Raw genomic sequence first — 71136 nt, 5'->3', positions numbered from 1 at the left:
CAGTCTAGAAGGGAGCACAGATCAGAATCATTTCCATGGTGTGCTGTGGTTCCCTTCTGCCTTTAGGAACTGAGCACTTGTAAGGGGTTCAGCTAATGCCGTGGGATCCACATGTGAATGGACAAGGCCAAAGGTGCACAGGGGCCTGGGGAGCTCTGAGCTGGCTCCTGGTCACTCCCCAGATTTTTTTCAGGCCCTACCAAGATCCATGGAGGGGAGGCTGGAGCAGTCCTGGTTCCTGTGGTCTCTCTTCCTCCCACAGGGGAACTCTCCCTAAAGCCCTGGGGAAGGCTCCAGCAGGCAGTGCCACAGGTATCCCTGCCTCCCTCTGTCCCTCCTGCCCTCCTACTGCTGGGACAAATCCTCCAGCCCAAGGGCACATAGCCAGGCTCTCTCAGGTCACACTGCAGCCTTGCTCTCCCCCTCTGCCCTTCCCCACCATGGGCACCCTGTGCACTCACTCCCAGGTTTTGGGATGTGCCTCCCAGGCAGGGACCCCAGCAGGACTGCTCAGCACCCGAGTGCCCTGAGCATAACAATTCCTCTGGGCTGTGCCGGCCTTTTCCGAGCTGTGCCCACACTGCCAAGCAGCAGAGAGGGCAGCTCAAGGCTCAGCAGGGCTCAGGCCCAGAGGCTCAGCAATTACCTCCTGTGACTGTGCCTGGCATCGCCTCCTTTCCTGCAGCAGAGGCTGCCAATGAGCCACTGCTTCCATTTGGAAACTCAGCCTTTAGCACAGCCTCTCCTTCCATGTCTGAGGAAAGGAAAAAATACAGCTGGATCATCTGGGCTGTTTCCCAGCAGGAAGGTGATATCTTCAGGAGGCAGTGCTTGTCAAGTTCATGGTTACAAATTAGGAAGTCTCTATAAAATATTTGGCTAAACCAGGGCTCTTCATTCTCCAAAGCGGTGCCCTTTTTGATAGACACAGAGTCTGGGAAATTGCAGGGGATCTCAGGGTGTGCATGGGCCAGGGTGCAGTTGGAGCTCCCTGTCAGCTGGTGCCAAATGTCTTCCTGCAGAGGCTGGGGAGAAGCTGCAGCCAGGCCAGGTTGGAAAACATCCTTGCATGCCGTGAGAACAGCAGCAGGGCAGCGAGGCTGCCATGGATCCCTTCCTTCTGTGCCGGGCGCGGCCTGTCCAGATGTACAGGGAAACTTGCCTCCAACATCCTCCAAGAACTTCAAGCCATTTTCCAGTAGGCCTTCCAAAGAATCCATGTCACCATCCCAGTCTAGAAGGGAGCACAGATCAGAATCCTTTCCATGCTGTGCTGTGGTCTCCTTCTGCCTTTAGGAACTGAGCACTTGTAAGGGGCTCAGGTAAGGCCAAAGGGGCCTGGGGAGCTCTGAGCTGGCTCCTGGTCACTCTCCAGACTCTTTGCAGGCCCTGGAAACCCCTCTGGATGATAGGGTGGAGCTGCTCCATGTGCATTGGGACTCCCTCCCTCCCACAGAGGAATCCCTCCCTAAAGCCCAGGGGAAAACCATCCCCAGCACTTCCCGGGGTGCAGGGAGCGCTGTCCTGGGAAAGGGCAGCCAGGCTGCCGGCTCACCTGCTCCCCATGCCTGTAGCGGAGCAGCCTGGGCAATCCTGACAGGCAGGGCCATGGCCAGGAGGAGCAGGAGGAGGAGGCGCAGGGCAAGGGCCATGGTGCCTTGCCCTGTGCCAGTCCTGCTGCTCTTGCTGCCACCACTGTCCTGACACCGCTGTCCCAATGTCAGCACCGCTGCTGCCACCGCCGCTGCTGCCGAAGCAGTTCTGCTCCAGGACTGCCTGCTTGGGCGTTGTGGTGCTCTGCAACCACGGGGCTCTGGGACCTCTGTGACCTCAGAGCCTGCTGTGACCTCAGCTTGCTGTGACCCCAGAGCCTGCTGTGACCTCAGGGCCTCAGCTGTACCCCCAGAGTGTACCCCCTTCTGTACAAATGGCCTGCCCTGACTGTAAATGTTTTGTTTCATCCAAGGGCCATTGCTCAGTAAAACCTTTATTTTGCCTGCTGACATTGCTGGTCAGACTGTGTCCCTGGAGATGCTCTTGATGCTTGCAGTATGAATTTATTTTATTGTTTCCTTGTTAGGTGGTTCGTTCTGTAGTACCCCCATGTTCTCCCTGAGTTTGTTCACCCCTGGGTTTTACTGTCCCTCAAAGCTGACCCTCATGCCCTTCCCTGCCCCTTGTTCCAGCTCTTTCCCTGCCTATCCTAGCAACCCAGTCCCTTCATCCCCAAACCTTCCCTGTCACTGTCACATCCGGCCAATCCCTGATTGCAACACCCCTTTGGAATGCCCCAATTCCTCAAGGCCCCACTGGCCCCTGTGACCCATCCTCTCAACTCTCCTACCCCAATGGGTTCCAGACACTGGATGTGATCCCCTCACTCCTCCCCTGAGGATTCCCTCTTGTTGAGCTGTGTGTATGCACCCCCTGACTTGTATCTTGCACTGGAGTGCCGGGGGCTCTTTGTTTCTGCTCTCTTCACCTGAAATAAACTCTTTTTTGTGGAACCTCAAGACAGAGAGCTGCCTCCTCTCTCCTCTGCCCGGTCCCTGTGGTGGCTTGTGTGTGGCATCTTAGAACAAGTGGCTCGAAAGGTTCTACCTCTGGTAAATGCCCATAGCGAGGCAGTTCCCCACTCCTGGTGTGGTGCCGGAGTTCTAAGAGCTAGACTGAGTTCTGGTAGTGACTTCACTAATCTACAGAATGCCCCTTCTTCAGTGCCTGCGCTGGTGCTCTGCCATCTCACACACCAGAGTGGGATTCACATACTGCAGCCCAGAGTTAGGTTTTTGCACCATTGAAATGTGTGTGGTCAGCAGGATTGCTGGGGATAAATCTCTGCAGAGCTAAACAAAATGTGTGCACCATCCCAGGCTGGATTTAAATAGGCACAGCAATTTTGGAAAGATGAGGACACAATAGCAGAGAACAAAGTAAAATTTGGCTGAAAATAAAAGGAGGAAATGCTAAAGGAGTGATTTGTGCACATTTGGGGATTTATTTGTCTTGAATGCAAAGCAAAATCAGAAGGTCCTAAGTGCCCGAAAGATTGGCAATGTGAATGTCCTCCATAGCAGAGTGTTGGACCTCTGGATCCTTAATACAATTTTATTGTGCTGGAACAGTGGCAGTTTGAGCTGGTGCCTCTGGGGGATCCTGAACAAAGAACCTTTGGGCTTTTATACCCTCCCAGCTGAAGTGTGATAGTCTGGGGCCTTCCTGCTGTGTCCAAGTGGCCGGTCACGGGCTGGCACCACAGGTCCCCAGGTCCTCTGCTGAGCCATCCCTCTCCTACAGTCAAGTTTAGTCTGTCACATTTGGCTTTTCTTTCTGATCCACCACTGCCACGGTGTCTGTCCTAGAAAATGCTTGCCCAGCTCAGCTGGACACCGAGGTCAGCACTGGCCACCTTCCCAATCCTCGGGAGGTAAGGTCAGCAGCTTTGGGTTTGGAATTCCTGAGCCCCAAGGAGACCTTGGCTACAATGACAAAGGCAAGGAGTTGTCTCTTGCAGGGGTTTGTATTCCAACTTTATTTGGCAGCTCAGAAGAGCTTCTACCCGTCCATCAGTCGACATTCTGGGTAGAACTTTCTAGAAAGAAAGGAAGGGCTGCCGAGTGATGGATGGGTCCAGGGCCGGTCCTCAGAAGGGCTAAATTTCAGGGGAGGAGGGAAAGGAGGATTGACCTAGGGATGGGAGGAGGCAAGGGAGGGCAGGACCACTTACAAGGCGGTACAGGACTAAGCCACTGAACAAATGGAACAAACTCAATAGCACAATACAACACACCACCAGGACCACAAGAGCACATTGTCCTGAGGATGTAAAAATGCCTGTCCTTGCTGGAACGTTACTGTTGTGTGACACCACTGCAGGCAGAGCGGGCAGCTGTAGGGATGTTGACTCTCTTCCCTGGTGCCAGCCCTGCTGCATGCATCAGAGCTCCTGGGCCTTGGTGCTCGCTGGGACGTGGCCCGGCACCACAGGGAGTTACAAAGCATCTTCAAGGAATCACCACACGTTGAACCACATGATTTAGTCTGGGATTTTAAGTTGTTTCTCAACTTGAAGAGACCCTAAACATGTCTGTAAAAGGCCTAAGCAAGTTCCTTAGGAATTGTCTCCCTGGCAAGTTCAGTTCTGTCCCCGAATGCCCCTCAGCGTTCTCAAGGCAGTGGCAGGAGCCAGGTGCTGACCCGGAGCCCCGTTGGGCAGGGAGAGCGCGGCACAGAGCGAGCCCTTGGTGCCCGGGATGGCCACAGGCCCGGGAGAGCCGGGCGGGCAGCGCCAGGGCCCCGCTCAGGGCCCCCCGGGCTCCTCTGGCATCGGTTCCGTCCCCTCGGGTGCTGAGCGGTGCCGGTGCCGCCGCTCTGCCTGCGGGGCTGTCTGTGCCCGGCCCCGATGGAGGCAGGGCTGTGGCTGTGGCCCCTGGGCTCGGGGTGCCGCCTGCCCGGCGCTCAGCACCGCCCGTGCCGTGCCCGTGCAGCGCGACCCGGCGGGGCAGCTCCGCCTCGGCCCCTCGCCACAGCCGTCCCGGCACGGCGGCTGCCCCTGGGCCGCGGCAGCCCCGAGCCGGACGGGCCCGGCAGGAACCCGGGAGGGCTCCGTCCCCTGCGAGCCTCACAAGAGACTCCAGCCCCACTGCCTGCAGCAGGAGGGACGCAAAGCACCGGCACGCTTAGGAGAGTCCACAGCCCTCTCCACACCTGAAATGAGGCCCCAAAACCCCGTCCTGTGCTCAGCAGAGACCCCCAGCGCCCTGCACACCTTGGCAGAGATCCCAACCCCCCTGCATGCCTCACATAGGATTCCAAATATCATGCATGCCTTCAAGTGGACCCCATTGCCCTCCATGCCTCAGAGGGATTCTAAAATATCCCTGTGTGTCTCACAAGGGACCCGAGCCTCTCGTGCACCTTATGGGGTCTCCAAAGCCCCCATGTGCCTTATGGGGAAGCCCAGGCCAGCAACGCCAAGTGTTTTGACCTGGAAATCAAGTGTGGTTGCAGCTGGGTTGTTGGAGAACAATTGTTGGAACAAGGCCATGATTCTATAGAATATCTGTTCCTAAAAACCTCTGTTTGAGACCCCAGAATCAGGCTATGTCTGTCCTGGGAACAGAGCTTGGAAACCCAGCTCTGTGTCTAGGCCTGGGGAGCTGCATTGTTGTACAAGGTCTGGGAATGAGACAATAAGGACAGGCATAGCCTTGAAGATATGCTCAACAAAGATGAACTGTCCTTGGAAGACATGACTTAGAGATGAGAACTTGGCTTGAAAATCTTAGCTACAGCTGTAACATCAAGTAGGATAAAGAAAACAAAGACCTGTGTAAATTAACCAATGAGGGCTTACTGCTGATTTTGCTTGTAAAATACCTATATAAGATAAGTGACGTTTTGATTAAAGGCTAGCTTGCTATCAATCATATTTATTGTGTGCTTGTTTCCCCACTGCCCACATCATACTGGCACCTGAACTCAGGGACTTGGTCTCTGCCCCAGGGACCTGGTCTCTGCCTGGTGGCTCTGTCACGAGGATGGTGAGACCAGTACAGCGCCGAAAAGCAGCGTTTGGCAGGCTAAAAGAAGACCAATGCTGGCATAAGGAGTTGCTCTCATGCCTGAGTCTGCAAAACTCGCTGTCCAGGAGGAGCTACAGTGCTTAGAAGGTACAAAAGGCTGCACTAAAAAAGGATAGATTATAATGGAAAGCAAAGTAGCTCTTCAATTGTTAACTATTTTCTTAAAGAAACGTGAATGAGCTGATATAGATCTTGATAAAGATCCACTGGCATTATACACCTATGGCCAAGATCAAGGCTTGTTTAAAGCCTCAGGGGATCTCTTTGATGAGAAAGAGAGGCTTGAATTAGGGAACATTCTTTGGTTTAAGGTGATTGATGATGATTAGGCTGCCCGGAAGTTAATGAAGGCTTGGTGTTCAGTCATAAATTGTTTGCAGAGCTATCAGGCAGAAAAGAAAGTTGCTGCTCTCACTACTGCAACCTTGGAAAGAGTTAATAAAGCAGGAATGCATTCCTTAGGGGTAGACTACAATCCCACTCCTCCAGTAGGGAATATTATTGAGATAAGGAGCAAACTAAATTAGAAACAACCTACTGCTTTTCCTGCTATTAATCCTGCCTCTAGTTCTACTCAGTTGCCCACAGATCCCCTCCCCGGGAGTGAACAATTAGCAACAGGGAATGAGAGACTCCCAGACAGCGAGGCAGAGCAGCTGCAGAATGAAATTGCTCAGAACCACCATAAAGGAGCTCTAATGATACCTACTGGTGCTCTTTCTAAACAACAAACTTTTAAAGAATTACCAATAATACACAGAATGGATTGGTTAAGTATCCAAAAGAAAGCAATAAGTAATAAGGATTATGACATGTGTTCTGCTATTACTGACACAGATTTTCAGGCTTTCTCTGTTGTGTGTACACCAAATCCAGCAGGAGGGATGACAGCTAATTATCATCCTGTAGATTGGAATTTGCTTTCACAATTAAGAGCAACAGTTAATGACTGTGGGTTACACGGGGAGCCTGCAAAGCAAATGCTTGGTTACATAGGGGCTCAGTTTTGCTTCTTCCAGAAGACATTAAGGGTATTATGAGAATGATTATGATGCAGTCTCAGCTGATGATGTGGCAAGCTCACTGGCTTCAACTGACTGATCGTTTTGCTGGAATTCTACAACAGCAAAATGTTCCTTTAGAAGGGGTGGCAGTTGAACAGTTGATGGGTACAGGACAGTTTGCCACAACTGAGATGCAGGCACAAGTAGGGGCTGAGAAATTAATAGCTGCTGTGCAGTTAGCTAAAGAAGCATTCCTCAAGGTTAGAACAACACCAGTGTCTCCATCCTATATGTCCATAAAGCAAGGCAGAGAGGAATCTTTTGCCTCCTTTGTTGATAGGGTAACTGAAGCTATTAACCAAGGCTGTGTACAAGACTTTATGAAAGGAAATCTATTACGACAGTGTATTTTAGAACATTGTAATGCTTCTACCAGAAGTGTTCTTAATACAATGAGCATTGAAGCATCAGTAGAGGAAATGCTAGAGAGAATGTCGAGAGTTCTTGCAGGTCCACAGGCAATGTTAGTTGAGGCACTTAGGGATGTAGGGAAAGATTTGGTGCAAGCCCAAATGCAAGCCTTTTCTTCTTGGATTCCATTGCAACCTATAAATAATTCTAAGCAACAACAACCTTGTCCAAAGTGCTCCAGGTGTAGGAAAATAGGACATTTTCTTTGTAACTGCAGAGAAGGGACAGTGTGGTGTAACAAATGTTCCATGAACTCCCACTCCACTGAAGCCTGCAGACAATCGGGAAACACGATGAGGAGCATGAAGAGCTGCGGCACAAAGACCCCAACAGTGGCTCCTGTGTGGCAGGTCCCAAACAGCTACAGCCAGCCAGCTGCCTCCGGCCAGCAGCAAGTGAAAGCCTCAGCCTGGACCTGGCAACCACAATAGACATTATGTTAATTGATAGAAAGCCTGTAAAGATCCCTACCAGGATCCAAGGACCAGTGATGCATAAAGAAAAACCTTGTGGTGCACTTGTTTTGGGTCGTTCTTCAGCAGGTTTGAAAGTACTTTTTGTACTACCTGGAGTAATCGATCCTGATTTTACAGGTGAAATCCTTATTGTTGCTGTGATATTTTATCTACCTCTGATTATTCCTGATGGCGGCAAAATTGCTCAGCTTGTACCTACGCTGCAGCTGACAGAAGCTGCCTCTTCCATTATGCAATGGCAGAGGGGACCAGAGGGTTGTGGACCTACAGGAGGTATTGCTTTATTATGTTTGCTGATGGAGGAACGGCCACAAGCTCCTGTTCTTTTGGAAAATGGCCAACAGAGGCTACAGCTATCTGCACTGCTGGATACAGGAGCTGACACCACCATTGCCAGCAAGGACTGTTGGCCTGCCAGCTGGCCTCTGCTCCCAATGCTCTCTGGTGTAGAGGGAGTAGGAGATTCAGCTTCAGTTTGTAAGAGCAAGGACAAAATTCCTTTATCGCTGGATGGTCCCACTTGTGTACAATTTGTTACTGTTATGTCATTACCACACAATGTTCAAGCATTAGTTGGCCATGACATTCTCATGCAATTAGGGGCTCGCCTTGTGACAAAAGATCGTTTTTAGTAGCAGTCACTACTTGGGCTTTCCCGATCTGCCTAACCTGGAAATCTGATGATCCAGTGTGGATCCAGCAGTGGCCGCTAAAGAGAGAAATCCTAGAACAAGCTCATTCCCTTGTTACTGAACAGTTAGAGCAAGGTCACATTAAACCTTCTACTAGCCCCTGGGATACTCCAATATTTGTTATTGAGAAAAAATCAGGAAAATTTCTTCTGCTGCATGATTTACGTGCAGTCAATGCCCAGATGGAAGCAATGGGGACCTTACAGCCAGGTCTCCCAAATCCAGCTATGCTGCCTGAGGGTTGGAATCTCCTTATAATTGATTGAAAAGTCTGTTTCTTTACAATTGGCCTTCATCTAAAGGATACCAAAAGATTTTCATTTACCTTACCCTCTTTAAATCATGAAGCACCAGCAAGCAGATATGAGTGGACGACCTTTCCTCAGGGAATGCGCAACAGTCCTGTGCTGTGTCAACCTTTTGTGGGTGCTGCTCTGTTACCTGTTGGAGCTGCTTTTCCTGACATGGTGATATATCACTACATGGATGATATTCTGTTAGCACAAGAAAGCTCGTTCACTGCTCAGCAGGAGTCTTTCATTCTTGCGCAGTTGCTGAGTAACAACTTGTGTGTTGCTCCGGAGAGAGTACAGCGCTCTGCTCCCTGGAAATATTTAGGCTGGGTGATTTCTGACATGCATATTTGGCCACAGAAAGTTGATTTGCAGCTGGAGTTAAAAACCTTACATGACATGCAAGGATTTATGGAGATATACAACTGCTTCTTCCGTTGGGGTTCTAATGAGATTATTCAAGTTGAGCACAGACTTTTTGTTCAGCAGATGCACAGGCAGGGGCTTCTTGGGCCACTGCTTTGGCACCTATATTTTTAAGTAGGGGATTGCAGGAAAAAAGAAGAGAAGCTCATCAACTACTGAAGAGAAACAGCCACTGAGAGGAACTAATGGGCGAAGAAATGTCAGGGGAAAAAAGGCAGAAAACAGTAGATCAAGACAAGTTGTCTTGATTTAGGGTAAATTTGGAAGAGAACTTTTGAAGGGTTGTTTTTAGAAAGAAGATTTATTTAGTGGTAGTTTTTGTGATAAGTTTTAGGACAGATTTTAGCTCCCGGCTGTAAAGTAGAGCATGTTTTTCACATTTAGTCTTGTATTGATTGGGTTCAGGATTATTATCTTTTTAACTGCTGACTTAGGTTCACTGTTTGGTTTAGCTATAACCTGAGTAGCTGGGCTGTTGACTGCAGCTTGAGTTACTGGGGTAGCTGCTGATTTATCTCCTTGCCCCCTGCTTCTGTCTGCTGTTCTACAGTATTTAGAAGTCTGCGATAAGCAAAGGCTAGGGCCTAGCTTATTGCAATGATCTTTTTCTCATTAAAGTCATCATGGTAGCTCTCTCTAGATATTTCCCCACCTCATCTGCATTCTGAATTTGTTCATATGAAAATTTCTAGGCTGGGGGGATTAGAAAATTCTTTCAGGGTTTGACTTATTCTCTCTTATTTTCTACACTACTCAGAATTCTTCCCGCTTGGGTCTACTTCTGGGTTGGGGGACTCATCAGCCCCTCTGGACATTTTAGCCCTCAGTCTAGAGAAGCTGTGGACTATATAGAGGAACTTTTCCAGATTAGATATGAGGAAAGTGGTCTCTTTAACATTCAGGGGAAACTGAACATTTTCAAAAAGGGACGTAACATATCCAAAGGAGAAGAAGAAAAGGAAAGGCTGGAAAGCTTCATCCCTTTTTTTTCCTCTAATAAACTGGGTGTAATTTCTAATAAACTCCCAAGACATGCTACTGGAATTGGGACATCAGGTAGGATGGAGAAACTATAAATCAAATATATCTTGAACTTCAGTACTTTTGTAAACTCCCTATAAATTATTATTACTGTGCCTAGCACAATAGCTATTGAAACCTATGCACCTCTACTGTAAAAGCTATGTATTAGAACAATAGTGGAGCTATTTTTAGAAAAGAAAATAATTCTAGTGACTAGAAAGGTATTACAACTTCAAAAAGGCCTTGGGACTAGAAACACGTGAAGGCCCCCACCCCGAGAGACATTACCACTTCAAGTTACATGGTTACTGACGGCTTTGTGCCACTACAGAGTAAGCACGAAGTGCAATCATTGCAGGTTTTTCTTCTTTCTTGGGCCTCACATTGGGTGCCAAAAATGGTTGGTTTAGGGTAAAATTAGTGGTTTTTTTAGAAAGTGGATTTAATTGGCCCATCCCCCAACCAGTATGGGAAAAAATACTTCTTTGGAGAGAAGTGGCAGTAAGAGAAGGCATTAACAAGAATGCAACTTCTTTATTGCTGAAGTTCAGTATTAAATTCTGTAATCTTAGACTAACTAATCCTATGTTTTTAACAAATAATCATCTACTCAATCCTAACTTGAAGAATCCTAAGAACTTAATCTTCTTTTAAAATAAAACAGCCTGAGTTCACAGATGTTTCCTTGCTGAAGCAGACGACTGGTGCCAGGACTCCACTTGCTGCTTGCCAAATTCAGATACTCATTGCTGAATGTGGGACAGCTTTTTGTGGAGGTGCTGGCATCTGCTCTTCATCTCAGAGTAGCTGGAGCTACCCTAGGATGGAGAAATCAAAAGAAAATTAGGGCATGTCAACATTTCTGCAGAGTTTAAAATTTCATGACCTTTTCTTTCAAATAGCCTTGAGGCAGACTCAGAGGCTACCAAGCCAGGCCAGTCTGGTTTTATTCATGTAAAAAAATAAAATTACTCTCAGTTTGAGTTTGGAGGTATTTTTCTCTGTGAGCCACCATCTTTCTGGGAAATTGGCAAACTGAGGCTGTTGTATTACACACCTAAGAACAAACTCTAGACAAGTCTGAAACCACAACAACAACAACAACCCAAAGCACAGCAGCTCCTAAAGAGGGCAAAACTCATTAACGCTTGAAGCCACTCTTCAATCCCTTCTCGCTCAAATCAACAGGTGTGAGGTTTATCAAGCTCATGATACAAACCCAAGATGAAGTGGCAATGAGAATAATCGATGCCATATGCCAACACTGTTACCCCAAAGCTTCTGCTCCTCTGGGCCTGGAGATCTGGTTCTCTTTGCAATGACAAAAACTCATTCCACATGGGAATAAACACTTCAAACCATCCTGAGATAAATATTTACAAGGAATTAATTTTTAACAAGTTTAAATTCAGTACAAGGACAGACAACAACATATGCCAGTTATGCATCCCAGGCCAGATGCGCCTGACTGGTGTGCAGGATAAGTTTGAAAATAAAACTCCAGATGCCTTTCAGCATTATGAGAGGTTCCCGAGAAGCAGCAGCTTCGACTACTGGCCTCTGCCCAGTGACATTTGCTAGCAAGAGCCCGAGCACAGGCCTCACTGCACTGCTGCCCTGCAGGGCCAGGCTTGCCCTCAGCCTTCCCCAGAGCATCCCTGGCTGTACCCAGCGGGGCCCAGGGCCCTGCCTGCTCCAAAGGCCACAGCTGCCCCAGAGCCCCAGAGCTGCAGGAGCCTGCCTGCCCTTGCCAACATCACTGCTCTGAGACAAGCTGGGAGCAATTCCCAGTGTTTTATACCACACACACCCACACCCATTTCTCCCTCCCCTCCTGCACTGCAAATACGATGAGGGGATGCAGCAGCACTGCTGCAGCTGAGCCTCTGCAGCTGCACTGCAGGAAGGGAGGGCCCATCCGGGCCTGACCCACCTCGGTGTTCATCTCAGCACTTCTCCCCACCTGGCCCATCTCCTCCTTTAGCTTTCTACCTCCTTAGCTGACATTTACTATTAAAGAATGTCTGTACTATTGACTCTGGAATATGGTCTTTCTTGCACCTCAATTCATGCAGAGGCTTAATCATCAAATCTTTACTCCATTGTTATCCACACTGGAGTTAGGAAAAGCTGCACATTGATACCTTCACGGAGATCCAAGGGACACTACTGCTTCAGCCTCCTGAATTCTCTTCACATCTTTTTTGACATGGTAGTCTTCAGCACATGAGTGCTGTCATGGTAGAACTCAGAAATTTGTGTCTTTCTTGAACCTTATGGGTGCAGGGGAAATGGAGCCGACATTTGCAGACAGGTAGGAAGTAGAATGGGATGTCACAGCCAGCACCCAGGAAGAAGAGTGGCCACCAGGTGCTGGCTGGAGGTAACTGAGCTACTGCTCAATCCTCTGCATCTTGCTCATCACAGGACTGGTCAAGCCAGAAGCCCAAAGCTGTTTCTACAACAATAACAAAACAGTTCATTAATCTCTGACTCAGGTCAGGTTTTGCTCCCATTCTAAAAAAAGCAGGATTTGTGAACTGGCAAAGGCTGAAAACACATGTTCTTTAAATTAAAACAGCTGTCAAACATGGAGGACCTCCAGGTAAATATCTGTTCTATTGCATTCCTAGTTTCTCATCTTAGGACTTAGCCAGTCTTTCTCCAAGTCTACTGATAAAAGGCTTTGGGAAGCAGCCACTCCCTTCAGCAGTTCCAGCAAAACCTCCCCAAAGGGGAGATCCAGTAAGTTTTATCTGGGTCCCAATTTCTGCTTGCACACACCAGGAAAATACTCAGCTTTTGCTGTCAAACATCCACATGATTTACTGATGAGGCACTGGCTGTTTTAGAGTTTTATGTGTTAAAAATGAGATTAGTGCTTCACTCTTAGAATTCAGGAGTACAGGGTGTGACGGTTGGTTGTGAATTCTCATCAGGATGAACAAAGACAGCAGCCACATGTCAAGGAACTCTTGTGCTTTTAGGAGCAGCTGTCTTAAATCCAGCAGGCTACCTGCTGTGCAGACTCAAAAGCTGCTGGCTAACAAGCCCTTGCATTTGTACAAGAGAGTGTCACAAGTGGTTACCAGCAAGCCCTCGCTGTTGCTCAGTGCCCTTCAATCATCTCTCAGCTCCTCCCAAGGACCTTCTCACAGCTGCTGACTCACAAGCCACAACACAGAGCCAGAAGCTCTCCACACCCCCAGCAAACTTCCAACCTGAGGATGGAGTAGAACAGGACAGCCATGTGTGCCCAGGCAGAGTGAGGGAGGAGAGAAACAGAGGCAGAGGAGGGACTGAGGAAATATCACCATTCTGTAGCTCCTGTGTTGGTGCAGCCACATGGATAGTGCAGAGCTGGAGTCAGCAATGAGAGTGACAGAGAGACAGAGGGACAAGAGAGCGAGAGGGCCCCATCTGCCCCACCCTGCTGCAGCCTCTTATGTACAGGAGATTTTCCCTGCAGAGCCAGCCCTTTGAGGCCTTCTCCAGGGAATGAGTTGAGGGTGGGGACTGAGCTCAAGTGTTCAGGCAGAGCAGAAGTTTGGCTCACGACAGTGCTGCTCCACCCCTGGTGGATCCTCTCTTCTCATCACAGCCTTCTTGTCACAGCACTTGGAATGTCTGAGGCAAACCATGCTTAGGACTGGTCCGGCACATTCACATCACAGCTTTTATACCACCAGCAAGTCTGCTGAAACCTAATACAGAGTACAGAATGTTAAAAATGCACAAAATACCTGAGCAGGTCTTGCTGGAGCATCTCTCTCAGAAGGCCCTGGAGATGTTGCTTGGCTGCTGCTGGTGGGGTTCTGAGATGGAGCTGCTTTTCTGTAAGGATGGTCCAATATTTCAAGTTACAAGGCCAAAATATCAACTGTCATAGTCCTTTCCTTGCAGACCTTCAGTGCCAGGACTCAAGGAACCAGCATGAAGCTGAGTTGAGGGAGCTTTAGGCAGGATATCAGGAAAACATTCAAGCCCCAGAGGGTGCTTGAGCACTGCAACATGCTCCCCAGCCCAGTGGTCCCTGCAGCAAGGCTTCAGGAAGTGTTTGGACAGCACTCTTGGGCACCTGGTGTCCTGTGCAGGGCCAGGATCCTGGCACGTCCCTGCTGCCTCAGCATATTCTAAGAACCTAGGCTTCATTTCCCAGGGCTTTCTTTTGAAAAGGCTCTTTTCCTTCCCCAAAGGACTGAACTTACCTAGAAAGTATTAACTTCAAATTTGCTCTCTCAGTTTTGCTGTAGCCAGGCAAATCAGTCTGAAGGGTTTGAAACAGATGTTCCTTCAGCCTGAAGGAATTATCCTTTGCATTCAGGTCAGCAACTTACAGGCAGACATTTTGGAAAACAAATGTTCATTACACCTATATATGCAAACTACAGAAACCTACATGGGCTACTTGAGTTGGGATGGCAAAACGTGGCTCTCATTATATTGTGAATGTCTTCAGGGTGAAAAATCCCTGCCACTGCCCTGGGCAAACACTGCAACAAACCTCACAGGTTCAGGGAATCAGTTCCTTAAAGTCACTGTAGGATCAACTGAAAGTGTATCCATGTTGAATTGGAGTCCTTTGACTAGGTTCCAAGATGCTTTTTCCTAGCTAAAGAGGAAATAGTCCTATTCGGTATATTAATGCTTGCATTATTCAGCAAAAGCCTATGTGGATGGGGAATATTTAAGAAGGAAGGAAGGATTTACTGCATCTTTCAATGGGTGTGCATTTTATGAAAGCCTATGAGAAAGACATCCCAGTGGAACTTAACTCAAAGGAGTATTGGAAAAGTCTCTAATTTAAACAGGTGAGGAAGTAGTAAAATTATGAACGGCAGAATAGCATGATGGAATAAGTTGTGGCACAAGCTCCACAATCTCACCTCCTGAAGGATTTTTCCAAGGGAATCCTTGTCCTTTTGCCTGACTCCATCTCTCTGCAGCTGAGCAAGTAACTCTGGCTCCTTGTAATCCCTCAGAGCAAGTAAATTAATCACCCTGTCCCTGTAGGGTCGGCCGTAAACAGCAGCGCAACCGCTCCAGTCAATGTCTGCAAGTCTCACAGACATCATCCTCTTCTTCTCAGGCACAGGACCTGAATTGCTTTGCTGGGCTCCTCTGACCTCTGCTTTTTCTCCTAAAGAGAGGGAAAACCAGAAACAAATAGTTCAAACTGGAGGTTTGGAGAAGGCAAGGAAGCTGATACAAAAGGATGTACCAAGGCTTTTTGAGCCTCTATTTGATGGTCATTTACAGATCTCCAAGAATCCAAATGTAAAGCATTAAAAAGAAACAGTCATTAAAAGCTGGTAAAGGAGTGATGCTGGATGGGAAGTTTTTATGAAAAAATATTTTTATGCATTTTGCTTTTATATGATTTCCCCAGTTTGTAAGCTCAAGCATTCAGCTATGTTCTAGAATGACACTAAGTGCACCCTCAGCAAATGCATCCTCTAGAATGGATTAGGTGCACCCTCAACAAGTTTGCCAAAACCAGAGGCATGGGATGCCATCTGGAAGGACCAAGAAGTGGGGCCTTTGGAACCTCATCAGATTCAGCAAGGCCAAGTGCAAAGGGCTGCATCTTTGGGTTTGGGACATTCCCTGACACCAAGACAGGCTTGGGGATGAAGGTGGGGACGACTTGGAGATGCCAGTGGATGGGAGGCTAGATATGACTAAAAAACCATACCAATATCCAGTAAAAAATGAAATGGAAGCATATCTAAAAGTGGTCCATCAGTTTCATACCCTTTGCACTTGGACTGTGTGACTCCTTTTCTGTATGGGTCCTGCACTCTCTGTTCATCTCGTTGGCTTTGCTCATGGCAAGCATTTTATCGAAATCCAAAGGATGGGATTCTTTCCCCCTGTCTAAGTCTGTTTTCTCACCTTTGGAGCTGGGAGTCTTCCCCTGCACCCTGACAGGCGCTGGGATTCCAGACAGAGTCCGAATTTTATTTTTCTCTTCTGGCTGATGGGTGGAGGTGGAAATGGAGCTGACACTTGGAGCTAGGTTCAAAGTTGAGCAGGATGTGGAAGGCAGGTCCAAGGAAGAAGAAGAATGGCCAGCAGCTGCTGGCTGGATACTGCTGGGCTCTTGGTCAGTCCTCTGCTTCTTGGTCATCACAGGATGGATAAATGCAGAAGACAGAGGCCGTTTCTGCAAAGATGATTCCAATTAGTTTTGCTCGGGAAAAGCAGCGTTTCTGACCTGGCAATGGTTGAACATACACCTTTCTTACCTAAAACGGCCTGTCATACAAGGAGGTGCTGCAGCTCAATATGTTCTCGATTTCATTCCTATTTTCTCACCTGAGTATTCAGCAAGTCTTCCTCCAATTCTGTAGCTAAATGGCTTTGGGAGTGTTGCAGCATTTTTGAGAGAAAGAGGACATGAATTATGAGGTTTGAGCAACCCAGTCAGACTAGGCCTGACAAGCGGCCTTGATGGGGCCTCGAAGCCTTTGATGCAGTGAGAATTCAGTAGTGGCACAGTTAGAAATTATGTTAAGGTACCTACAAAGTAATCAGCTATCAGAGCATGAATTAGAGTAGAGCTGCAGTGTGAAAAGTTTAGACACCTTAAGGAAAAGGTAAACAATGTTAGTGTGCCAATCAGAGTGTCTTTGTAACTGTAAACTGTGTAGAAGCTTATATAAAATACTATCTTATCTTGAATAAGGGGAGAATGTTTGATTAACCACATTGGTTCAGATCTGCATTTGTCCTGTCCAGTTTCCCGTTTTCCTGAGATTCCCTGGCTTTTTGGGAGAAAGACATTCCCTTCAGCACCTCTATTAAAGGCTTCCCCAAAATGAGGAGCTCAGGTTGGTTTTATCTTGCTCCCTATTTCTGCTTAGACACACGGGGCACACACTCAACTCTTGCTGTCACACAGCCACACGATTCACTAAAGCGGCCCCAAGAAGCGGTCGGTGCGGTGCTGATCACAGCGTGTCCAGTGCAGAGATGGTAACAACAGAGAGAAGCCCCAGTCTGGCTGCAGGTCTCATTCCTGCTGCTCTCCAGAGGAAACCCTGGATCACAGCCTCTTCCCTACCAAGCACACACTGCTCCCACCATCAGCAGCTCAGAGCAGGACTGCCAGACACAGCTCAGTGCCAGCCTGCTGACAGAAGTGCTGTAGGCATGGAGGTAGGACATAAGAGGATGCTGGGCCCTGCAGCACTTCCTGCTCTGGCTGGGAAAAGAGCTAGGGAAACCAGGGCTGTTTAAAGAGAATTCTTTAAGGTATAGAAAATATACCTTTCATGCAGTGTTTTCCAAGATTCTTTCAAAACTTTTTCCTTGCCCTCTTCTATTGGCCATTGTCCAAGATTAAAAAAAAAACAAAACGTTTTCCTGTTTACCATCTGAGTAGGAGTTGCCTTGGGGCAGTTTTCCTTATCTGCTGTTAATAGCCCCATCAATGCCTTGCCCCACGACTCAGAGATAACACTGTCCAGGAGCAGGTGATAAAGGACACACCTCGTGACTCATAATGACCCATTGTGAGATGCTCTGCCCAGGGGGGAGGAGATAGGCATTGGAACTGCTGCAAAATACCTGCACCCCAATAAAGCCACTGGTGTGAGAAGTGCCTTCTGGCCAGGCTGAGGCAGTGATGCTGTGCGTTTTGCTGCCCTTGCAGGTGCCAGCGGGGCAGAGCGGTACCAGCTGCCTGGTGAGCTGGGGCCAGCAGGGACTCACTTTTACAAATGGATGTGGGGGTTTAGATAAGACCCTGCCCCTTGCCCAGGTCTCTGGCAGCAGGCAGGAAGTTTATTGAGGTGGCCAGCACCCCAAAACCCACTCTGGTTCACAGGTTTTTGAAGAATAGCTGACACAGTCTGTTAGAGAATGAATTCTTTCTTTAATAGACACAAAACAGACATAAGTCTTAAAACAAACTAATACTACTCAGGAAAAAAGACAAAAAGATACTACTAGTAGGTATATACAGCATTGGGTTAAAGGTACCATTCATTTCACAGCTAGGGAAGAAATAATATAACTTAGGATCCAAAGTATCTTACTGTTGGAGTCCAGGACATCCCTCTGGCTGCCCTGGATGTCTCGAGTCCCTGGCAGGGGGCTCAGAGACCCAGGCAAGAAGTCAAAAGCACCTGTGGCTTCGATTTTACTTTCTGGGAGAGGCTGCCAACACTGTATGAGGAATTACAAGCCAAAAGGGTTTGAGTAGTGTAATAGGTGAATTGACACAGGGTGAAAAACTAGAATTTTAGTGGTTTGAGTATGTAATTCTGACCAAACTGATGCCTTGTAAAGGCTGCCCTAGAACAGAGGCTAGACTGAGTTAATGAATAAAGTAGGGATTTATGAAAAGGCCTCAATGGATACACCCTGAGCAGTACAAGACTCCAGCCATGTCTACAGCCCAGGTGAACCCAAAATGGTCACAAAATGCACAACTGCTCACGGGGTCTCTCACTTTGATCACTTCTGCTCCATTTGCATATTGGAGTTAATTGTTCAATTCTAGCTTTAGCCCATGAAGTCCCATCCTGCTTGTTTTTCTCTCTTCAACCCACGTTGTTTGTGCCCTTGGGCCTGAGATTTGGATGATTTGTCCTTGGTCCCCAGCTAGAGAAGGAATTGTTTTGTCTCTCTGCTCTGTACAGAGGGCTCAACATCCCCCAATACTAAACCCAGACGCACACACTAAAGCAACCCAGAGTGTGAAAAATAGAAAAGTTAAAACCCGAGGCATCATTGGAATGCTTCACAACGTTTTTATGCAGTGAATCTTCCTAAAAACTAACGTAACTCAGGGCACCCATTGCCTTCATGGACATCCATGCTGTGGCTGGGCTCAGTGAAGAGTCTCTGAAAGCAGAACCGACTGGGTTCCTCTCACTGAACACTGCTCTTCCCATCACCAGGATAACTCCCACTTGTGAGAGTCTGAAGGACTTCTCAGCCCCAGTGTGGTGCTACAAGGCTAACTTAGGAGGCTTTGTCCTGCTGCAGAGATTTCTTGGCTTTTGCTAATAAATCTTTATTCTAGTGCACCAATAGAAATACTTTGCACTATATGGCACTTCCCACATGGAGATTCCAAGGCAACTTAATGTACTGCTTAGCCCAGACAAGAGAGTCACCACTCAGATGGGAAACCTGAAGCTTTTGTCACTCAGCTGTCCTCCCAAAGTGCCTGGAAATGAATGGCAGCATCAAAGTAGCCTTAGAGCAGATTTAGGGCTCCAGCTGTGAACTCCCTGCTAACAGCAGGTAAAGCCCCAGCTGGGCAGGTGCTCTCTGCAGTACCATTGTTACCTTCCCTTACCACAGGTGATGCCTTAGCATTTCAGATTTTATATTTTCCATCGATTTCTAACCCTGCAGTTCTTTAGTGTATAACTCCAAACTCCACACACAGTGTGAGCTGCTGCTTTCCCATTTTGGGCAGACACAGCAATTCCTCTCCAGGCCTGGCAGTCAAGGACACCTCACTGCTGCAGGACCCCAGAGATGGAAACAAAAGTGAGCTGGGGGGAGCAAACTTGGGGTAAATGATTTCATTACCTGAAGCTGGAATTGGAAGATGAACCCTCAATATGCAAATGGCCCAAACTTCTAAAAGTGTGAAAACCTGTGAGCCGTGGTCCATTTTTGGGTGCAGCCCTGGCGGGGCTTCATCTGCCCTAAATGTACCTGAAGGCCGTTCAATAAATAGAAATGCTTTTTTATTGCCTTAATTTTGTCTGGCTTCTGTTTTCAGGTAGCCCAAAAAGGTGTCTTAGATGCCAAAAAGGCATCAGAGGTACCAAAGATAGTGCATTCTGGCAAGTCAGAAAGTCAGATTTAATTTGTTTCCAGCTGTGATTTTAACTGGCAGCTTCTGCAAATGAAGGAGCAGTGAGAGCAGCTCATCAGCACATGGATCAGTGTCTCTGCGCATGCACTTGCCAAGAGCCCAGCAGCCTTCTTGTCTTTACAAGCAGTGTTTTCTTTGACCAGACATACACTGTCCCCTTTGAGCTGACAGTGGTTGAGGCCCAATGTTACTTGAAGGGAAAATAAATGGAAATATATGACCCTTAATTAAAATAACATTTTAAAAAGCAAGGTAGACTTTCAGTGATTAATAACAAGAATTGAGAGAGGGAAGAAGAGAGGTCACCCTGAGAAATTTAAGGAGACTTAAGCAGGATTTGATTTGTACAAAAGGATCTGCAGTGCACCTTGAGGCTACAGAACTATCAATCATGTTGTTTCAGGGCTCATTTATCACCGCAGTTTGCCCCAGAATTTGGCAAAGGAGGTAGAAGTCTTCCAGCTGTTTCGTACAGCAAAGTGTCATTGATAAGCGCAAGCCTGCAAAGGAAACAATAAAATATCAATTATAAGGGAGACAGTTGCAAGGAAGCTGCCTAGAATCAGGTTTCCTCTGGTTTGCAGTGCTGTCTAGATAGTGTCTTCTTGCTCACTGGTGACACAGATTCCTGCATACTGGGAGATTCCTGCATATTGGAGATTCCTGTGTATTTGGAGCAGTTCTCCCGGGTGAAAATAGGTGACCCAGGCTTCACAGTCACTTTCTCTCAGTAGCAGGTGCACAGGAGTGAGCAAGGCCAGGGGAAGGTGCAGCAAGTTTGACGTGGTGGAACGTTGGCTCTGGGGCACGTCCTGTGCCGGTCGGATTTTTTGGAGGCGGCAGCCCACTCAGGGCCCTGGACAGGCCCCTGACCAAGAACGCCGGCCCTTTTCCCTGGAAAACAAAGCTCGCAACCCCAGGTTCCTGGTGTCAGGTTGCCAGGTGAGCTTGGGACTGTCAGGGCAGAGCAAGTTCGAGGTGGTGGCAAGTTGGGGGGCCTGGGACACATCCTGCGCTGTTTGGATTTTTTGGAGGTGGCTGCCCACTTAGGGCCACAGGCCCCTGAACACAAACAGCGGCCATTTGCTCTGTGAAACAAAGATCGCCACCCCAGGTTGCTGATTTCAGTTTGCAGGGAGCACTTGGGACTGTCAGGGCAGTAGACATTTGAGTTGGTGGCAGGCTTGGTCTGGGAGACATCCTGCGCCGTTCCAAATTTTAGGCGGCGGCCACCCACTCAGGGCCACAGGCCCCTGATGCAGAATCTGCAGCGCACACAAATGAGAACTGGGATTTCAGGGGGTGGCAGGAGAAACTAAATCCATCTGCTCGCTTCCCTTTCCTGCCATGGCCACGCTGATGCAATTCAAAGAATTGCTCCTGCTCAGCAAGCTCTCAGATGATAGGAGCAAAAGCCACGTGTTTCTGAGGTGCTAGCTGCCAGTGTCTCAGATTTTCCTTCCCAGTTCTAAATGGTTTTGACTATTTTTTCCATTTCAACACTTTCTGTGCATCCCTGTGAGTTAATAGGCCCTCACAACCCTCTCCCTCAAAGCCTTGAGATACTGCCATAGCAGAACTTGTTCATGCTCGTTTCTCCTGGTGATTTTACAATCTTATGCAGACTCTGAAAGCAAGCTCATGCTGTAGACAAAAGATTGACCTGGGTAGCACAGGGCACTTTCTGGGTGTGTGTCTTTGTCTGCTTTTCACGGCCTTTGGGTGAGCACGGTGAGGCCGAGGCCTGGGGCCCTCAAGATGGCGCCGGGCAGCCCCGGGGGCAGCGGCGAGGGGCGGCACCGAGGGGGGCACAGGGTGCATTTCCCCGAGCCATGGGAGAAGCGAGCAGCAGGGAAAGGCGCCCTGGGGAGAAGGGCAGGCACAAGGGCCCAGCTCTCTGCAGGGCGGGCAGCCACTCGCCATGTGCTGCTCCTGGAGCCACAGGCAGGGCCGTGTCTCCTCCCCGCCCTGACACTGCACCTGCAGGGCCGCGTCCGGCTCTTCCCAGCACGGACAGCAAGGACGTGGACACGCTGCAGCCGCTGCTGAGGAGGGACAGCGAGATGTGCAAGGGCTGCAGCACCTCTCCTGCAAGGAAAGGCTGACACAGCTGACGCAGCTCAGCTTCTTCAGCCTGGAAAAGAGACTTAGACTTAGGCTTGTCCCAACTGTGGCCTTCCAGTACCTGAGGGTAACCTACTAGAAAGGCTGGGCAGGGACTTTGTACAAAGGCAGGCAAGGACAGGACAAGAGAGGATGGATCCAAATGGAAAGAGAGTCGCTTTAGATGAGGGATTCAGAAAAAGACTCTCCTGGAACAGGTTGCCCAGAGAAGGTGTAGATGTCCCATCCCTGACAGTGTTCATGGCCAGGCTGGATGGAACTCTAGACAAGCCAGTCTAGTGCGAGGGGTCCCCCGCCACAGCAGCAGGATGGCAACCATGTGATTTTTCAGGTCCCTTCCAAGCCAAAGCATGCCACGGCTCCGTGATTCTGGGATACTTCCCCTCTTCATCCTCTGACAGAAAAAGAAACGTGGCACCAAGTTCCATATTGCAGACCATGTCTTTTGGCAGCCTGCAACTGTCTCAACAGAGGATGAAAAGACATGGAATTACTGACGTGATTTCCCTTTTCTACTTGAAAATTAAATGCTCCACTCTCACAAAACTGTCAGAAGAGGCAATTCTTCCCCATGAAATGCTTCGTCTCACCCAAAGAAAGAAGCCACAAGCCAACACTCTTCTTTATTGCTTCCTTGATTGGTTACTTCTCTGATAGGAATTACTTTGGGTTTTTATTTGTTTGTTTCTTTCATTCATTCACGGGGTCCGCAGCAGCTCCTCCGTTGGGTTTGCAGAGGCAATGGACGAACGGCCGCCAGCTCCGGCACCTCAGCAGCAGCAGCAGCAGCAGCAGCAGCAGCAGCAGCAGCAGCAGCAGTTCTCTCGTTCGATCGGACTTGCGCTCAACTTTCTGCTCGCTCTCTGTCCCCTACTCCCGTGCCATCTCGTCCCGTGCCGTCCGTGTTCCGCCTTTCCCAGCCCGGCTCACGCCGAGTCCCGCAAGGCACCCGTGCGTGGCTCGGCCCCTGCCCGGCCATGCCCGGCCCGCGAGGGTCTCGCCTCCGCCAGGCTCTCTCCAGAGTGGCTGTGGCGCCTCCGCAGGAGCCTCTGGAAGAGTTCCTCACTCTGTTCGTGGCGGGGCAGCAGCGTCCCGTGGCTCTGCCCGGCGCGGCCTCTGGCCCGGCCCCAACCCCGAAGGAAGCCCCTGCCGCAGCTCCGCCTGGAGCCGCCCCGCTGCCGCCCGGCTCCCGCCCCGTCGCCGGGAGCTCCCCCAGGCGCTTCCCCGCCCCGAGCTCCGCCGCTCGGCAGCTCGGCCGCCGGCCCCGAGCCGCCGCAGCCCGGGGCGGCTCGGCAAGCAGCAGCGCGCCGGGCGCTCGGGCTGCCGGGGCAGAACAGCGGGAGCGCGGTGCCGCCCGCAGGGGCAGAGAAGCCTCCCCTGGAGCAGCTCTGCCGGGAGGGCCCTGCTGGGCAGCGGCGGCTGCGGCAGCGTTTGCTGCGGGACCCGGCTCGCCGCCGGCGCCCCGGCAACAGACGGAGGGCGGCGGGAGCCGGCGGGCGGCGGGCGGCGAGCTCAGCCCGGCGCTGGCCTTGGCTTGCAGGGGGCCATCAGGCGAGTGTGCCGGGATCGCGTCTCGGAGCGGGCGCGGCTGCTGAGTGAGCGGGGCCAGCGGGAGAAGTCGCGGGGCGGCCGGGCGGGGCTGAGGCCAGGCCCGGCAGGGCGGCAGCCGGAGCTGCGAGGGGAACGAGCGGCGAGTGAGCGCGGCCGCGCAGCGTCCCGGGCCGGGCAATGGCAGCGGGCTGGGGCCGGGCAGGGGTGCCCAAGGCGCGGCGCAGCATCGGCCCCGCTCAGGGCATCGCGGTCCCCCGCAGCACAACGGCGCCCTTGTGCCCCTGGAGCCGGCACTTTTGGCTGTACAGCATCTTTTGAGTCCATTGTCCCCCAAACCTGTCAATGGTGGTCCCATTGTAATACCAAGTAGCAAAGAGCAGCACAAATGACACAAAGAAACTATGGCAAAAGAATAAGAGGAGATGCCCAGCGAGGAAAGGATGTGGTGACACACTGGCACATCAAATGAGCTGCACTCCCATAACCTCTTGGCTAGCAGGTCCTGGTCTCACATTCTCCATTTGTTTATTTATGTTTAATTTATTTTGGTTTTTTAAATCATCAAAATAAAATATATCAATGTTATAAATTTACGCCACAACGGATCATAATCCAATTAGAATTTAATTAATTACAGCAAGTAGGATATGAGCAAAAACAGCACTGGACGGCCGGGAAGTCTCTGCTCCCTCTCTGCCGTCCCGATTCGTCTAAACAGTCTTCTTTTTATTCCGTTCTTTCCATGAAGTCCTGACAGGCTCCTTTGTTTGCAGTTTCCTTCTGTTTACGTAAGCCGTAATTGTGGTTATCTTTATCTTGTATCGTCAGTCCCCAGGTGTTAAGTGTTTGTGATTTTTCTTTATCTTGCAAATGTTGTGTCCGCAGGCTATTTGCGTATCCTCATTTCCTAAACAATACCTTAGTCTGTAAGCAGTCTGTATTTTCTCACACTCCGTTTCCTATCCGCCGTCTGTGGTTTCTCAGGAGTCCGTTTCCTAACCTTTATATATATATCTTAATAAACAATACCTCAGTCTGTGGTTTTCCACAAATTTCCCCATTTTCTTGTTTTATCCCATTATTGTTTATTAGACATTGCTTTCACTTTCGGCACTGCAAATAAACCTTTTTCTACAATCCCAACATTTATCATAGCACTCACAAGGTAATACTTCACAATTACAATAGGCGTAGCCCCTACGTGGCACAACACATTCACAACAATCTTCATCCTCATCAATAGATGCACTTTTCTATTTTGCCCCCGACTTCGTAGTTAAAATAAGTAGTTGAGCTATGTTAAATCGTTGTTTAACATCGTGTAAAATACAGCGCAATATACAAGGCATAAATATAAGTCCCAGCATCAATATAATCAGTGGTCTTGCTAAGGCAGACAACAAAGTGGTTAGCCAAGGTGAAACATTAAACCAATTTCCATACCATGACCTGCCCGCCTCACGATCTTTTTTACGTTGATTTAACCTTTTCCGGAGTTCAGACATAGTATCCTGGACTACTCCTGTATACATTCATTAGGAGTCTAGGTTGCTTTTATATATTTATCAGGAGCCTTTACTGACTAGCCCGAGGCTATTGTTTCACATCCCTAATAACTACAATAATAATGTCTGGGATAATTACAGTAAGACGGTCCAGAGGCCGGGCATATATAAAATGGAGGTCCTTTTTCACAATGTATTGGTACTAAATCACAAAGTTTTACTATGAATTCAGGTGGACCTGGGTTGCTAAAAGTGGCTATTGTTCTCGTTCCTTCCCAAGATATTAATTCCCATTTAAATGGTTCATGAGAATTTCCCCTTTCTGCTTGGGTTATTATCAATATCAAGACTAACGGTATACCAGGAAAAAGGGTGTCTGTCAATTTTGCCAATTTAAGTATATTTTTACCAATCCTGGGGAAGTTCGGCCGTTGCTGCCTCTGCGTCCCATTGTTCTGGTTCTTTTCTCCACGGTTTGTTCCTCTTCTGCCTCGCCCATTGACTCGGTTGCGTCGAGTCACGGGGGTTATCATCTTCTCGGCAGCAAGGGAATTCTTCAGGAGAACAGCTGTTTCGGGATTTCTGCCTCTTTATATAGGCTTCCCACTTTGCATCTTGAACTAATGGGGCAAAGCAAGACACAGTTAGTACTTCTCCTCTACACTTTATAGCCAAGATTTCAACCACAAAGGGGGACTGGTTTGTTGGAATGGTAATAATGATATTGAAGGTATCTACCTTCACAGTGTGTCCACCATTTATCCTGGCATACTTTATACCTAAAACAAGCAAATGGATAACAATTATAGTTTATATCATTACTACAAATTCATATATTTAGAGTACATATATATTATTTACATCAGCATACCTTCTATATTCACTATGGTGTGGCTACATATATTTAGCAATTTCCTTCAACACACTTTGTACGCTTCTATATATAATAAATAAAAAAAAAGAAGTAATTATAGCATATATAAACAGCAATACACACTTTATACCAAAAGGTAATGCAGCAAAAAAATCAAATAACGTCTTTATCATTATGTTATCTTTTCAGGGTTATCTTGGTGTCACCTGGGGTACTGATTACTTTCCAGTGAGGTCTCGTTACTGGGCCTTTAAGGCGGCTGGCATGAGTCCATCCACGCTCAGCAGTCCGGACGGCTGTTTCTGTTGTCAACAAAACAAGATAAGGTCCCTCCCAATTGGGCTTTAGGGTTTCTTCCTTCCGCACTTTAATCAATATCCAATCCCCAGGTTTAACGTTGTGTATTTTTAGGTCCAATGGGGGTCGTTGCACCATCAGTCCACGTTCCCAAAGCTGGTTACGATGTTTTGCTAATTGTGAAACATATTCATTAATCACACGGTCTCTAATTAAAACATTTGTTTGTGGGCTTTCAATTCTGTAGGACATTCCGTACACCATTTCAAATGCTGATATTCCTACATCTGCTCGGGGTCTGGTTCTGAGAATTAATAGTGCCATGGGTAGGCATTTAATACATGATAATTTGGTTTCTATAATTAATTTAGTCAAAATAGTTTTAATTTCTCCATTCATCTTTTCAACTTTTCCTGAACTTTGTGGATGCCATGGTGTATGGTATTCCTACTTTATACTTAAGCTTTCTGTCAATTTTTTTGTCTTAAATTTTTCTTTTTCCTACTTAACGATGGCATATCTGGACAATTGTTTACTTTCTACTATTTGTGATGACCCATCTATGAATAATACTTCTCTACATTGTAGTTCTTCTAAGTCTGACCTAATGCGTGTTTGTTGTTCGATTGTTTGAAAACAATTGTGTAATGGTTCATTACGTTTTCCTGAGTACAAAAATTCAGCGGGGTTAACTGCTCCAGTAGTTTTTAAAGATAATTTAGGGGATTCTATAAGTATTCCCTCATACTTTAATAATCGGCTATCTGTAAGCCATTTTTCTGCTTTTTGTTGTAACACTCCCCTGATGTTATGAGGCGCATATAAGACAACTTCTCTATTAAAAGTAATGCAATTTGTTTCCTCAAGCAATAGGGCAGCAGCAACAATGATCTGTAAACAACTCAGCCAACCCCTGCTCACAGGATCTAACAGCTTTGATAAGTATGCCACCGGTTTCTTTTGTCCGGCCCATTCCTGAGTTAATACTCCGAATGCCGTTCCTTCATGTATGTTAACAAATAAATGGAATGGCCGTTTTAAATCCGGGAGACTTAAAACCGGTGCTTGACTTAGCTCCCTTTTGAGATTAGCAAACTGCTCTTGATCCTGAAGAGTCCACTTGGGTATTTTGTCTTTAAGCAGTTGTTCATATAGGAATTTAACTTTAAAGCTGTAGTTCTCTATCCATTGCCTACAATACCCAAATAGCCCTAATGCATGCCGAATTTGCCTCTTAGTGACAGACATAGGTAATTCCAGAATTCCTTTAATACGCTCTGGATCTAGTATCTTCTGGCCGTTAAACAGATAATGTCCCAGATATTTTACTTTTTCCTCTGCAAATTGTAACTTTTCCTGTGATACCCGTAGTCCCTTTTGTGCAAGAAAGTTTAGGAGTCGAATGGTTTCTTTTCTTACATTCTCCCTATTATTCCCCGCTATGAGCATATCATCTACATATTGTAACAGCACATTCCCCATTTGTACTTGATATTCTGTTAAGAGCTCTTCTAGGGCCTGTCCAAACAGATTAGGGGACTCAGTGAACCCTTGGGGGAGCACGGTCCATCTTAATTGCTGTCTCCGGCCCGTCTCTATGTCTTCCCATTCAAAGGCAAAATAATTACGGCCTTCTTCTGCCAATGGACAGACCCAAAAAGCATCCTTTAAATCAATCACACTATACCAGGAGTTATGGGGTCCGAGTTTGCTTAGCAATGTGTATGGGTTTGCTACCACAGGGAACCGAGTAATAGTTCTTTCGTTTATTTCCCTTAGATCATGTACGAGCCGATATTTCCCATTAGGTTTCTTTACAGGCAAAATGGGGGTGTTAAAGGGTGACATACAGGGCTCTAAGATTCCTTGTGCCAATAATCGATCAATTTCTGGCTTCAATCCTCTTCGTCCTTCTAAGGATATGGGATATTGCCTTACCTTCACAGGTATGTGGGGTTCGGAAATTTGGATTTTAATCGGTGGCATTTCCAGTCTACTAATTGTGTCCGGAGAGTACCAGACATTTGGGTTAATTTGTTTTTGATCATCCACGGTCAAAGGATAAGCAGACACTGCCAACTCTTGATTTTTCACTTTAATTTCTAATTGCAATTCAATAATTAAATCTCGTCCTAACAGGTTAAATTCTGCTTCAGGGACGAGCAAGAGTTCACCCATTCCAAATTTATTTTCAGTTTCGAATACCACATTTTTGATTTTACTTACTTTAAAGGGTTCCCCTTTTGCCCCAATTACTTGTACTTTTTCAGGGGAAACCTTACATCCCTCAGGTATCTGTTTAATAGTTGATTTCTCAGCCCCAGTGTCTACTAAAAGGTGAACTCTTGTTTATGGGGACCTATTTTTAATTTTATCAAGGGCTTATAATGACTCCGGTCCCCTAAGATATAGAGCCCCTGACTCCCCTATTCTATTTTCAATGTTCCCTCATCCCTGATTCTTCCTCTGCAATTCCTCTTTATATGTCCCTTCTTTTCACAGTAAAAACAACACCTTTGTTCTCTCCTCCAGGTTAAGGAGTTTTTTTATTATTTACCCAGAGGTTTAACTGCTGTCTCACCCAATCTTTTTCTGACCCATAGACTGGCCAAAATACATTTTTTTGAAATCTTCTTCCCTCCCCATATCTTAGTACAATATTCTATCATTTTTTGCTTATCTTTCCCTAGGGTTCCAGGGAAATATCTCCAATTATCTAAGATATATGCCAGAGGGGTATTCTTAGGTACAGTGGGTACCCTTCCCATGGGAGTTGAAGGCTTGCTGCCCTTCGCCCCCATCTTCTGGAATATCTCCACACACACACACACTCGCTCCTCTTGTTCCTGGCCCAGTCCCTCGCGGGAGATGGAAAATGCAGTACTTAAGAGTCCACACTTGCTTGGCTCAGTATATCGAACCTCTCATTCATTATATTCCAGGAAACCCAATCCCGCCCGAACGGAAAACCCATGAACAATTTCGCCGCGAACAATTTCGCTCTGTGAATAATTTCACTACTTACGCGTCCTGCGTCTTAGTCCGGACTCCTATGCACAGAATTTTTATGGGATTTTACCGGTCTCTCCTTTGCTCATTATCCTAGACTTTAGGTTCATCGGTAAGGTGGGGTAAGCTGTTGGTCGCGGGGCCGCGAAATGTCGCGGGGCGCCTCCCCGGAAGACGAAAGCCCACCGTTCCTTATCCGAGTCATGGCACCAGAAATTGTTATAAATTTACGCCACAACGGATCATAATCCAATTAGAATTTTATTAATTACTGCAAGTAGGATATGAGCAAAAACAGCGCTGGACGGCTGGAGAGGCTCTGCTCCCTCTCTGCTGTCCCGATTCGTCTAAACAGTCTTCTTTTTATTCCGTTCTTTCCATGAAGTCCTGACAGGCTCCTTTGTTTGCAGTTTCCTTCTGTTTACGTAAGCCGTAATTGTGGTTATCTTTATCTTGTATCGTCAGTCCCCAGGTGTTAAGTGTTTGTGATTTTTCTTTATCTTGCAAATGTTGTGTCCGCAGGCTATTTGTGTATCCTCGTTTCATAACCAATACCTTAGTCTGTAAGCAGTCTGTATTTTCTCACACTCTGTTTCCTATCCTCCGTCTGTGGTTTCTCAGGAGTCCGTTTCCTAACCTTTATATATATATCTTAATAAACAATACCTCAGTCTGTGGTTTTCCACATCCAGTTAAAAAGATGTCATCAAAATTCAAAGATAAAGTCAAAACACATTATTCAAAACTATGAGAACATATGTACATCTCTAACTATACTAAAAGAAATCTATAAAAGTCTATAAAAATCTATAAAATTCTATTCAATTCTATAAATTTCAATAAAATTCTATATAGTTCTAAAAATGCTATAAATCCTATTCTTGAAACATTCTGCGGACGTTGGGAAGCTTCTTCCTGAGCCTGGAGGAAACAAATCTCTTCCGGACTGCAGGCAAGGACTTTATGGAAGAACATAAGTACATCTCTAACTATACCAGAAGAATTCTATAAAATTCTATATAGTTCTAAAAATGCTAAAAAGCCTAGTCTTGAGACATTTGTCGGATGGTGGGTAGCTTCTTCCTGAGCCTGGAGGAAAGAGAGCTCTTCTGAACTGCAGGCAAGGACTTTGTGAGAGAACATAAGTACATCTCTAATTATGCTAAAAAACTTCTATAAAATTCTATAAAATTCAATATATCTCTAAAAATGCTATAAATGCTGTTCTTGAAACATTTGTGCGATGGTGGGTAGCTTCTTCCTGAGCTTGGAGGAAAGAGAGCTCTTCTGGACTGCAGGCAAGGACTTGGTGGTAAAGGGGACATAGAAGGTGTCCAGAGAAAACTTCTTGGTATCCCTACGACCAGTCAGATCTGCAAAGTGGAGAGACCAAGGGTAACAGAGGCCACAATGCAAACCTAAAGCATATAAAGCTCCAGATTTCATGGGACAGACTCCTTGGAATCTTCTAAGGAGCTGCAGGGAAGCATGCTGCTGCTGGCAGCCCCTTGAAGCAGGCCCGGGGAAAACCCTGACCCGCTTCCACAGGGCTGCCACAGGAACAGCCTGGCCTCTGGGCTGTCCTGGGACAGCAGGGAGCCCAGAGCCCTGTGCTTTCCAGGAATGGCTCAGCTGCACATGCAGCCTCCTGCTCCTCTCCCTGCCCCACAGCTGAGCACTGGCAGAGCACAGCTGATTGCAGGGGCACATGCAGGGCACAGCTGTTCCCTGGCAATGTGCACAGGCTCTCTGGGCTGCCACAAGAGCCTTCCTCCCACCAGAGAGTGGCCCAGCTCCCCCCTCACCTTTTTGTGAGGCTGAGCCATGCTCAGCCTTCACATTGTCCTCATTGTTTGGAGTTGCTTCAGGGCTCCCATTTCATGACGATGAAGGGCGATGGAGAGAGCGGGGGTAGATGCACACCCTTCCTTAGTGTTTTGTCATTTTTGGCAGACGTAAATAAAGTCACATCCGGAGGTGTCCAAGTCAGAACTTTGTCATCTTTCCGGAGAACATGATACCTTCACCAGCCCAAAATGTCAGAGAGGTTTTCCTGCACGCGTGGAGGCTTGCTGGCTGCACACTTCTTCAGCTTGGTGCCCATCACCTCGTAGAGGGCCAAGGCAAGCCTGGTGGCCACCGTGCGGACGCTGGCGCTTCGGACAGGCAGCGCCTTGTTCTCCAGGAAGGACCAGAGCACGGGCAGGGCGTAGCGCTCGACGACTTCAGGGCTCCTGGCATAAACCCACTCCACAAGCACTGCCGGGAGAGAGGCACAGCTTCTTACCCACCAGCCTCCATGCAAACAGGGATCTACCTCTGCTTTTGCTTCTTGGAAGCCTCTCTGGCTAAGATCAGCAAAATAGCACACAGAGCCCCATGATCCAGAAACGGGCAAAGCCGCTGATCATCCTTGAAACTGAACCACCAATACCTCAGGACTAATTTCTCCAAACAGAGCCTTGTCCCTGTGGCAGACTTTGTACTTTTACTAAATTATTTCACAATTTGTTTCTGCATGAACAATGAATGAAATATCAAATTGCCTTTTATTTCCATTTAGAAGTTGTCTAAACCCACACTGAAGATTTGGAAATGCACTGTAAGGAGGCAGTTGAGTGATTTCTAATAAAGGGGGTGATTCCATTTTGTAACTTCCATGTAAAGTGCCAGAAGTCTTATCTGACTCCCCTTTGCTCAGTGGCACACAGCAAAGGGCAGTATTAGAACACACTTCAAAGCCCCAGCCCACCAGAGATGGCAGCTGCTTGACAGCTGCCTTAGAAACATCGGTGACTAGCCGGTGTCTTTGGCAGAATGCTTTTGTGCCTTTCAACACGGAGCTGTTTCAAACCTCAGCATGTCTTAGGGAATTACCCAGACCCCACTGCCATGGAATTTGAGCATCTTCATGTTTTAATGGCAGTTCCCCTCCAAATGTTAGTGGCATTTTTTCTTACAATGTGCACTGAAATAGGGGCATAGAGAAAGAAAAATGCTACACAGGGGACTGAAATGTAATCAGAAGGCAAGTGTTTTCTCACATTGTCTCTGAAATCTGCTCTCTGCTCATTTTCTGGACTGAACTATATCAAAAACAGACAAAAATTTGCTAACAACAGGCTCCTTGCATGGCAGATTTGACTGAGGGGTTAAAACCTGAAATGCTAGGGAGACCAGTCTTATTTTCTGATCAGACAAAAAGTTATCTAGTAGCTACTTATTATTCTGTGGTGGAAGAGACTTCATTTTCTCTATGCTGTTAATCCACCAGCAGTCATCAACACTGAAACAGCTCCTGAAAGTACCCAAAACCAATCCTGCTAAGCAGGAAACGGGTAATGGTCCACATTTCAAAATGAGACTTCATTTGAGTTGAAATGCAAATAAAGTCATTGGTCACGACAGAACTTCAGAAAGAGCTATCTGTTCCCACTAAACCTGAGTGAGGACATTTGCACTTTCTAAAGTAGTCCTCATTTTTGTTCATTCCTTTATTTGAAAAAGAGATCAAAATAACTGCAAAACTATATTCCCTGTTCCTGGGGATCTACTGGATTCAAATGCTCTTTGATGGTGGTTTGAAAGAGCCTTTGACATTCCCAATCGCTGAACATGCCCTGTTCAGATTCATAAGGAAGACACAAAGACTATGAAACCTTCTATTTAAAGATGCTGGCATAATTAGCAGTGCTATTAGCCCCAGTTAAAGCAAGGCTATCAGTCGTCTTCTCTACTGTATGTTGAGATTGTCATTTTTCCAATCCTTGGCTATTGCTGACACAGCAAGCTCCTCTGAGGAATCAATTCTCAGCTGCATTTGTAGCATTGTGGACAGTGCTGACACAGGAAGAGGCTGTTTGCACAGCCCAAAATGCTCAGTGCAGTGCCACTTCCACAGCACAGGCAGGCAGCCTCAGCACTCTGCTTCTGCCCCTCTGCCCCCAAAGGCTGCCTTGCACTAAATCCATGCAAGGATAAGTGTGATAGACTCTAACAGAGTATCTGATAGAGTGAGATACACTCTGTGTGGTGAGTTTTGACCTAAGCTGTGACCCCAAGGCTCCGCATGCTTCAGCCTCAAAACTTTCCAAGAGCAAAACAAGAATTCTGTGAGAACAAAACAAACTGATCCCCTGAAACAGCATTTGCCACCATTTTTCCTAAAGGCTCACAGATGTCCCTGAGGCTCCAAGAGAGGAGCCAGCTGGGCTATTTTTAGCCCCTTCCTATCCTGGAGGTGGGTTCTGAGATGTCCCTGTGAGAGCTCAGCCCCCAGGCCCAGCACCGCCCCCATCTCAGATGCTGCACAGCTCTGCAGCAGCCAGGGAAACCTGCCAGAGACACCTGCCCTGGGTATTGGGCAGGAGGGACAAGCTCAGTACCTCCTGCTGTGGAGGAGCTACTCTACTGTCCATTCCCAGGCATTCCCTGTAAATAATCCCCTAGAGGACCTCTTGGCTTAGAAGGGGAGGCCATACCTGTGATACACTCCGTGACAGCCAGCAGAGCTTCGCCATTCAGTTGGCTCCATTGGTTGCTGAGCTCTTTCATCAGTGATACTTTATCTACAAGTGAAACACACGTTTCTTCTCACTCTTCTGAGGTCATAGCAGAAAGGACAGTGGGGAGGGAAAGGGCAGGGGCAATCCCATTTTATAAAAGAAAGTCATATTCTGCTGATTTTTGAATCTTTTTCTTCTTTCCTGCCAGCCTACTTGGCAGGGTTAAAAGTTCCAAAAGAAAAGCTCTCCTTTCACATATGAAAATCCAAAGTTGTCTTCTGTACCAGGAGCTAAGTTAACACTTTTCACATCAGGCACCTCAAGAGTTCAGTCACATGTAAACAGTGAAGAGGTTTTGCATCCCACAGTAAAAAGGAAGAACTCCATCCTTGGGACACAGAAAGGCACTGAGTCAGGCAGTTCATGAATTCACAGAGCAGCTGAGGTGGAGAAGGTGGAAACACCCCTTGAAGACCTGCCTCCTCACCACTCAATTTTTCAGGCATTTTCAGAGCTGACAACAATCTGTGTGGCAAAGGAATTTAGAGCAGCCCTTGTCTATGTAGGTGTTTGCTAGAGCCACCTTGCCCCATGCAAAACAACATGTGGAACAAGGCATGATTGACAGCTGGATTTAGACCAGTTTGTTCGAAGGAAATGAACTTGGTGAATCCTAAGTTCCCCTTTGAAAAAAGAAGACAAAGAAGAAAGGTGGAAAATAGGCAGCTAATGCCTATCATGTAGAGCCTTCCAGGTGGCTGCTCTGCAGAAGCTCTGATGGGCTGGTGTCCCTTCATGCCAACAGCAAAGCTGTTCATTTGGGAAGTCAGATGGGGCCCAAGCAAACTTTGCCTCTGAATTGTAGCAAAGCTGTAGTCCAGGACTTTGTCTTCAGATCAGCAGCACAGAGCCAAGGGCTTCTGGGACTTTTGGGAATTGCTGATCACATTCAAGCCTGTTGGAGGACTGGTTCCTAAGGACTGCACCTCCAAAGCTTCTGTGGGTGTCTGCGAGAGCCTTCCACAGACAACAGCAGCTGTCAAGGCACTCAGCGTTCTCTTGTGTCGCAGAGACAGAGACGCAGTTGAGGAGAGTCCATGCTGGGGCTCAGCCTCACCTAAATGAGCAATGGATCCTTCCAGCGCTCTCACAGCTGCGGCATGAACCCCGGGATCCTTTGAGTTTAGATTCTTTGTTATTCCTTCCACCAAACGGATGATCACGGGGCTCAGGGCATCTTCCAGGAGGCCTATGATTTCTGCCAGCACGTCCAGCGCCTTCTGCCTCACTCTCTTATGCGTGTCACACAGTCTCAGGTCAAAATAATCAAAAATCTGTGAAGAGAACAAATAACATGAGAACTTGATTAAAATGACCTTGTTTGAAGAGGGGGTGTGGAAATGAGCACTCAGCAATGTCAAAGGTGAAAGTGATCCTTTCTGTCAGGTCAGCCCTTGCATGCACAATTGCAATGTTTTCCTGTGGGCCTCTCGCTGGAATGGTTCTGCAACCTCATGCTGGTTGAAAGATTTTCATCTGTTTTAAAGAGGTTTAGTTGGGGACAGGAGAGTTCCTATGATGTTTCTCCCCAGCTATAAATCATTCAATCAATTCCCTTTATTAACTGATAAGACTACCTTTGCTTTACAAGAGTGGAAGCTGATATTTACAATGCCCGGGTTTCTATACAGTTGCCTCAAGTACTGAGGGCAATTATGATTCTGCCAAAACTATGGCTGGAGGAGATCTAGGTTTTATTTTGTTTGTCTCAGAACCTGTGTCTGGAGATGGGCAGGGCTCTGATCAACTCTTCCAGGACTCAGACCATTTCTCTAACTAACAGGTAGACTTCTAAAATGCAATGTGCTGTACAACTCTCATTAGAGCAGGCTCAGTCCCTTGAAAGCCCATTATCAGGCACCAATTTCTGGAAGAAGGGGAAAAAGCATCTACTGGGAGGAGAAAGGATAGCTCTGTCCTTAACTGTTTTCCTCCTTTTCCAAAGAGAAAAAAAAAAGCCCCCCAAGAAGGGTGAGCACCATCTTTACCTAGAGGAAGAGGGACAAGGATGGAAATGAGTAGCCAGAGCTGTGCCTGTGCCAGACAAGATGGAGTTTCCAGAAGTATCCTTTAAAAAAATTTAGTTGAAACCAACCCAGCCTGAAACATCTCTTCCCCACTCAAACCCATTTTCTGTCCAGAGAATAAGTGCCATTATTGCTTTCAATGGCTGGATTCCCTTCACATAACCCAACTGGCAGTAGGAGACAGCAGCAGTTAAACCAGCAGGAAATTCTGTCATCATCTGATCAACAGCATCAATATAGAAAGCTGCCAGACAAATACAGCTGGACTGAAAAAACTTGTCCTGAAGCCTGGACCTGAATTAAATTTCTCTGGGGAAGAGGGACCAGCCTGTCCCGAAGAGCCAGGATGTCCTGCCAAGACACACTGAATTAACTTTACTTCCCCAGGCCTGGGAAAGGAGGTGATGGAATGGAACAATGAAGATACCCTACATACTTGGACAATGTTAGTGGAGATGAGCTGGGGTTTGGTTTTGGACAGGTCTAGGAGGAGTGCCACTCCTTCCATCCGTGTCTGAAACTCCTTGGCTTCCAGGAGAAGGTAAAGCTTCTGGAGCGGCTTCATCTCTTCCATAGCTGGAGGTAACGTGACCTGGGCTTTTGCACGGTGTAGGAGGCGTCCATCAGAGGTAGACTCCACCCTGGAAAATAAAACCAAATTAGGACCTGTTGGTAATAATAGCTTCAGTTAATTGTGACCAAAACATCTTGAGGAGCTTTCCTAGTGATGTCATTTCAAGCTAGAATATCATGAGGCTCTGAAGAACAACGTGAGCCTCACGCCAAGTCATTACAGGAGACAATCTGCAAGTAACATTCTCACACTGCTCACTCAGAAACACCAAGGATGAGCTGCATCTGATCTATGTTCAGATGGCTTCCAAGGCGAACTGCTCACATTGCTTTGTGGGGAAAGATAGACGCTACTTCCAAGTTTAAATGCCTCCTCATATGGGAGGTGTGTGTCTTATAATAAGGAAACACATCATTCTGGAGAAGTGTCTCTACACCAGGCATGACAATCTGGAAAAGTAGCTCAGATGCATTTGAACAGATGAACAGGGGCGTATCTGAAGGGTCCAGAAAAGCAGTAACAGAGATAAAAACAGAAGCCAGACATGCCAGAACTATGCTCACATTTTGTTTGCTTCCCTAGAGACCAGATCCACAGCTTAACAAACCCACTGGGAACAATTCTCCTGGATCAACCTGTCTCTTCCATGAGCATGGGCAGATGCAAGCCATGCTACTGAGACATGTGGTCACTTTCCTGCCACCGCTGAGCGGGACAGCTCTAAATAAATCCCCTCTGTTATCAGAGGAGAACAGGCACAAGCAGCTCTGCCACTAGCATGAAGAGACAGCAAGGACCAAATTCCTGTCTTAAACGCTGATTGCAGCACAGGGGGAAATAAACCAAACATGCTGTCCATCAAGTAAACTATATGAAGGACAGGAATATCAAGACAAAAAGTCCACATTGAGGCACCTGTTGGCCAAAGTTGCTCAGGAATTCCCTTACTACTACTACTGCTACTACTACTCAAACGTCATACTGTTTGAGGGTAAAAAAGCCATGAATCAGCCAGGCCAAACCACATGGATGAGAACTGTATCTTTGGGGAATGGCATCTTGTTTCAAGACTGGGACTTCTCATTAAAACACCCATCTACAAAAAGACAAAAGACTACGCTGGGATTTAAAAAGAACACCCTGGTTGCATTTCCTTGTCCCAAGTCAGGCAGCAGAAACCTGGCCCTCTTCGAGCCTCCACAACACTGCCCTTGCCACTGCATTGGATGGTCTGAGCTGTTACCAATGGGTGTCTTTTGTTGCCCAGTTTTTGTGGAAGCCTTCCAGAGAAGTTGTGTTCAGCATAATGCAGAAGTGGACAATTTTTATCCTAGAGCATTTGTAGGGAAAGGAAAGAATCTCTGGCACTGGTCATCTCCAGCAGAAAGATTTTCCTGAGGAAGAGGCATGTAAAGCACATGTCATGTGCTTTGTCACATCTAACAAAAGTGCTCCCATCTGACAAAAGTACCGATTGCTAGAAGGCGATGTGGCCTGGGGCTTCTTTGAGCCGTCGCTCCTCTTCTTCACCAGGTTCTTCACAGATGGGCGTTCAGCCTTCTGGTTTTCCATCCCCTACAAAGACATCAAGAAACTCCATGAATCTTTAGAATACAAAATAGGGAATTCCCGGATTAAAACACAAGTTAGAACCAGGACCACTGCTACCAAGGCTTAAGGAAACATTTCCTAACTTACAGAAATAAATGGAGCAGAGATTCAGTGATGCCAACTCTTTGTTTACAATAGCCCAAGGCAGGTTATGGGTGCTATCATACGGCAGTGAGCAGCAGTCTAAAATCCCAAATTCATTATTCTTGAGCATAAATGGGAATAATGCAAACTGGTAGGCAATGAGTGTTCTCAATGGAAGCAGCAGATTTGGACTCCTTGGGGGTTGGCCCACTATTTGGTTCAACACTTACTCTCCCTGCTCCTGCACAAAGTCACACTCCCTTCTATAATGTAGATAAAAAGAAGAAAATCCCCCCCAAACAAACAAACTATTTTCCACTGGATGCTGATGGATTCACCAAGCCTCTTCCAGCTCCACAAGGCTTGACAGCAGGGAAGATATTCCCAAAAGACCGACAGTAATTGTAGCAATTAGGTTTGACTTGGACATCTTTTGTATATTTGGAAATGTCCTTGGCACCACTACTTCCGGTGTCTTTTGCAAAGACACTGTTATCCTCAGAAGCACTATTCTCACTTAACTGCTTGACTGGGGGCAGAGTAGGGAGAGCCCGTGGGGCCTTGCCCTTGGATGTAAACCCATTTTCTCCTCTTTCCCTTTCCACTTTGTGATATTCAAAGAATTCAAAACCCCACTTTTTCCCAAATAATATCAGTTCCTCTGTGGTCTGCAGATGAACAGGCTGGGGATTAACAGCTCATTCCAGGAGCAAAATGATGCAGCAGAAGAGGAATGAGGTAAAGACACATCGAGTATGTTTGATCTCATATTAGCAGTGGCAATACTTGCACAAAGGAGACACTGCTTCTGCCAAGCACTTACTTTCTTCTTAATTCTTGCCAGGATATCTTCCAGGTCATGGGTGGAAAGAGATTGTTCCAAAAGCTTCTTAAATTTTGGATTATTCAGCAGCATCTTCACCATCTCCTGTCCATAATGCCTAAGGAAGGAAGGAAGGCAGGAAATGAAAAGTGAACAAAGGAAGAGTGTTAAGAGAAGCAGCTGATACCTTAAACTGATCAGGTGCAATCCTTGCAAGAGAAGGCATTACCTACTCAGCAAAGAGGGAGATTTGCTTCACTGGACACTGCACAGTGTTGTCAGCTGAACACAAGGGACAAGAGGAGAATGTGGGGCCACAAAAAAATACCATTTCACTCTGAAACTGTGGGTGTGCTTCTGTGGGATCAAAGGATCCCAGGGAACAGGCAAAACACATCTGCTTTGTTGTCAGAGCCTATTAGCAATGTCCTGCTGCCATTGCACAATAATTTGCCTTTCTTTCACTGGCAGGGAAGACGGAACAAAACACCTCATGCTTGCTTTGGATTATTCTATACTATATAGAATAATCAGGGGCATGGGCAGATAGTTGCTCTGGTGTCCCTGGCAGCTATTAATGGGAATTTCATCATCAAAGTAAGGGGATTTTGGTGGTTTGGGTTGGTTTTGCCACTAGGAAACCACAGATTTCTTCAAGAAGAAATTTGGAGGTCACTGAGCCACAGATAACAGCATTCTACAAACCTGCAGAAGTAGTTTAGAAAGACTGAATACATAGGCTAAAGACCTCTGAAATATTTCTAGGGAAGTCTTAAGTTAATGTGAAATAGATGTTTGGGATCCTTCAGTGATGAAGCCAACACTTTGCCTTTATCGTGTGCACCTAAGGCCAGTCAAAACTTTTTGACTGGCTAATCTGAGCTCTTTTGATCTCAGTAAAGAATCCTTCAAGTCACAGGAAGTTGGCAATGCTCTTTCTTGGTGGCCAAGCTCAGGTTACCCACTACAGTCATTTCCCCAGGCCATCCAGAGCAGTGGTCACAGCACCAAGGCTGACAGAGATCAAGAAGTGTTTGGACAATGCTCTCAGGCACATGGAGTAACTCTTGGGGTGTCCTGCACACAACCAGGAGCTGGACTTGATGACCCCGATGGGTCCTTTCAAACTCAGCATATTCCATGATTCTGTGACCCTTATCCACACTGTGAGGTAACTTAATGTTTCCTTTAGTTTCCACTCCTTTGTAGTTTTACCCTTTATAGCCAGACACAAAACCATGTTCCCGTTTTGGGAGGTGAAATGAAGATCATTACCTTGTGTCCTGGTGACAGTCCTGAGCAAGTGTCCCTGCCACGTGTGCCAGTGTCTCAGCCCTGGGTGTGCCTGCCAGCTTCGTGACTCCAATTCTCTGCACCAAGGACAGGAGGAGCTCGGCCGCGCACTTCCGCACCTGGATGTAGCGGCTCCTGGGAAGAAGAGAGCAAACCCTGGGCACAGGGAGAAGGAACAAGAGCAGCACAGGCCTTGGCCAGAGCCTGCTCCCTGTCCTTGCTGGGGGAAGGAGGCCTGGGCTCTCCCTGCAACTTCAGACACCTGTAGAAGGTTCTGTCCTCAGATAAACACAACGTTAGCAGGGAAAACACGCTGTGGGGCGGGAAGTTGCCGATATCCAGCAATGCAGCCTCTGTCTTTTGTAAAGATTGGCAAGGGATACATCTGAGTGTTTTGACCCTATTCCAAAGCTGAGGAAAGGGTGGCAGGCATTTTGGCCAGGTTGTCCTGATCTAGAGACTGTCTCTTGGGAACTGTCAGGCCCAGCACCAACACTTAAGGCAGCATTTTCTTCAGCTGTCCCGTTGCACTCAACCTGTGAAGGTGCCTGTCAAGTGATTCATCATCTCAAGGCTAAGCTGAAATATCAGTTTGAATGGAAAGTAGAGCTCTCAGGCCAGGACAGTCATACAAGCCTCCTTTTGGCAGGAGCTGCACCTGCTGTGCAGGCAGTGCCACACCCAGCACATTCTGCCCCATGTGCTGCACGCCCCAGCAAGTACCCTCCGTATTTCTCACGTTAATTGCATCATGAGGATACGTGGTTTTTCCCAGCACTGCAAAATACCCAACAGCGCTCACAGCGGTAATTGCAAATGTTTTCCCTCTTCCCAAAAAAGCACAAGGCTTTCTCCTTGGCCTTTGCAGGCACTTTCATTTCCCCAGTGGTCACCAGGTCTAGGAAAAGCTGACAGACTGGGAGAACTCCAAGAAGCAGCAGGAAGCTGAGTCAGAGGAACTTTAGACTGGATATTAGGAAAAGGTTTTTCACCCAGAGGGTGGTTGGGCACTGGAACAGGCTCCCCAGGGCAGTGGTCACAGCATCAAGCCTGACAGAGTCCTAGAAGCATTTGGACAACAATCTCAGGCACTTGGTGTGAGCCTTGGGCTGTTCTGTGCAAGGCCAGGAGCTGGACTCAATGGTCCTGATGGGCCCCTTCCAACTGCCCCTATTCTACAGATCTGTGATTCTGAGAACTAAGAGGCTGCAGCAGGGCAGAAATAGGTGACAAGAGGAAAGAAATGAGGTTGAAAGAGAATCAAGTCCCTGAGTTCACAGAAGACCCAGGATACAGGACCCTTCCCTGCCACCATTCCCATTCTCTCTCTCTCACCCCTTCCCCCACCCACACAGGAGAAGGTGAAGAATATCACTCAAAGAAGAAGAACCTACTTGGCTCCCTTGTCCATGAGAACAGTCATTGCTCGTGCAGGAGTCACCTTCTCTACCATGATGGCCAGAGCCTGACAGGCTGCCTTCTGAACAAACTCTGGGGAGTTCCACACCATGTGGAGAAGGACCGGAGCAACCTCATCCACCTCGGAATCCATGTCCTTCCTCAAGAGTGCAAACAGCTCTCCCAGAGTGACGATTGCAGAGCAAGACAGCTTTGACCGCAGGCTGGTCACCTGGGGAAGTCATGAGGGGAAACATAAGAATCACCTTGAAAAGAAAACCAGTTGCCTTAGACAAAACTCCCGGGAAATCACAACACCTCCCACTGTGTCCAGAGGAGCAAAAAAGCACAGTAAGAGCAGAAGAGCCCAAGCACAGAAAGGTACCTCCTCTGGCACCAATTTCTGCCCTCAGACCTGCTTACTACAGGCCTAAAAAATATATTTCACTAAAGTGTGCTACTTGACCCTTCTGTAATAGCAACTACTTTGATTTTAGGGCCTTTTGTTTGAAAAACAAGCAATTAACGCAAGGGCTGCGTTCAAACCATAAAGGCACAAGTCATAAAGATAAAAGACTCAGGTGCTCCTGTTCAAAAAAGCAACAGCTGTAGTTGAAGCACTCAGACAGGAAACACAAAACACAGGCTCAGGTCTACAGACTAATTTGCAGTGTTGAATTACAGCTTGGGCAGAGAAGGCACACCCTGAGCACACATGGAGATGAGCGAGCACACAGCTACTCTACACACTGTGTATGAAGTGTGGGGGACAATTCAGAACAATGTTCTCACCTCGCTGGTAACTGCCAAGCAAATCTCACGAAGTCGACAAAGCAGGACTTCTGAATGGGACTCAGCCAGCTGTTTGATGATGCAGAGTCCCTTCTCCTTCATCTCCCTGAAAGGCAAGTACCAAAAAGATGGATTTTTCTCTAGCCAAGAGCTAGGCAGCACCCTCTGAAATGACCAGGCTGGCAGCTCAGTCAAACCATGGGAGGTGCTTTTCATAGCGTAGTTAATGAAATCATAGACTCAGGATGCTGTGGCTGTCAAAAGCATACAAAACTCCAAGAGGCAAACAGGGGGGTGTCAGAGTCTTCATTTGTGGCCTTTCTGAAAACCTCTGGCACACCAAGTCTCTCTGTCACTACTTCCTAGAAGCTGTGAGGCCAGGCCATGCTGCTGTTTCTTGTCACGTCCCTGTACCTGTCCCTGAGACACAGTCCCATGGGGCTGCTCCTGGGACATTTTCCTTCTTTGTCAGCCCCAGCAGGCAGTTCAGCAGGGAGAGTCTGCGCTGCCACTCTGGAGCCAAGTTTCCACTCTATAGTCTCGGCCTGTGTGTCACCTACTCCACTGCACTGCACACTTTCCCCCAAAAAGCATCAGAGTGTCCCAGAACGGTTCCACCCCTGGGCAAGAACTGTTGAAACCCTGGCTTTTCCCAAAACACTCCTACCTAAAACAACCCCCACAACAGCAACATGTTATTTAAGAGGTGCAAACAACTCTATCTCTCAGCACTTGCTTTGCGCAGGCTCTCAGGTACAGGAAGGTCTGAGGGCTGCAGCACAGGGCTGGTGACCGATCCCACAGGCACCCCTGGGTGTCCTCCTGACCCCCACACCTGCAGGAGCTCTCTGCACCTCACAGGGCACCAAAGAGAAAGGGGAAGAGAAAGCAGAAGAGAAAAGGCAAAGCAAAGGCGACTGCACAAGGAGGCAGATTTTTCATGCTTATCCCAGTGGGAATGGAGGCCTTATCCCCCTGTGTGAATGAAGCATCCACCAGAGAGTGGATGCTAACCCAGACATCACAAAGAGAACCAGTATCACCTGGCATTTGTAGACTTATCACCTCTGGGCCTCCTTCTGTCTGTGTAAAATGTTGGGACACATTGTGAGTATTGACAAAACATCTCAGGCCCATATGAAGCAGTGAGAAGGAAAAGTTGAATTCCAAAAATGCAAGGCTCCTAGAGGATTTTCTTTCTTTTTCCTTCTCTTCTGCCATGAGCTCTTCAGAAGTAATGACAGACTGAGGGACTTGAAAGCACAACTCAGTCGGTTTCTCAGAAAGAGGAACTCCCTGAAGCTGCTTCTGGGACTGCCATGCAGGAGGTCACAGGGAGACCCTGTCACCTGCCATTGCTGGCAGCAGTGGGAGCAGAGAGGAATCTTACTCAGTCCCACTGGCCTAGTGGCCCAAGGCACCCAAACCTGCACTCCAAACTGCTGCCATCCTGCTTCTCCCTTCAGCCAGCAAATCATGTCGTTCCAGGGCCTTCTCTCTCCCCTCAAGATTTCCTTTGCAGCCCCGTGGAGCAGCAGGCAAAGCGAGGAAGCAGCACGGACCTGCTGCAGCTGGAGCACTGCTGCAGAGCAAGGCTGAGAAAAGGCTGCTCTCAAATCTTGATCCTCTCAGTGCTCTGCAGTGGTTTCACCAGTGCCCTTCGGCCCTCTGGGCTCTCGGGGCTCAGAGGCAGCAGCAAGACTCACTTCTAACCAACCTTAATGCTAAGAGGGACGCAGCGTGAACGGGGCCTTTCTTACCAGTCGTCGCTGCCGAGCGAGGACAGTGCCTCCTGCAAGGACTGCTGTGGGTCTGCAGAGGCCGTGTCCTTCTGCCCAGTCCCACGGCGCGGCTGCTCTCGGCGCTGGGCACCAGCGGCCGTCTGCGAGGTCACTGTAAGGACAGGGTCGGCCATGGGCGCTGCAGCCCCGGGCAGGGCACCCCGCCATGGAGCGTCCTGCAGCCCATCTCCCAGCCAGGGCTCCCTGGGCACACACGGGCACTGGGGCAGAGGCTTCCCTGCTGCCTGGCACCTTGGGCTCCTTGCTTTCCCCCAGCCTCCCCGGCTGGGCACAGCTCCAGGCTGAACCTGACCATGGCCCCGCAGCGCCAGCTCCCCAGTGCCACAGGGGCCACAGCCAGCGGCAGGTTCCTGCGGCCGCAGAGCTCCCGCTCCCTGCCAGACAGGGCTGGCAGCAGGGCTGGCCAGCCAGGAGGGAGCCTCTCAGGTGCCTCTCTTGTCTCAGCGCCCTGATTTCCCCCAGCCCTGGGGATGGGGCACTCTGCAACTCCCTGAGGATAAACCTGCAGCTGCCTGGCCACAGCACCGAGCCAAGGCTGAACAGCCCAGCCCTGCTGGGCCCGGCTCAATCCCCACGGAGCAGCTGCCAGGGAACAGCCACACCTGACCCTTCCCACCAGACAGCGCCTCTGCCTCCACTGACCTCAAATATCCTAGACAGCAGCCAGCTGAGTGTACATACATTTAGCCTGCTATTGGGAAGGGAGTAATTTATGGATTTGCTTCTTTCCAAGCATCATGAACCTTTACTCTTTCAGAGGTACACACTTGCTGTATTTCAAAGATGCTGAGGTGAAATTTATTTGTCACCAAATGGATGTGTTTGCATACTGTGCACTGCCTAAGCTTTCTCTTGCAATTTCCAGTCTAGATGGTTGATAAAAAAGCCTTCCAAATGCAAACTGGGGAAAAAAGAATGCGAACACCGATGCAAATTGTTGGCAGACGCACTCTCTTGATAAAAAGCTGCATGCAGAGCCGGACAGCAGCACAGGCAGAGGGCCCAGATGGTGAGTGCACAACTGATCCTGGTGGTTCTCGTAGGTGCACGGTGAACACACCCTGGCAGGCTGCCCTGCAGCTCATGCCTGCAGTCACAGCAGCCTCCTGGCACCAGTTATCCAGATGGGCAAAAGGCAGAGCTTAGGCCTTTACCCCGATTTCATTCAGCTCAACTTTCCAATGGATTTCTAGAACCAACTGCTACAGTACTACCAAGCTGGAGTAACTCCAAAGTAGATTTGATGTTCAATCTCAGGACAGGCTATGGACCCGAGGTGCCAGCTGTTCTGCCTGAGGCAGGAGGCAGTTTGTGCTCCTTGTGCAAGGAAAAACCCGTGCAGGGAAAAAGCTGCCAGGGAGCAGGCTTACCTGTGGAGTTGCGTGGGAAGCTGCCATCCCCATGGATGGTGGACGTACTGGGCAGTAAGGGCACGTTGTCCTTCACAACCTGCTTCTTCAAGTCGCTACCAGGCTGTTTTCTCTGCCCACTAGCAGCTGTGCCATCGACAGGTGGTAGCCTAAAGCCTGCAGGGACCAAAGAGGAGCTTGTAAGTGGAGGGTGCTGGGCAGGGTGACAGTCGAAAGTCCAAGGAAACTCGCTGGAGGTGGGTAACATCTCTGTTATCCCAAAGAACTTCAAGTATAACAATGGCACACTAACATGGGACAGTGATCACAGAATCACAGAATATTAGAAGAGTTTGGGTTGGAAGGCACCTTTAAGCACCATCTAGACCAACTCCTATGTACAGGGACATCTTCATCTAGATCAGAGCCCCATGTAAAGTGGCCTTGAACACCTTCAAGGATGAACCAACAACAGCTTCTCTGGGCAAACCCTTCCAGCTTTTCATCCCCTTTAATTTAAAAACAAATTCTCCCTCATATATAATCTAAATCTACCCTCTTCTAGCTTAATAGCAAATTGCAGTGATGCTTGCCCTAAGAAACAAGGAAGAGCCAGTATTGCTTTGCTTTTGTTGTCCTGTTGCAGAGGCTGTCAGGGGAAGTTCCCAAAAGAAAGTGCAGATAACCTTGCATGATGCTCTCGGGCTGAGTGCTGCCTCCTTAGGGCCCTGCTGCCGCCCTCGGGGCAGCGCTCCCAGCCCTGCAGTCAGAGCCCCTGGGCCGGGATTCAGTCGGGAACGCTGCTTGCTCCTGGGGCTACAACAGAAGCAATGGATGGGGCTTCAGCACAGCTCAGCAGTGCCAGCTCCTCAGCAGGGAGCGGCAGGAGGAGGAGCTCTGGTGTTTTAATCAGAAGGAGCTGGACTTTGTTTCTTCCAGGCTGCAGCCTGGTTGAAAAGCATTCTTTTGGACTTGCCTTCCCTGGAGGCTGCTCTCCAGGAGAGTCTGAAGCCCCAGTGTACTTTGCAAGACAGAATTTTCTACTCTGAAAGACTGCAGAGGTGAAGGTGGGAAGCTGATATTCTGGTACTGACTCAGTGAGGCTATGGGCAAGACACTTCATGCATCTGTATTTTTCTTTGGCAAACAGAAATAAATCCTATGCAAGCTTCCGCCCCAATGCAAGCCAAACAGCATCCCAGCCTGATTGCAACACTGTGCAAAGGGCAAGCAAGTGGTCAGAAAGGACCACAAGTGTAGCCAACACTTACTTGCTCCAGCTGCATCCCCAGGCTCAACTGGCTTAAGAGGAAGCTGCAAGGATGCTTGATTTTGTCTCCTTCTCTCCAACTCTTTCTCCAGAAGCTCCATTTTCTTCCTCTCCAAGTTCTTTTGAGCCAACTTGCACAATGCAGGACGGATCTAGGTGCAATGGAAATACAGCACAGACTGTAAGCACAGACACACAAACTAAACACAACATCTCATCAGGAGCACAGAGTCCACAGAGTGCTACAGGCTTCAGTGCAGCTCCACAGATATTCCAATAGTTTCAGAGGAAGGTCTCCCATCCTCACCCTGGCTATTACACACAGTGAGGTGAAACACTTCAGTGCCATAACCTTCTACTGCTGCCACTGCAACCTCTGTCAGGAAGGCCTGCTTGAGGCATGAAAGTCATAGGAGTGCCCCAAGACAGATGAAGAGCTCACATGGCAAGTGAGCAGGCAGTTCAGTTCCTACAGGCCATGGCAGGAGAATAAACACTGTGTGCAATACCCAGCAAGGAGGGGTAATGAGCTGCTGCTTAACACTCATGGCCAGGAATTGCAGCTGTTTCTCACTTCCTGCCTTCGCAAGGATTCAGCTCTGAAGGGATCTGAAGGATTTGGGCTCTGAGACCACGAGACCAAAAGGAGGAGTCATATGAAAACAAGTTGCAGAAACACTGATGTTAATGAGCAGAAAACTTGAGAAGGAGAAGGCTGTGAGATGCAGCCAAAGGTATCCTGGAAAAGTCAAACTCTCCCATTTAATTTTGCAGCCTTGCTTACACTCAACATTAGAACCTTTGCTTCTCTGCTTCTGAGGATGCACTTTGCCCACGTTCACTGATGGTTCTCTGCCATTCAGAACTTCTCTAAAAGAGCTTTTGCACATAAAGAATGCTTCTGGCATGACCTTAGCACCATCTCCAAACCAGTGACCCTTTCTGGCACCACTGGAAATAGCCAAGCAATTGCTCTGTAGCTGTCCAATAGATTCCCAAGATAATCTCCATCCCCATCTCCCAAGGGGTGGAAGATGATAATTTCCAGTGACATTTTTGGCCAAGCACTAAACAGCCACTGGAAATGAAGTCTGCTCATCCCTGTGCTTACCCCTTACCTTTCCAGAGCTGTCCCTCAGGTCACTGTCACTCATTAAAACAGGACTGGTGGGATGATCCATCTCCTTGGCCTGGCTCAGTGGAAGGCCTGGTAATGGAAGCAAAGGTTCATGTAAATCTCTGGCAGACTTCAAGCCCCCAAAAACATAATTGTGGGCAACAGGCAAGTCAGGTTGCAGACTGCAGAGCTTCCATAAAACACAGAGATTGGGATGGAGAGCAGCAAGGTACATATGCCTAGAGTGTGATGGAAGCTTCCAACTTGAAAGCATTGGCTGACCCAGATGCACCAGAGATGGCATTTTGTCTGGCACAATTCCACTTGTCAGGGATCAGGCAAGGCAGGGAGGGAGGACAAGGCAGAAGGCATCTCCTCCCCCAGCCTCAGCCTGCCACTCTGACACAGGCAGAGAGAGCTGGGGAAGAGATTTCCAAAGGACTTTCTGTTCTAGGAGGTTTCCCTATTTCTGCCAGTGCAAAACCAGGCAATGCCCATGAACCTCCTTCACTCCTCAAAGAGTTCAGCTCAGAAACTGCCCCAGGGAATGGTATTCTGCTTCAAAGGCAGGAGGAAGGAGTGGGAACATTTGTCATTTCATGCTAAATGCCTTCCTTTGCTCTACTAATTTTGACTCTCAAAAGCTTGCAGGGAGATGAAAGCCATGTGAAGCATGGAGAGGAATGTTTCCTTTTCCTGCACTGCATTTCCTGGGCCCCAAAGTACCATTCCATCTCCTGCCATTCAACACTTCATACTGGAGGAATTTTCACTGTACCACCAGAGAACACTCCCAGTGACTGGGCTTTGGGAGAGTCCACTGAGCCAATCAAGGAATTGAAATGACTTTTAAGGAATGTTCAAAAGAATTGGTTTGAACCTAGTTTTCCAAATGTTCACCTCTGAGTCTAGGTTCCAATAGTCATTTTAGGACAGACATGCCCTGTACCTACCTGCATGGTCAGAGCTCTTCCCTTGGCTACTGCTGCTGGGTCTTGGCCTGGAGGAAATGGAGGACAAAGGAACAAATGAGGAGATAGAAAGAGAAGGGAAGGAACGAGTGTGTCATGAAAGGAGGCAAACCTTCTTAGCATGGTCACTGATGAAGGAGGAAATGCAACACATAAAGATGCACAGCAAGATGGAAAGCTGATTAATTGTCCTTAAGCTTTCAGTTGCTGTTGTCACTCAGAGCTGGCTAAGCTCTGGGTGAAATAATATCCAAGCCCTGACTCCTCTTCCCCACCTCCACCTCTCCTCTGGGGCCGTCAGTGTTGGGTTTGACATTGTGCTGGCCCTTCATAGATGGGCAAAATGCTGAATACAGAGGGGTCTGCCTAAATACATGGGACACTTTGGAAAGTCACCGCATGAGATGAGAAGGGCGAGGTCAACCGCACCCTGGAGCAGCAGACACCTTGTCTTACCTCATCTCCTGGGACTCCTGGAAAACCAGCTGGAGAGGGCTTCGCACTGACCCTGCAGCATTGCCAACAGGGAGATTTTCTGCCTTGCGTATTGGGGGGATCAAAGGTGGTCCCAGTGACCTCTTCTTCAAATCCCCTTCAGTGGAATTCACCATGGAAGCCTGGAAAGAATAGAACACAGTGCTCAGATCAAGCATCCAGCCTTGGCCTGATTCATGGCCCAAGACATTTAGGTATGTTTTCAACTGGCACACGGCAGGAAACAACAGTCAAACTCATGGAGCAGCTTGGCCCAGGATGGGAAATGCAAAGGGAACTGCTGAGGGAGAGACCACGTCACACATTTGACACCTCTCTCCTCACACTCATTCCTCTGCAAGTGTGGCTACATTTAAAGGTGGCATGCAGATCTGTGACATCAAGATGTTCTGAGACATAAAGATGGTTCACAGATACATGTAGGATACTAAATGGAGAAGGATTTATCTTCCAGAGTGGACAATTTTAGCGGCTCTGACTGCTAGTTGGTGTTTTCTCCACCGTAACACAGAGGAGGAACCACGACACAGCCCAGAAGCCATTCCAAGACCTCTCCTGTTACTGACACATGCTGAGGACACGAAGCCTGCACTTCACACCCACTGCAAAGGCAGCCTGAAGTGCAGTGTCCAGCTGAGATCTTCCTTGACTCAGCAGCTTCCCTGGGCTCACACCACAGGAAGAGGTCTCCAAGTTCTGCCTACAGCACTTTAACAGAAATTCTACCATACAAGACTTATCTTGGCATTCTTACCTTACACCTTATTCCATCTGAGCTCAGCTCCAGGCTCTTTCTTCTGATATCATTGTAGGCAGTGCAAATTTGGCTTTTGTCTTTTTCTTCATTATATATCTTGCTTGGTTTGATGGAAGAAGAGCTCTCGGGGATGGGTGGCAAGGGCTTGGAGGGAAGGAGTGACATCAGATGTGTCTGGGGAAGGTTCTTGGCAATAGTGTAGCCAGTTGGGGCTGCAATGTGAAGACACAAAATATAACAGAGGCCACAATGTAAATCGAAAGGATCTGAAGCTCCATGGCACACATTTCCTGGAATCTTCTAAAGAGCTGCACAGGGAAGCATGCTGCTGCTGGCAGCCCTTTGAAGCAGGCCCGGGGAAAACCCTGACCCGCTTCCACAGGGCTGCCACAGGAACAGCCTGGCCTCTGGGCTGTCCTGGGACAGCAGGGAGCCCAGAGCCCTGTGCTTTCCAGGAATGGCTCAGCTGCACATGCACCCTCCTGCTCCTCTCCCTGCCCCACAGCTGAGCAGCCCACAGCTCCAGGGGCACTGGCAGAGCACAGCTGATTGCAGGGGCACATGCAGGGCACAGCTGTTCCCTGGCAATGTGCACAGGCTCTCTGGGCTGCCACAAGAGCCTTCCTCCCACCAGAGAGAGCCCAGCTCTCCCTCACCTCTGTGTGAGGCTGAGCCATGCTCTCAAGGGAAGAAGGGTGTTGGGTGAACTCCCACCTTTACAATCAATCCATCCAAGGCTTGATGGGGCACCCAAAGGGATTTTTAATTAATCAGGCGATAACTCTCTTTTTATTTTTCATGAAACTAGCATCACTACAATTCCTCTGGACTGCATGGAGCTGGTGAGCCAGCAAAGAAAGCTTCTACAACTTTGCTTATGTGCTGCTCCTTGCCAAATCTACTACATTCACATCCCTTTCCTTCTAAACTGTTGGCAATCCACATGGTCGCCAGAATTTGGCAATTACACCTAGGAAGTAATTGTTTTCCAAAGCTGCTTGTCATGGCCTTTGTTTCTCTAACTCCCGCTCAGTTCTGGGTTGGGTTTGGTTGGTTTCTTTTACTTCTCCTCACAACAAATGAAGTGCCAGCTCATGAACCATGGCACTTCATTTGTTAGAAGAAGCTTTGCAATCCACATTACATGTCCCCAGCATTCAAGGAGTCTGTATCTGCAGGAGAAACACTGGCCATGAAATTGTAAATTGCCAATTTTGCCCTGCTTCATTGCTCCATGGGATTTTCCCATGCTTTCTTTCCTGCAGAGATAACCAAAAGCAACATAAAACATTAACTGACTCAAAACATTTCTGATCCTGGCTAATACTGACAATTCCAAATTTCCTTACTGGAAATAGCAGAGGGCAGGTCATTCTGAAATACTCTCCAACAGAGTGTTTAGAACTAAAAGAACTAATTCTTTACATGGTTTCACAGAGGATAAAATCATGTGGCATCCTAGCAGGAAGAGAGGAATACCTGCCATAAAATAGGATTTCCTTCCCTCTCTCAAATGGTAAGGACTTTAATAAAACATGGGCAGGTAAGGAATAAGGAGATAGCTAATTCCAAGGCCAGAATAAATCCACAAAAAAAATCACCTTATTTAGTCGGTAATACTTCTCAATAGCTGCTGCTCCAAGACATTCCAGCTTCAGAGCAGCAATAAAGGAGTCATTCCAAAGGAAAATCTGACAGAACCCAGGATTTGGCACAACTAACCCTGAGCAAAGGAACCAGGGTATCGGATCCCATTTCTGCACCAGCAGAATAATTTCTTCAAATCTCACCTTCCCTATCATTGCACACCCAGAGATGGCAAAGGACCAACAATAGGGCCATGGAAACTTTCAACTTGAAAGCATTGGCTGACCCAGATGCACCAGAGATGGCATTTTGTCTGGCACAATTCCACTTGTCAGAGATCAGGCAAGGCAGGGAGGGAGGACAAGGCAGAAGGCATCTCCTCCTCCAGCCTCAGCCTGCAACACTGGCACGGGCAGAGAGAGCTGGGGAAGAGATTTCCAAAGGACTTTCTGCCCTGGGATGTTTCCCTATTTTTGCCAGTGCAAAACCAGGCAATGCCCATGAACCTCCTTCACTCCTCAAAGGGTGCAGCTCAGAAACTGCCCCAGGGAAATTTTTTCTACTTCAAGGGCAGGAGGAAGGAGTGGGAACATTTGTCATTTCATGCTAAATGCCTTCCTTTGCTCTACTAATTTTGACTCTCAAAAGCTTGCAGGGAGATGAAAGTTATGTGAAGCAATGAGAGGAATGTTTCCTTTTCCTGCACTGCATTTCCAGAGCCCCAAGGTACCATTCCATCTCCTGCCATTCAACACTTCATACTGGAAGAATTTTCACTGCACCACCAGAGAACACTCCCAGTGACTGGGCTTTGGGAGAGTCCACTGAGAACATCAAGGGATTGAAATGAATTTTAAGGAATGTTCAAAAGAATGGGTTTGAACCTAGTTTTCCAAATGTTCACCTCTGAGTCTAGGTTCCAATGGTCATTTTAGGACAGACATGCCCTGTACCTACCTGCATGGTCAGAGCTCTTCCCTTGGCTACTGCTGCTGGGTCTTGGCCTGGAGGAAATGAAGAACAAAGGAACAAATGAGGAGGTAGAAAGAGAAGGGAAGGAATGAGTGTGTCATGAAAGGAGGCAAACCTTCTTAGCATGGTCACTGATGAAAGAGGAAAGGCAACAAATAAAGATGCACAACAAGATGCAAAGCTGATTAATTGTCCTTAAGCTTTCAATTGCTGTTGTCACACAGAACTGGCCAAGCTCTGGGTGAAATAATAGCCAAGCCCAGCAGAGGGGCTGTCCTGCGGTGCTTTGAAGCCCTGCCTCCTCTTCACCACCACCACCTCTGCTCTTGGGCCATTGGTGCTGGGTTTGACATCGTGCTGGCCCTTCATAGATGGGCAAAATACTGAATGCACATAGATCTGTCTAAATACATGAGACACATTTGAAAGTCACTGCATAAAATGAGAAGAGAGATGTGAACAGCACCCTGGAGCAGCAGACACCTTGGCTTACCTCATCTCCTGGGACTCCTGGAAATCCAGCTGGACAGAGTTCCGCACAGACCCTGCAGCACTGCCAACAGGGAGACTTCCTGCCTTCCGTATTGGGGGGATCAAAGGTAGTCCCAGTGACCCCTTCTTCATTTCTCCCCCACGAGAATACAGTAAGGAAGCCTGGAAAGAATAGAACACAGTGCTTAGATCAAGCATCCAGCCCTGCCCCCATTCATGCCTTAAGACATTTAGCCACGCTCTTAGGTGGCACCTGTAGGAAAAGACAAGTCAGGCTGATGGGGCAACTTGGCCCAGGATGGGGAATGCAAAGGGAGCTGCTGAGGGAGAGACCATGTCACACATTTGATGCTTCTCTCCTCACACTCACTGAGTCTGCAAGTGTGGCTACATTCCCAGGTGGCATCCACATGTGTGGCATCAAGAAGTTCTGGGTGCCACTGGCTCCACTGGCATTTTTGGATGGCACAGGAAGGGGTTTAGATCACTGTTCTCTCCCTGTTCCTAAAGGTACCTAACAGGCAGGGCTGATCTGCAGGCCAGTCCCCACAAAGCCATTCTGCAGGATGTCAAACCCTGCTTTTCTCAAGCCCCTCTTTGCTTCTGCTGCTGCCCTTCCCTCCTGCAGTTCCTCCACAGCCTTTGAGCCCAGATGCTGCTGAGCTCTCAGGATGCTTTCTGCTCTCCAGCTCCCACACTTCCATCATCTTAGGCTCACTGGCATTTAGGAAGTTCAGCAGAGCTCCCTGTCCTGCAGCTCTCTGCAAGGTCTCAGCCTGCCCAAGTTCTTCCAGGCCCCCATGCCGTGGCCAGGAAGGGAGGTGGAGGCAGCGGGGACAGACTCACACCCATCCTTAGCAGCTCATCATTTCTGGCCCAGCTAAAGAGCCAAATCAGGAGCTGTCCAAACCTCAGCAAAAGGGTCAGTTCCTGTCAGGGAAAAGGTCTCAGAGCCCTGCCAACAGCACAGAAACTGAACATTTACCACACAGGACTTAGCTTGCTCTCCTTACCTTATGTCCTTTTCCATCTGAAATCAGTCCCTGTTGTTTTCTACTCTCCTCATCACAGCTGCTGACGTTTTTCCCCTTCTCCTGTTCTCTGCTGTAAACCTGGCTTGGCTTAGTAGATGGAGAGCTCTTTGGGATGGGAATCTTGGAGGGAAGGAGCATCAAGGGACTTGCTGCAGAAAACCTCTTGGCAAGAGGGTAACCAGTCAGGCCTGCAAAGTGGAGACAGAAAATATAACAGAGGCCACAATGCAAACCTAAACCATTTGACACTTCAGATTTCATGGCACACTTTTCCTGGAATCTTCTAAACAGCATGGAGAGGAACGTTTCCTTTTTCCTGCACTGCATTTCCTGGGCCCCAAGTTACCATTCCAGCTCCTGCCACTCAACACTTCACACTGGCAGAGTTTTCACTGCACCTCCAGAGAGCACTTCCAGTGACTGGGCTTTGGGAGAGTCCACTGTACCCATCAAGGACTTGAAATGAATTTTGAGGAATGTTCAAAAGAATGGGTTTGAACCTAGTTTTCCAAATGTCACCTCTGAGTCTAGGTTCCAATGCTCATTTTAGGACAGACATGCCCTGTACCTACCTGCATGGTCAGAGGTCTTCCCTTGGCTACTGCTGCTGGGTCTTGGCCTGGAAGAAAATGAGGACAAAGGAACAAATGAGGAAGTAGAAAGAGAAGGGAGGGAATGAGTGTGCCATGAAAGGAGGCAAACCTTCTTAGCATGGTCACTGATGAAGGAGGAAAACATATAAAGATGCACAGCAAGATGGAAAGCTGATTAATTGTCGTTAAGCTTTCAGTTGCTCTTTTCACTCAGAGCTGGTCAAGCTCTGGCTGAAACACAACACTCATTCTTCAGCTTGCATCAGAACTGCCCAATTCTGCTTTCTCTCCTTTTGGAGCCACGTGGCTCCTACAGCCTCTCTGAAGCAGCCACAGCTGCTGAGCTGACACAGGAGTCTGCATGCAGGGCAGCAACTTCTGTACTGCTGCCAGAGCCTGACTTCGCCTTCTCGTGCTACCCCAGGGACAGCCTTGTGCTACACGTGGTGAGAGCACTGCTGTCTCCTGAGAATGATATTACACCTCCTGGCTCTTTCCAGAACAAAAAGGCTCCTTCCAACTCAGCTGCTAGGCAAGGACACTCAGATTGCACTTTAAAAGCCCTACCAAAGATTTTCAATTGGAATGATAATTCTGTGATTCCCTCTTTATTATTATTACTCAGATAAGCTGGACAGCTACGTATTCTCAAACATATCCAAGCCAATATCTTTCCATTAGGTGATGTCCTATAACACTTCTTTAGCACCTTTCCATCTTTGACATTAAGCCCAGAAAAGAATATTAAACATAAAACGGATTTTAAATCTATAGACTAAAACTTGTCTGGGATTTCATTTCACAGTGGGGGCTGAGAAACAGAGAAATGACACCTGAAGTTTACAGAAGCAGCATCTGAATTTGCAGACACCTCTCCAGTAGCCAATATTTGCACAAGCCTATTCTCATGGGAGGACAATTTAACACCCAAAGATCACAACATTCAAAAGCCTGCAGGATCTAGACCCGTGCAAAACACTACCAAAAGGCAGCACAAACATTACAGAGGGAATGTGTAAGCAAGCCCAGCAGAGGGACTGTCCTGCGGTGCTTGGAAGCCCTGCCTCCTCTTCTTCACCACCACCTCTGCTCTTGGGCCCTTGGTGTGGTGTTTGACATTGTGCTGGCCCTTCATAGATGGGCAAAATGCTGAATATACATAGGTTTGCCTAAATACGTGGGATATTTTGGAAAATCACTGCATGAGATGAGTAAGGGGAACAGCACCCTGGAGCAGCAGACACCTTGGCTTACCTCATCTCCTGGGACTCCTGGAAAACCAGCTGGAGAGGGCTTCCCACTGACCCTGCAGCATTGCCAACAGGGAGATTTCCTTCCTTGCGTATTGGGGGGATCAAAGGTGGTCCCAGTGACCTCTTCTTCAAATCCACTTCTGTGGAATTCACCAAGGAAGCCTGGAAAAAGTAGAACACAGTGCTCAGATCAAGCATCCAGCCTTGCCCTGATTCATGCCCCAAGATATTTAGATATGTTTTCAACTGGCACATGGCAGGAAACAACAGTCAAACTCATGGAGCAGCTTGGCCCAGGATGGGAAATACAAAGGGAACTGCTGAGGGACAGACCACGTCACACATTTGACACCTCTCTCCTCACACTCCTTCCTCTGCAAGTGTGGCTACATTTAAACATGGCATGCAGATGTGTGACATCAAGATGTTCTGAGACATAAAGACGGTTCACAGATACATGTAGGATACTAAATGGAGAAGGATTTATCTTCCAGAGTGGACAATTTTAGCGGCTCTGACTGCTAGTTGGTGTTTTCTCCACCATAACACAGAGGAGGAACCACGACACAGCCCAGAAGCCATTCCAAGACCTCTCCTGTTACTGACACATACTGAGGACACAAAGCCTGCACTTCACACCCACTGCAAAGGCAGCCTGAAGTGCAGTGTCCAGCTGAGATCTTCCTTGACTCAGCAGCTTCCCTGGGCTCACACCACGGGAAAAGGTCTCCAAGCTCTGCCTACAGCACTTTAACAGAAAATCTACCATACAAGACTTTGCTTGGATCCTTTCCTTACAACTTACTCCATCTGAGCTCAGCTCCTGGCTCTTTTTTCTGATATCTGTGTAGCCAGTGCTAGTCAGTCTTTTCTCTTTTTCTTCATTATACATCTTGCTTGGTTTGATGGATGAAGAGCTCTCTGGGATGGGTGGCAAAGGCTTGGAGGCAAGCAGTGGAGCAGGACTTGCCAGGGAAAACCTCTTGCCAATAGGGTGTCCAGTCAGGCCTGAAAAGTGGAGACACAAAATATAACAGAGGCCGCAATGCAAGCCTAAAGTATCTGGAGCTCCAGTTTCATGGGACAGATTTCCTGGAATCTTCTAAAGAGCTGCACAGGGAAGCATGCTGCTGCTGGCAGCCCCTTGAAACAGGCCCGGGGAAAACCCTGACCCGCTTCCACAGGGCTGCCACAGGAACAGCCTGGCCTCTGGGCTGCCCTGGGACAGCAGGGAGCCCAGAGCCCTGTGCTTTCCAGGAATGGCTCAGCTGCACATGCACCTTCCTGCTCCTCTCCTGTCTGCTTCCACAGAGCTTCCTTGGGAACAGAGGCATCCCAGCGCCTGTCTTACACTGAGAACTCTTTTCCTTCATTCTCTGGCTTTTTGGTATAGACTCAGACGAACTTGTAGACCAGGTACAAGAGAAGAACTGAGTTCATTGAACTCACACCTTTACAGTCAGCCCTTCTAATGGGTGAGGAATTCAAAGTATAATTTAGTAACTGAAAAGCTTGGTTGTTTTTTTATTAGTCATGAATCTAGCAGCAGCTAAATTTCTCTGAACAATATGGAGCTCGCAAGCCAAGAGAGAAGGGTTCTACTACTTCATGTGTTGCCCCTTGCCCCCCCCTTTCCTTCCAAACAGTTGGAACTTCACCGTGATCTCTAGCATCTGACACTGGCAAGGAAGTAATTGTTTCCAAAAGTAGTTTTCAAGGCCTTTGTATCTGTATATCACTCCATTCTAGGTTGGGTTTTGCAGTTTTGGGATTTTTTATATTACTCTTTACAATAAAGGAAGTGCTGGGACACAAACAATGGCACCATATGTTAGATGCAAAAGAAGCTTTGCTTTCTCCATTAGATATGCCCAGTATTCTGTAAGCCTGTATTTGTAGGGAACAAAGTGGTCATCCAAAAGTTCCACTTTTGTACTACTAACTAGTTACTGGGGTTTATTCTCTGTGTTCTCTTCAACAGAGACAGCCAAACCCAACATAAACATGACCTGCCTCAAAACATTTCTGATCTTGGCTAATACTGACAATTCCAAATTTCCTTAAAGGAAATTGCAGAGAGCAGGTCATTCTTAAATACTCTCCAACAGAGTTTTTAGAACTAAAAGAACTAATTAATTACATGGCTACACAGAGGATAAAATCATATGGCAGCCAAGCAGCACAAGAGGAATGCCTGTCTTAAGCCTGGATTCCTTCACCCAGTAGAGTGCTTGGGTCAGTAATAAAAGTGAGACAGGTAAGGATTAATGACACAAGTCATTTCCAGTCCAGAATTATTCCTGAAAAAAAGGTACCTTACTTAGTGAGCAATACTTCTCCCTAGCTGCATTAGGCATTCCAGCTGCATATCAGCAATAAAGGAGTCATTACAAAGGGGCCATACCAGGATTTGGCAGAATGAACCCTGAGACCAGGGGATCTGATCCCTTTTTCTGCACCAGCAGAATTATTTCTTCAAGTCTCACCTCTCGTATTGTTACACACCCAGAGATGGCAAAGGAACAAGAAGAGTGCCCTGGAAGTATTCAACTTGAAAGCATTGGCTGACCCAGATGCACCAGAGATGGCATTTTGTCTGGCACAATTCCACTTGCCAGGGATCAGGCAAGGCAGGGAGGGAGGACAAGGCAGAAGGCATCTCTTCCCCCAGCCTCAGCCTGCCACTCTGACACAGGCAGAGAGAGCTGGGGAAGAGATTTCCAAAGGACTTTCTGTCCTGGGATGTTTCCCTATTTCTGCCAGTGCAAAACCAGGCAATGCCCATGAACCTCCTTCACTCCTCAAAGGGTTCAGCCCGGAAACTGCCCCAGGGAAATTTTTTCTACTTCAAAGGCAGGAGGAAGGAGTGGGAACATTTGCCATTTCAGGCTAAATGTCTTCCTTTACTCTATGAATTTTAACCCTAAAAAGGCTGCAGGGAAATGAAATCCATGCGCAGCACGGAGAGGAATGTTTCCTTTTCATATTTCCTTTTCCTGCACTGCATTTCCAGAGCCCCAAGGTACCATTCCAGCTCTTGCCATTCAACACTTCACACTGGAGGAATTTTCACTGCACCATCAGAGAGCACACCCGTGAGGGAATTGAAATGAATTTTGAGGAATGTTCAAAAGAATGGGTTTGAACCTAGTTTTCCAAATGTTCACCTCTGAGTCTAGGTTCCAATGGTCATTTTAGGACAGACATGCCCTGTACCTACCTGCATGGTCAGAGCTCTTCCCTTGGCTACTGCTGCTGGGTCTTGGCCTGGAGGAAATGGAGAACAAAGGAACAAATGAGGAGGTAGAAAGAGAAGGGAAGGAATGAGTGTGCCATGAAAGGAGGCAAACCTTCTTAGCATGGTCAATGATGAAGGAGGAAAGGCAACAAATAAAGATGCACAACAAGATGCAAAGCTGATTAGTTGTCCTTAAGCTTTCAGTTGCTGTTATCACACAGAACTGGCCAAGCTCTGGGTGAAATAATAGCCAAGCCCAGCAGAGGGGCTGTCCTGCGGTGCTTTGAAGCCCTGCCTTCTCTTCAGCACCACCACCTCTGCTCTTGGGCCATTGCTGCTGGGTTTGACATCGTGCTGGCCCTTCATAGATGGGCAAAATACTGAATGCACATAGATCTGCCAAATACATGGGACACTTTGGAAAGTCACTGCATAAAATGAGAAGAGAGATGTGAACAGCACCCTGGAGCAGCAGACACCTTGGCTTACCTCATCTCCTGGGACTCCTGGAAATCCAGCTGGACAGAGTTCCGCACAGACCCTGCAGCACTGCCAACAGGGAGACTTCCTGCCTTCCGTATTGGGGGGATCAAAGGTAGTCCCAGTGACCCCTTCTTCATTTCTCCCCCACGGGAATACAGCAAGGAAGCCTGGAAAGAGTAGAACACAGTGCTCAGATCAAGCATCCAGCCCTGCCCCCATTCATGCCTCAAGACATTTAGCCACGCTCTTAGGTGGCACCTGCAGGAAAAGACAAGTCAGACTGATGGGGCAACTTGGCCCAGGATGGGGAATGCAAAGGGAACTGGTGAGGAAGAGACCATGTCACAGATTTGACGCCACTCTCCTCACACTCACTGAGTCTGCAAGTGTGGCTACATTCCCAGGTGGCATCCACATGTGTGGCATCAAGAAGTTCTGGGTGCCACTGGCTCCACTGGCATTTTTGGATGGCACAGGAAGGGGTTTAGATCACTGTTCTCTCCCTGCTCCTAAAGGTACCTAACAGGCAGGGCTGATCTGCAGGCCAGTCCCCACAAAGCCATTCTGCAGGATGTCAAACCCTGCTTTTCTCAAGCCCCTCTTTGCTTCTGCTGCTGCCCTTCCCTCCTGCAGTTCCTCCACAGCCTTTGAGCCCAGATGCTGCTGAGCTCTCAGGATGCTTTCTGCTCTCCAGCTCCCACACTTCCATCATCTTAGGCTCACTGGCATTTAGGAAGTTCAGCAGAGCTCCCTGTCCTGCAGCTCTCTGCAAGGTCTCAGCCTGCCCAAGTTCTTCCAGGCCCCCATGCCATGGCCAGGAAGGGAGGTGGAGGCAGCGGGGACAGACTCACACTCATCCTTAGCAGCCCATCATTTCTGGCCCAGCTAAAGAGCCAAATCAGGAGCTGTCCAAACCTCAGCAAAAGGGTCAGTTCCTGTCAGGGAAAAGGTCTCAGAGCCCTGCCAACAGCACAGAAACTGAACATTTACCACACAGGACTTAGCTTGCTCTCCTTACCTTATGTCCTTTTCCATCTGAAATCAGTCCCTGTTGTTTTCTACTCTCCTCATCACAGCTGCTGACGTTTTTCCCCTTCTCCTGTTCTCTGCTGCAAACCTGGCTTGGCTTGGTAGAAGGAGAGCTCTTTGGGATGGGAATCTTGGAGGGAAGGAGCATCAAGGGACTTGCCGCGGAAAACCTCTTGGCAAGTGGGTAGCCAGTCAGGCCTGCAAAGTGGAGACAGAAAATATAATAGAGGCCGCAATGCAAACATAAAATTTCTGGAGCTCCAGTTTTCATGGGACAGACTCCTTGGAATCTTCTAAATGGCTGCACAGCATGCTGCTGCTGGCAGCCCCTTGAAGCAGGCCCGGGGAAAACCCTGACCCGCTTCCACAGGGCTGCCACAGGAACAGCCTGGCCTCTGGGCTGTCCTGGGACAGCAGGGAGCCCAGAGCCCTGTGCTTTCCAGGAATGGCTCAGCTGCACATGCACCCTCCTGCTCCTCTCCCTGCCCCACAGCTGAGCACTGGCAGAGCACAGCTGATTGCAGGGGCACATGCAGGGCACAGCTGTTCCCTGGCAATGTGCACAGGCTCTCTGGGCTGCCACAAGAGCCTTCCTCCCACCAGAGAGAGCCCTGCTCTCCCTCACCTCTGTGTGAGACTGAGCCATGCTCTCAAGGGAAGAAGGGAGGTGGGTGAACTCCACCTTTATCATCAGCACATCTAATGCTATTGGTACTTGAGGATTTTTTTAATTGCTGAGAAAATTGTTTTAGTTTTATTTTTCATGGAACTAGTCTCTCTTTAATTCCTCTAAGCAGCATTGAGTTAGCAAGTCTAAAGTGAGATGTGGTAGGCTCCAATGGTAAGAGAGGAAAAAAAGATTCCTTCTTCAGGCTGAACTTCTGTGAATCTCCAGGAAAAACCAGCACAGCTGTGTCTGCTCTTTCTGCAAACCACAAAGACCTCTCTGCAAGCAGCAGGCCTTGGTGGTGTTTCTATAGCACTGCAATACCACCCTCAATGCTGGACCCAATCAGCAAGGAGAGGAAGAAGGGGAAATTTATCTGTCATGAGACCCAACATTGATGGCAAAGAAAGAAACAGGACTTGCACCTATGACCATGTCCAATCTGTGGTCAGCTGTGGCCGCAGTCCCTGTCCTGGCTGACAATACGAGTGCTTTGGCTACTGTCAAAAAGGGGAAAGCAGAGTAGAGTAATGATAGAATGTTGTGATGCCATGGGCATCCTTGCAGGATCATCTGTAGCTGTCAGCCCCCTACTCTGACACAGAGCCAGCACTGACCACCATGGACCAGTTTTCCCAATAATCTGGGGGGATTTTTTTTTTCCATTTGGCGTCAACCTTTCAGCTCCTTTCTATCCTCACCTTTTCCTTCAGTGGTCTTGCCTTTTCTGGTAAAGTCCATCTTCGAACCCGTGCTTCTGCCTCGCAGAAGTATCTGGGCTTGAATTTGGGAATGCTCTCAGAGTTGACAGCGATGGGAGCTTGGTACCCAGCCTTGGAACAAGGTCGGGTGACTCCAATCGCCAGCGCTCGGCACAGAGAGGCAGAGCCAGACGCGTCTCCTGCCGCTGTGGCCCTGTCAACCACAACCCTCACACCCCCAGCCTGGGGCTGCCCTTTGTGATGCAATGGCCCATGGCTCTCTCCTGGGGCTGCCCTTTGTGATTCAATGGCCCATGGCTCTCTCCTGGGGCTGCTCCTTGTGATGCAATGGCCCATGGTTCTCTCCTCACTGCCCTGCTGTCCTTGCCACGCCCCTGGCAGCACAGCCAGAGCCAGCAGTGACGCCTGCAGCCATTGCCCACTGTAGAGGGATCCCTCTTCTGAAGCCAAGGTTTTCTCTGGCAGGGAATGGCACTGGAACTGCTGCAAAATACCTGCACCCCAATAAAGCCACTGGTGTGAGAAGTGCCTTCTGGCCAGGCTGAGGCAGTGCTGCTGTGCGTTTTGCTGCCCTTGCAGGTGCCAGTGGGGCAGAGCGGTACCAGCTGCCTGGTGAGCTGGGGCCAGCTGGGACTCACTTTTACAAATGGATGTGGGGGTTTAGATAAGCCCCTGCCCCTTGCCCAGGTCTCTGGCAGCAGGCAGGAAGTTTATTGAGGTGGCCAGCACCCCAAAACCCACTCTGGTTCACAAGTTTTTTAAGAATAGCTGACTCAGTCAGTTAGAGAATGAATTCTTTCTTTAATAGACACAAAACTAACAGACATAAGGCTTAAAACAAACTAATACTACTCAGGAAAAAAGACAAAAAGAGACTACTAGTAGGTATATACAGCATTGAGTTAAAGGTACCATTCATTTCACAGCTAGGGAAGAAATAATATAACTTAGGATCCAAAGTATCTTACTGTCGGAGTCCAGGACATCCCTCTGGCTGCCCTGGATGTCTCGAGACCCTGGCAGGGGGCTCGGAGACCCTGGCAAGAAGTCAAAAACACCTGTGGCTTTGATTTTACTTTCTGGGAGAGGCTGCCAACACTGTATGAGGAATTACAAGCCAAAAGGGTTTGAGTAGTGTAATAGGTGAATTGACACAGGGTGAAAAACTAGAAGTTTACTGGTTTTAGTATGTAATTCTGACCAAAGTGATGCCTTGTAAAGGCTGCCCTAGAACAGAGGCTAGACTGAGTTAATGAATAAAGTAGGGATTTATGAAAAGGCCTCAATGGATACACCCTGAGCAGTACAAGACTCCAGCCATGTCTACAGCCCAGGTGAACCCAAGATGGTCACAAAATGCACAACTGCTCACAGGGTCTCTCACTTTGATCACTTCTGCTCCATTTGCATATTGGAGTCAATTGTTCAATTCTGGCTTTAGACCATGAAGTCCCATCCTGCTTGTTTTTCTCTCTTCAACCCACGTTGTTTGTGCCCTTGGGCCTGAGATTTGGATGATTTGTCCTTGGTCCCCAGCTAGAGAAGGAATTGTTTTGTCTCTCTGCTCTGTACAGAGGGCTCACCATCCCCTAATACGAAGCCCAGACCCACACACTAAAGCAGCCCGGAATGTGAAAAATAGAAAAGTTAAAACCCGAGGCATCATTGGAATGCTTCACAATGTTTTTATGCAATGAATCTTCCTAAAAACTAATGTAACTCAGGGCACCCATTGCCTTCATGGACATCCATGCTGTGGCTGGGCTCAGTGAAGAGTCCCTGAAAGCAGAACCGACTGGGTTCCTCTCACTGAACACTGCTCTTCCCATCACCAGGATAACTCCCACTTGTGAGAGTCTGAAGGACTTCTCAGCCCTGGTGTGGTGCTACAAGGCTGACTTAGGAGGCTTTGTCCTGCTGCAGAGATTTCTTGGCTTTTGCTAATAAATCTTTATTCTAGTGCACCAATAGAAATACTTTGCACTATATGGCACTTCCCACATGGAGATTCCAAGGCAACTTAATGTACTGCTTAGCCCAGACAAGAGAGTCACCACTCAGATGGGAAACCTGAAGCTTTTGTCACTCAGCTGTCCTCCCAAAGTGCCTGGAAATGAATGGCAGCATCAAAGTAGCCTTAGAGCAGATTTAGGGCTCCAGCTGTGAACTCCCTGCTAACAGCAGGTAAAGCCCCAGCTGGGCAGGTGCTCTCTGCAGTACCATTGTTACCTTCCATTACCACAAGTGATGCCTTAGCATTTCTGCTTTTATATTTTCCATCTATTTCTAACCCTGCAGTTCTTTAGTGTAGAACTCTAAACTCCACACACAGTGTGAGCTGCTGCTTTCCCATTTTGGGCAGACACAGCAATTCCTCTCCAGACCCGGCAGTCAAGGACACCTCACTGCCGCAGGCCCCCAGAGATGGAAACAAAAGTGAGCTGGGAGGAGCAAACGTGGGGTAAATGACTTCATTACCTGAAGCTGGAATTGGAAGAGGAACCCTCAATATGCAAATGGCCCAAATTTATAGAAGTGTGAAAACCTGTGAGCCGTGGTTCATTTTTGGGTGCAGCCCCGGGGGGGCTTCATGTGCCCTAAATGTACCTGAAGGCCGTTCAATAAATAGAAATGCTTTTTTATTGCCTTAATTTTGTCTGGCTTCTGTTTTCAGGTAGCCCAAAAAGGTGTCTTAGATGCCAAAAAGGCATCAGAGGTACCAAAGATAGTGCATTCTGGCAAGTCAGAAAGTCAGATTTAATTTGTTTCCAGCTGTGATTTTAACTGGCAGCTTCTGCAAATGAAGGAGCAGTGAGAGCAGCTCATCAGCACATGGATCAGTGTCTCTGCGCATGCACTTGCCAGGAGCCCAGCAGCCTTCTTGTCTTTACAAGCAGTGTTTTCTTTGACCAGACATTCACTGTCCCCTTTGAGCTGACAGTGGTTGAGGTCCAATGCTACTTGAAGGGAAAATAAATGGAAATATATGACGCTTAATTAAAATAACATTTTAAAAAGGAAGGTAGACTTTCAGTGATTCATAACAAGAATTGAGAGAGGGAAGAAGAGAGGTCACCCTGAGAAATTTAAGGAGACTTAAGCAGGATTTAATTTGTACAAAAGGATCTACAGTGCACCTTGAGGCTACAGAACTATCAATCATGTTGTTTCAGGGCTCATTTATCACCGCAGTTTCCCCCAGGATTTTGGAAAGGAGGTAGAAGTCTTCCAGCTGTTTCGTGCAGCAAAGTGTCATTGATAAGTGCAAGCCTACAAAGGAAACAATAAAATATCAATTATAAGTGAGACAGTTGCAAGGAAGCTGCCTAGAATCAGGTTTCCTCTGGCTTGCAGTGCTGTCTAGATAGTGTCTTCTTGCTCACTGGTGACACAGATTCCTGCATACTGGGAGATTCCTGCATATTGGAGATTCCTGTGTATTTGGAGTAGTTCTCCCAGGTGAAAACAGGTGACCCAGGCTTCGCAGTCACTTTCTCTCAGTAGCAGGTGCACAGGAGTGAGCAAGGCCAGGGGAAGGTGCAGCAAGTTTGACGTGGTGGAACATTGCCTCTGGGACACGTCCTGTGCCGGTCGGATTTTTTGGAGGCGGCAGCCCACTCAGGGCCCTGTACAGGCCCCTGACCAAGAACGCCGGCCCTTTTCCCTGGAAAACAAAGCTCGCAACCCCAGGTTCCTGGTGTCAGGTTGCCAGGTGAGCTTGGGACTGTCAGGGCAGAGCAAGTTCAAGGTGGTGGCAGGTTGGGGGGCCTGGGACACATCCTGCGCTGTTTGGATTTTTTGGAGGTGGCCACCCACTTAGGGCCACAGGCCCCTGAACACAAACAGCGTCCATTTGCTCTGTGAAACAAAGATCGCCACCCCAGGTTGCTGATTTCAGTTTGCAGGGAGCACTTGGGACTGTCAGGGCAGTAGACATTTGAGTTGGTGGCAGGCTTGGTCTGGGAGACATCCTGCGCCGTTCCAAATTTTAGGCGGTGGCCACCCACTCAGGGCCACAGGCCCCTGATGCAGAATCTGCAGCGCACACAAATGAGAACTGGGATTTCAGGGGGTGGCAGGAGAAACTAAATCCATCTGCTCGCTTCCCTTTCCTGCCATGGCCACGCTGATGCAATTCAAAGAATTGCTCCTGCTCAGGAAGCTCTCAGATGATAGGAGCAAAAGCCACGTGTTTCTGAGGTGCTAGCTGCCAGTGTCTCAGATTTTCCTTCCCAGTTCTAAGGGGTTTTGACTGATTTTTCCATTTCAACACTTTCTGTGCATCCCTGTGAGTTAATAGGCCCTCACAACCCTCTCCCTCAAAGCCTTGAGATACTGCCAAAGCAGAACTGGTTCATGCTCTTTTCTCCTGGTGATTTTACAATCTTATGCAGACTCTGAAAGCAAGCTCATGCTGTAGACAAAAGATTGACCTGGGTAGCACAGGGCACTTTCTGGGTGTGTGTCTTTGTCTGCTTTTCACGGCCTTTGGGTGAGCACGGTGAGGCCGAGGCCTGGGGCCCTCAAGATGGCGCCGGGCAGCCCCGGGGGCAGCGGCGAGGGGCGGCACCGAGGGGGGCACAGGGTGCATTTCCCCGAGCCATGGGAGAAGCGAGCAGCAGGGAAAGGCGCCCTGGGGAGAAGGGCAGGCACAAGGGACCAGCTCTCTGCAGGGCGGGCAGCCACTCGCCAAGTGCTGCTCCTGGAGCCACAGGCAGGGCCGTGTCTCCTCCCCGCCCTGACACTGCACCTGCAGGGCCGCGTCCGGCTCTTCCCAGCACGGACAGCAAGGACGTGGACACGCTGCAGCCGCTGCTGAGGAGGGACAGCGAGATGTGCAAGGGCTGCAGCACCTCTCCTGCAAGGAAAGGCTGACACAGCTGACTAATTGATTCCAATTAGTTTTGCTCTGAAAAAGCAGCGTTTCTGACCTGGCAATGGTTGAACATACACCTTTCTTACCTAAAACGCCTGTCATACAAGGAGGTGCTGCAGCTCAATATGTTCTCGATTTCATTCCTATTTTCTCACCTGAGTATTCAGCAAGTCCTTCTCCAATTCTGTAGCTAAATGGCTTTGGGAGTTTTGCAGCATTTTTGAGAGAAAGAGGACATGAATTATGAGGTCTGAGCAACCCAGTCAGACTAGGCCTGATAAGCAGCCTTGATGGGGCCTCGAAGCCTTTGATGCAGTGAGAATTCAGTAGTGGCACAGTTAGAAATTATGTTAAAGTACCTACAAAGTAATCAGCTATCAGAGCATGAATTAGAGTAGAGCTGCAGTGTGAAAAGTTTAGACACCTTAAGGAAAAGGTAAACAATGTTAGTGTGCCAATCAGAGTGTCTTTGTAACTGTAAACTATGTAGAAGTTTATATAAAATACTATCTTATCTCAAATAAGGGGAGAATGTTTGATTAACCACATTGGTTCAGATCTGCATTTGTCCTGTCCAGTTTCCTGTTTTCCTGAGATTCCCTGGCTTTTCAGGAGAAAGACATTCCCTTCAGCACCTCTATTAAAGGCTTCCCCAAAATGAGGAGCTCAGGTTGGTTTTATCTTGCTCCCTATTTCTGCTTAGACACACCGGGCACACACTCAACTCTTGCTGTCACACAGCCACACGATTCACTAAAGAGGCCCCAAGAAGCAGTCGGTGCGGTGCTGATCACAGTGTTAGGAAAATAAGGCCTTTTTGTTCATATAGAGTCTCTCATATTCACAGAATAGAGTTTTAATTAGAGTTTTTACTTGTCTGAACATGTTCTCATCTTGTCAGGCATTCCAGTGTCTATCTCATGCATTCCAGTGACTATCTCTCAAGGACGACTTCGTTACGAACTTTTTAGGGAGTTAGAACTGTTTTGAAAAAGCTGCTGCTAGGCACCCAAACACCTAAGCAAATAGATATGTTTCAAGGATAGTTCCGTTACAGACTTGGCAAAACATGTAAACGTGCCTAGAGATAACATTTCTTGTTTTTGAGGGAATTTCCAGGTCGCAGAGACAACCTTAAAGAAGACCACTGGCGCCATCAAGAGGCAGAGAACAACCACCTAACAACAGGGTGCGCCTGCGCAGAAGAGACACCGGAGCGTCACCAGAGCGTCACACATCCGGAAGAGACAACCCAATAAGTGGGGAGGAAACGGGGAATTAGGCGCGGTAGTTGAAACGACTGCCGCCCAGCGCGCGCTGGTTTGCTTTCGCTTTCTGCTATTAATAAATCCTTTTAATTGGATTTGACAGCCTATTGTGCTCGTTTATAACAACAGCGTGTCCATTGCAGAGATGGTAACAACAGAGAGAAGCCCCAGTCTGGCTGCAGGTCTCATTCCTGCTGCTCTCCAGAGGAAACCCTGGATCACAGCCTCTTCCCTACCAAGCACACACTGCTCCCACCATCAGCAGCTCAGAGCAGGACTGCCAGACACAGCTCAGTGCCAGCCTGCTGACAGAAGTGCTGTAGGCATGGAGGTAGGACATAAGAGGATGCTGGGCCCTGCAGCACTTCCTGCTCTGGCTGGGAAAAGAGCTAGGGAAAACCAGGGCTGTTTAAAGAGAATTCTTTAAGGTATAGAAAATATACCTTTAATGCAGTGTTTTCCAAGATTCTTTCAAATTTTTTCCTTGCCCTCTTGTATTGGCCATTGTCCAAGATTAAAAAAAAAAAAAAACCGTTTTCCTATTTACCATCTGAGTAGGAGTTGCCTTGGGGCAGTTTTCCTTATCTGCTGTTAATAGCCCCATCAATGCCTTGCCCCATGACTCAGAGATAACACTGTCCAGGAGCAGGTGATAAAGGACACACCTCGTGACTCATAATGACCCATTGTGAGATGCTCTGCCCAGGGAGGAGGAGATAGGCATTCCCACCTGGGTAAAACTGGGGATTTCTAGACAGAAGGGCGGCCTTTTCACAGGTTCTCCGAGAAGACACAGCAACTACATCTGCCATCCCAAGAGGACTGCGGCTACTCCAATTTGGACTGCTACCAGCACGCTGGCCAGGTTGTATTCTGACTTTGTCAGTAGTCTTTCCCTTTGTATTATTGCATGTATTTTTTCTCTTTTTCCCTTTTTCCCAATAAATTGTATTTCTGACTTAGAGTCTCTCACTGGTTTTGCTTTCAAACCAGAACAGCCATCTCTTGCTTTTAAGCCTGACAAGTCCAAGGTATTCCCTAATGATTCTGAGTCCCCTCCTCACACATAGGATAGCCTGAATCCAAATGGGAGCCTAAATGCTGCTTAGGACAGAAAAACAAGTTTCCTACAAATGCCTCAGTACTGGAATTTATCCTTATGCTAGACTTCCCTAAGATTTCTCTTCAAACAGTGGCACTGGCATTACCATGCTTGATTTAGGTACTAGAGATGCCATATCATCAAGAACCCTGCACAGACACAGCTAGGCACCAAAACCATGTCCACATCTTGTCCTCAGCAGAGTTTCCTATGCACCATGACAAACAAATCATGGGTGCAAGCTTGTTGCAGGCTTTGACATTGTAACCATCTTGAAAAGTATACAGGAATCCCATTAGAAGTACACACTTCAGGTTTATATGATGTACAGACAACACTACTGCTTCATATCACAGCTTGGACACCAAGAGCAAGTGGGATAAAACATCATATGTGGTAGAGAATGTTGAAAAATTCACAAAATACCTGAGCAGTTCTTGGGGGTGTATTTCTATCAGAAGGTCCCAGAAACAGTGACGGGCTGGTGCTGGTGGCATTTGGAGATGGAGCTGCTTTTCTGTAAGGATGGTCCAGCATTTCAGGTTACAAGGCAAAAATATCAACAGTCGTTGTTCTTTACTCACAGCAAAAACAGACCTTCATTTCCCAGAGGGTTTTTTTGCAATGGTTGTTGTCCTGGTTGAACTTACTGGAGGGTCACCTCCAATGTCTTTCTATCTCGGACACTGTAGCCAGGCCAATCAACCTGAATGTCTTTGAAGAAATGTTCCTTCAGGCTGAAAGAATTCTCATTTGCATCCAGGTTGGCTACCTATGGGCAGACATTTAAAACATCAATATTCATTACACCTAAAGGCAGACTACAGATGTAAAACTGGTAGTACCAAGCAAAAGGAAAGCAGAAAAGAAAGTCATGCACAAGTTTTCCAGGACTCTTGTTTGATGTGAAGAACAAAGCAGGTATCATGCAAGAGGCAACAATATTAAACAGGTGTGGTCCGTTTGGGCTGTAGAAATTTGGATGTAAGTAAATGCCAAACTGCTGCAAGCATGGAGGAAATGGACGCTATGAAAATCTCTCCCTGCACCAGGGATCCTGGTTTTTTGGTCTTTAACGCAGCTTTGAGAATCAAGGTACACTATGCCAGAACTCTCAGTCTTCACCATTTGAAATATATGGAGAGACCAGGTTTTTCCTTTCTGTTGTCCTTTTCTTTTGAGGAGGACATGAAGAACATTATCTCCATGAGCAAGTCCATATTTTTCCACGCTCAGGAGGACACCTGCTGCCCTCTTTTTTTCACCCAGCAACATTGCCATGGCAGAACACAACCTGGACCTGTAACGGGGTACATTTTCATCAACCCATGAAGCACCACAGGATGTTCGCATTTGTCTCTGCAAACAGAACTGCTTTTCTCTCTCCAGTGTCTGCTCAGAGGAAACTACAGCTTCCTATGGAACACTTACAGGAGATAACCTACGTAGAGCTACACTTCAACAGCTTAAAAGGAACAAAGATACCCAGAATCAGGAATTCACTTTTTAAAAGCAGAACTAAGGCTGTGTTGGAAGAGAAGGAAGGTTGTGAATAGAAGAGATCAGCAAGTTCTCCCTACTGGTTTTTCATGTACAGCAAAAAACAACACCACCTCCCTATGAAGTTAAGAGAAATGTGAATAACAGTTTTCAGGATGTAGTGCTGTTCACACAGCCCTTTCAGAATGCAAACCACTATCTCCAGGCAGTTCACACTG

General features: G+C 48.0%; 1 protein-coding gene and 1 pseudogene across 1 annotated transcript; one reads left to right on the top strand and one right to left on the bottom strand.

The window, feature by feature from the left end:
* The first annotated feature begins 21932 nt into the window (after positions 1-21932).
* On the top strand, positions 21933-23776 carry LOC146764966 (uncharacterized; annotated as a pseudogene).
* A 7421-nt stretch (positions 23777-31197) lies between these two features.
* On the bottom strand, positions 31198-44256 carry LOC146764965 (TOG array regulator of axonemal microtubules protein 2-like). The gene is made up of 10 exons (XM_085563119.1): positions 44102-44256; positions 42342-42447; positions 41546-41781; positions 40134-40286; positions 38859-38976; positions 37812-37915; positions 36203-36407; positions 34797-35013; positions 33656-33742; positions 31198-31433 (listed from the first exon to the last, which is right to left on the bottom strand). Exons 1-10 carry the CDS (start codon positions 44254-44256, stop codon positions 31198-31200), a joined length of 1617 nt encoding a protein of 538 aa, XP_085419245.1.
* Between the last annotated feature and the right edge of the window lie 26880 nt (positions 44257-71136).

This window comes from Lonchura striata, chromosome 30 (genome assembly GCF_050655825.1).
Source record: "Lonchura striata isolate lonStrDom1 chromosome 30, ASM5065582v1, whole genome shotgun sequence".
Classification (NCBI taxonomy): domain Eukaryota; kingdom Metazoa; phylum Chordata; class Aves; order Passeriformes; family Estrildidae; genus Lonchura; species Lonchura striata.
This window is presented reverse-complemented; position numbering and strand designations above follow the sequence as displayed.

What these genes read in the sequence shown, in the direction of transcription:
- LOC146764965 (XM_085563119.1), bottom strand. Translation starts at nt 44,256, where the DNA reads ATGGCCGACCCTGTCCTTACAGTGACCTCGCAGACGGCCGCTGGTGCC. An exon ending in TGGCAAGAATTAAGAAGAAA is followed by an intron (nt 37,916 to 38,858) that starts GTAAGTGCTTGG and finishes ATGTCTTTGTAG; the next exon opens with GGGATGGAAAACCAGAAGGC. An exon ending in AGGATCCATTGCTCATTTAG is followed by an intron (nt 33,743 to 34,796) that starts GTGAGGCTGAGC and finishes TTTCACTTGTAG; the next exon opens with ATAAAGTATCACTGATGAAA.